The sequence below is a fragment of the Lactuca serriola genome, chromosome 4, assembly GCF_051521515.1.
Source record: "Lactuca serriola cultivar US96UC23 chromosome 4, Lser_US96UC23_V15, whole genome shotgun sequence".
In the NCBI taxonomy this organism is placed as follows: Eukaryota; Viridiplantae; Streptophyta; class Magnoliopsida; order Asterales; family Asteraceae; genus Lactuca; species Lactuca serriola.
The window spans coordinates 243,448,538-243,520,626 of NC_136411.1; the positions used below are offsets into that span (position 1 = coordinate 243,448,538).

General features: G+C 38.3%; 3 protein-coding genes across 6 annotated transcripts; 1 reads left to right on the forward strand and 2 right to left on the reverse strand.

Moving 5' to 3' along the window:
• Positions 1-43,909: 43,909 nt before the first annotated feature.
• On the forward strand, positions 43,910-47,844 carry LOC145096890 (protein WEAK CHLOROPLAST MOVEMENT UNDER BLUE LIGHT 1-like). Of its 4 annotated transcripts, none has more exons than XM_079034273.1 (4): positions 43,911-44,167; positions 44,256-44,365; positions 45,062-45,557; positions 45,911-47,844. In XM_079034273.1, the coding sequence occupies exons 3-4, from the start codon at positions 45,078-45,080 to the stop codon at positions 47,654-47,656; spliced, it is 2,226 nt and encodes a 741-aa protein (XP_078890399.1). In that variant the 5' UTR covers positions 43,911-44,167; positions 44,256-44,365; positions 45,062-45,077; the 3' UTR covers positions 47,657-47,844. The 4 variants fall into 4 exon arrangements, with proteins under 4 accessions (XP_078890400.1, XP_078890399.1, XP_078890398.1 ...); XM_079034272.1 differs by having other exon boundaries at positions 43,911-44,153; positions 44,241-44,365; XM_079034271.1 differs by having other exon boundaries at positions 43,911-44,153.
• Positions 47,845-50,809: 2,965 nt separating this feature from the next.
• LHCA5 (photosystem I light harvesting complex protein 5) lies at positions 50,810-52,788 on the reverse strand. The gene is made up of 6 exons (XM_079034276.1): positions 52,549-52,788; positions 52,315-52,447; positions 51,830-51,942; positions 51,624-51,728; positions 51,202-51,290; positions 50,810-51,107 (listed from the first exon to the last, which is right to left on the reverse strand). The coding sequence occupies exons 1-6, from the start codon at positions 52,746-52,748 to the stop codon at positions 50,965-50,967; spliced, it is 783 nt and encodes a 260-aa protein (XP_078890402.1). The 5' UTR covers positions 52,749-52,788; the 3' UTR covers positions 50,810-50,964.
• A 128-nt stretch (positions 52,789-52,916) lies between these two features.
• LOC145096891 (Vacuolar import/degradation, Vid27-related protein) lies at positions 52,917-55,246 on the reverse strand. Its single transcript, XM_079034275.1, has 2 exons — positions 53,448-55,246; positions 52,917-53,344 (listed from the first exon to the last, which is right to left on the reverse strand). The coding sequence occupies exons 1-2, from the start codon at positions 55,044-55,046 to the stop codon at positions 53,054-53,056; spliced, it is 1,890 nt and encodes a 629-aa protein (XP_078890401.1). The 5' UTR covers positions 55,047-55,246; the 3' UTR covers positions 52,917-53,053.
• Positions 55,247-72,089: the final 16,843 nt, after the last annotated feature.

Here is a 72,089-nt window from a genome sequence, read left to right on the forward strand (position 1 = left end):
TCTGACCGAGCACTAACATGGTGGAACAGCCATGTTAACTATCTAACGTTGGTGGTGGCGTATTCCATCAGCTGGGAAAAATTGAAAGACATGATGATGAAGGAATACTGTCCTCGAGGTGAAATACAAAAGCTCGAGCAAGAATTCTGGGGTCTACAAATGGTTGGATCCGACATCACTACCTACACAAATAGGTTTTGTGATTTGTCAAACTTATGCCCCGACATGGTTGCTCTCCAGAGCAAAAAGATAGAGAGGTATATCTGGGGACTGTCGCCCCAGATCCAGTCAAGTGTGATAGCTTCCAGGCCTATTACTTTTGATAGCGCCAAAGAGCTAGCACAATCTCTCATAGACCACCGAAAACCTCAGAACGCAACAATCCCTACACCTGTACCACAAAAGTCCAACCCCGACCACAACAGGAAGGGGTGGAATAAGAGGAAAAGAGGGGCTTCGCAAGGGTCCTCCAAGAAACAACAACTTGTGGCGATCAATGCTGCCACAGTTACTCCTATTGTCCCTGCGAACCTCTTACCAGCAAGAACATATGCTGGAACTCTCCCGAAGTGCACCAAGTGCAACTTCCACCACCACGGACCTTGCAAAGAGATGCAGTGCTCTAACTGCAACAGGAAGGGACACGTAGTCCGTTTCTGCAAGACTCCAACAGCTCAAGCTGCTCAAGTTCCTAACGCCGGTATGGGCCAAGCTTGTTACGGATGTGGCGAAGTGGGCCAATACAAGAGGAACTGCCCTAAAGCAGGGATGGCTGGAGAAGTGGGAAGAGTTATGGCTCTAGGCCACGAGGAAGCAGTAGCTGATCCTACGATAGTTACTGGTACGTTCCTCCTCGATAACTCATATGCTTGCATACTTTTCGATAGTGGAGCCGAGAAAAGTTTTGTAAGTCACAAATTTGCACACCTGCTTAAACAAAAACCATGTGCATTAGATAATTCATTCACAGTAGAAATGGCTAACGGGAAAACAGAGAGTACAAACTGCATATACGTAGGTTGTACCTTAACTTTAGATAGCCATACTTTCAAGATAGATCTCATGCCAGTCACCATTAAATGTTTCGACGTTATCATCGGTATGGATTGGTTGAGTCTGCTGCGTGCCGACATTATGTGCTTCGAAAAAGCAGTTCGTCTTAACCTTCCTAACAACGAAACTTTAATTATCTACGGCGACAAACCTAGTACAAGCCTTCGCATCATCTCATGCATTCAAGCCCATAAATGCTTGCGGAAGGAGTACCATGCATTTCTCGCACACATCGTCGATACCAGTCAAGAACTGACAGACATCCAGAAAATCCCGGAAGTACGCGACTTTCCCGACATATTCCCAGAAGAACTTCCTGGTTTACCACCACAATGCCAAGTCGAGTTCAGAATCGACTTAGTGCCAGGGGCTACCCCCGTAGCCAAATCCCCGTATCGTCTGGCACCGGCTGAAATGCAGGAACTTTCCAGTCAACTTAACGAACTTCTCAAGAAGGGATTCATTCGACCAAGCTTCTCGCCATGGGGAGCACCGGTCTTGTTCGTCAAGAAGAAAGATGGATCGTTTCGCATGTGCATCCACTATAGAGAACTCAACAAACTTACCATTAAAAATAGTTACCCCTTGCCCCGCATTGACGATTTATTTGATCAACTTCAAGGAGCCAACTACTTCTCGAAGATAGATCTGCGATCCGGATACCACCAACTACGAGTGTTAGAGGAGGATGTTCCCAAGACAGCCTTCCGAAATCGTTATAGGCACTACGAGTTTGTAGTGATGCCATTCGGATTAACTAACGCGCCAGCAGTATTCATGGATCTGATGAATAGGGTGTGTCGTCCTTACTTGGATCAGTTCGTCATCGTCTTCATTGATGACATACTCATCTACTCTCGAAGTAAGGAGGAGCATGGTCAAAATCTCCGTAAAATCTTAGAAACATTGCGAGCGGAGAAACTCTACGCGAAGTTCTCCAAGTGCGAATTTTGGATTCGGCGAGTCGAATTTTTGGGCCATGTGGTTAGCGAATAAGGTATACATGTGGACCCTTCCAAAATTAAGGCCATCGAGAACTGGTCAGCACCAAAGACACCTACTGAAATTCGTCAATTTCTAGGTGTAGCTGGCTACTATCGCAGGTTCATTCAGAACTTCTCCAGCATAGCGAAACCTCTTACAACCCTGACCCAGAAAGGCGTGGCCTTCGACTGGGAAGAGAAACAGGAAAGAGCATTCCAAACGCTCAAACGAGCCTTGTGCACCGCCCCGATACTATCCCTTCCCGAAGGAATAGAATACTTCATTGTCTATTGCGATGCATCCAATCAAGGACTCGGATGTGTTCTGATGCAGCGAGGTAAAGTCATAGCCTATGCCTCGAGACAGCTGAAGACACATGAGGTTAACTACACAACCCACGATCTTGAACTAGGAGCAGTTGTGTTTGCTCTGAAGATCTGGCGACATTACCTATACGGTACAAAAAGCACGATCTTTACAGACCATAAGAGTCTACAACACATTTTCGACCAGAAAGAGCTCAATATGAGACAACGACGGTGGGTCGAGCTACTTAGTGATTACGAATGCGAAATTCGTTATCATCCGGGTAAAGCCAATGTAGTAGCTGACGCCCTAAGTCGGAAAGAATATACTGGTCGTAGAGTCAAATCTTTGACTCTAACTTTCCATTCACACTTGTCCACGCAAATAAAGGAGGCTCAGCTCGACGCTTTGAAACCTGAAAACGTGGCGGGTGAATCCCTTAGAGGGATGGATAAGAACTTAGAAGTCAAGGGTGGCGGAGCCTTATACCTCATGGATTGGATCTGGACACCGAAACACGGTGGCTTCAGAGACTTGGTCATGACCAAAGCTCACAGCACTCGTTATTCCGTCCACCCGGGTTCAGATAAGATGTATCTGGATCTTAAAAAGTTATACTGGTGGCCTAACATGAAAGCAGATATTGCTACCTTCGTGAGTAAATGCCTTACTTGCGCAAAGGTCAAGGTCGAATACCAGAAACCCTCCGGTCTTCTACAACAACTGGAGATACCAGAATGGAAGTGGGAGCAAATCACTATGGACTTCATAACCAAGTTGTCCAAGACGACGGGTGGACTTGATTCCATATGGGTCATCATCGATAGACTGACCAAGTCTGCACACTTCCTACCGATCAAGGAAACAGATAAGATGGAGAAACTTACCAGAACTTACATTAGGGAGATTGTAAGACTGCACGGTGTTCCTTTATCTATCATCTCAGACCGAGATAGTAGATTCACTTCGAGGTTCTGGCAGTCATTACAAAGTTCCCTAGGAACTAGGCTGGACATGAGTACACCCTACCATCCACAAACCGACGGGCAAAGTGAGAGAACTATCCAAACCTTAGAAGATATGTTGCGTGCCTGTGTGATTGACTTTGGAAAAGCTTGGGATACTCATTTACCCCTTGTTGAATTTTCCTACACCAACAGTTATCATACGAGCATAAAGGCAGCTCCATTCGAAGCCCTCTATGGCCGAAAGTGCAGATCCCCTCTGTGTTGGGCTGAAGTGGGTGATACCCAGTTAGCTAAGGGACGAGTTCCCGAAATCACTCTCACGGAGCCGGAGATCATTCGGGAAACGACAGAGAAGATCGTTCAAATTCGTGAACGATTAAAAGCCTCTAGAGACCGACAGAAAAGCTACGCCGACAAGCGTAGGAAACCATTGGAGTTCCAGGTGGGCGACCGAGTCCTACTGAAGGCCTCACCCTGGTAGGGCTTGATACGCTTTGGAAAGCGTGGGAAGCTCAATCCAAGATACATAGGGCCTTTCAAGATTCTCGCAAGAATCGGCCCTGTGGCTTACAAGCTCAATCTACCGAAAGAACTCAGTAACGTACATCCTACCTTCCACGTGTCAAACTTGAAAAAGTGCCTATCCGATGAGACTCTTGTTATTCCACTCGACGAGATCGAGATCAACGAGAGCCTCAACTTCGTGGAGGAACCAGTAGAGATCATGGACCGAGAGGTCAAGCAAACAAAGCAGAGTCGTATCCCGATAGTGAAGGTGCGCTGGAACGCAAAGTGTGGACCGGAATTCACTTGGGAACGTGAGGATCAGATGAAACTGAAATACCCTCACCTTTTTGCTTAGTTATTTGTAATTTCTTACTTGCTTAAATTCTAATTTCGGGAAGAAATTCCTTCTAACGGGGGGATGATGTGACAACCCGAAATTTCCATTTGTACGAACGTTATCTATTCAATAGAAGCTAGTCCAGTTTTAGTGAATTTCATACTCTTCCGAATGAGTTTGTGTACATTAGAGCCTACGTTTAAGGAGATATCATGAGAGTGGATGCTCCTGGGTTTGTGAAATTTGAACATTCCAAGTTTCATAATGTTATAGTCCAAGTTCGAGAATAAAAATATTTTCTGTCAAAATATTTCAGGACTATAAATAGTTTTCTGAACCAAATTTATTCATTATTCACAATTCCAACTAGAGAAAAGCCATTTTCTCTCTGACGGATCTTCGGGTTTTTATCCCAGATTGTGAGTACCCTTTTCTAGTAGTATTAGAATGCTTATTAGATGCTTATAACATGATTTAGATGGCTAAATCATTAGATCTAGGAGTTTACACCCCAAGGTGTTCTTGGGCGGTAAACTCCCGAAACGAAGCCAAAACCGAAACTTGTGTTATGATAAGGCCTTAGATGTTTATGTATGCATGTTAGGGAGAAGAAAACAAGCCAAAATCCACCCAAGATTGGGAGTTTACGGCCCAAGACTCTCATAGGCCGTAAACTCCATTTTCTAACACTAAATGGTGATTTAAGGACTCTAGGACTTTAAGGCTTGCATCTAGACTATTTTCCCAAGTAGTGTAAGGTCTTAAACACCTCAAATGGCACAAACAAAGGTGAGTTTATGGCCCAAGTGAATCTTAGGCCGTAAACTCCATATAAATGGACAAAAGGGTGTTTTCATGACACATAAAGCCCTAGGCCTTTACAAGAAATTGTTCCACTTAAAATGAAGGACCAAAACTCACCAAAATCACTTAACCAAGTGAGTTTACGGCCAAGAGATGGTTCTTGGGCCGTAAACTCGTAAAAAGGGCACTAAGGTGTGCCTAATGCCTTCATATGTTAGGAATAAAAGTCTAGAACATATCCCACAAGTGCAAGAGGCTTGAAAGCAACAAAAACAACACCCCAAGGGAGTTTACGGCCGTAAACTCCAAGGGGAATGGCCTTGAGGCCGTAAACTCCTATTTGGAGTACTTCTAGACCATAAACCCTTCCAAGGACTTAGCCACTAAGTTAGGATAATTCTAGAAAGCATTTGGGACTTCAAAACACACCAAACACACATGTTTGGGAGTTTACGGCCGTAAACTCAAGAGTTTACAACCGTAAACTCCATGTGTGATGGATTATGGAGAGTAAACTCTCATATAGGGTCCTTTGGAAACCCTAAACACAAATACCCTGTCCCACAATAGCTTAGATGAAATCCTTACGGCTTAAAACACTTATATAAAGTGTTAACTATGTCTAGGATGTCTTAAACATTATCAATTAGTCATTTAAGTCTAATTGAGTGCATATATGTGTGATTATATGTTCATTAGGATCATAGTGTGTGCACAAGTTCTCGCTTGACACCTAGCCATCCTATACCGTTCAGTTCATTCCAATCACCAACTACAGGTGAGTTCATACCCCTAATCAATATTTTAAATGATTTTAAATGCTTTAATGGGGGGGGGAATACAAGTAGAAACAAACAAGTTATTAAATCATTGATATGTATTTTATAACTGTGTTTGTCATTTAACAAATTTCACATGTTACAAAATGTGATGCATGAAATGGTTTTACATCTTAAAAGCACATTGTTACCAAATGTTTTACTTTTGAAATGTTTATTAAAATGACATCAAGTCATTGTTAATTATTGTTCAAAACCCATAAGATGTCCTACAAAAACCATTTTTCATTCTTGAACTAAACTATGCATATACGCTTATATTCTTATATATGTATTGATGTTATAGTTTACATATTTCATTTAGTTTCCCACACTCTTGAGTAGTAAGAGTGTACAAACCTACATGATCATCTAGTTATATTACAGTAAGTTATCATAGGGATAATTTGAAGATATCAAACATTACTTCTACTATAAGGAATCACACAATAGTCAGTTCATTCATGAGTCTATACTAATGCCTTACATGATACATGAGTACACGTACTTAGGATTTCATGATACATGAATATGTTACATATACTTATCTGTTACATGAACACACTTACATGAATACCATACAGGAACACTTCTTCATAGGTGCATTATCCTGTATTTACTTACCTTGGATACTTGTACTTAGAACTAAGAGGATGATTTATTAGTACTTACTGTGTAAATCGTCTTTCCTATCCCGGTTCAATGGGATCTTTCGGCGGGACTTAGCATTCCGAATCCCACTGATTAGCACCAGTGGTCAATGAACGTCGACGGATGTCTAAGGTTGTCACTTATTTAGTAGTCAGTGATGGGACTAACCATCCCTCTGTCCAACTGTTACAACAGTGGATGAGATGTGAATCTTCGGAGGATCATTAGGTTAACGCTGTTATGGGACTAACCCTCCCTCCACCCTGCTGCCGCTACAGAGGATGAGGGGACACTCTTCGGATGTCCATAGGGTCTATCTTTCGCTTCGGCGATGTCGTGTTAATTTTGGTTACTCAGGGATAACACTTGCATGATTATATTTTTCCTACTTTACTTTATTTTGTGATATATTCACATAAACGATGAGTTAGACTAAGCACTTTTAGTACTAGTCAATAGAAAGGAAAAACTATCATTTTACATACAGAACATTCGGGTCTTGGTAGAAGACTACACTTCATACTTACAAAACATTCAGGTCTTGTAGAAGACTGCACTTCATACTTACAAAACATTCGGGTCTTGGTAAAAGACTACACTTCATACTTAGAAAACATTCGTGTCTTGGTAGAAGACTTATCCAAGTGGGAGACTGTTGGATTAGTGTCTAAGCCCGTAACCATGTTTGGTAAATACTTGACCCGGTTGTGCATGGTCCTTTTGGGTTGCCTTCACCAAAGCAACTTGACTGGAGAAATAAATAGAGAAAGAGGTTATTATGATTTATTAATATGTTAAAAGAATAATATATTAAAGGAGAAATCATATTTGTTTAATTAATATTGGTCAATAATTAATTAGAAATTAATTTTGTGATCAAGTGTAATTAATTAAACTAGAGGGGCTGAATTGTAATTATGTGATAGTTGCAAAGTAAGGCAATGGTTATCCTTGTTAAAGGATGGACGAATTCAAGGATAAGGATATCCTTAAAATCGTCCAAGGTCCAAGAGATAAGGGTTTTCAAGGATTATCTTGTGGTTGCTTGGTGGGCAAGTAACTGGATAAGGGTAAGGATTGAAACCCTAATCCCAACCCTATATAAAGACCCCTAAGGCCTTAGGATTTTGTCCACTTGATCCCTAGAGCATCTAAGGACAATTTCTACCTCCTCCCTTCTCTTTATATAGCCTCTCCAATTGCTTGTGGTGTTTGTGAGCCATTAGAGGCACTACACTTGTGGTGCTTGCTTTCAAGACTAAGGGTTTGAAGATTTAAGTTGTTATTTCAATATAACAACAAGAGGTATGTGATCTAACCTTATATATGAATTTCGAAAATAGCATGCTACATTAGGGTTTTATCCATGTGTTCATAATGGTGTGTATCTAATAGTGAAAACATAGATCCAAACTTAGGGTTGCGTGCACACATAGGATTGCTTGTATAAAACCCATCAATAAGTTCATAAGATTTTAGTGATGTGAGTAAACTGTAAAATGTTGTTGAAAATGTATATGTAAAAGGTGATGTAAACTGTAAGTTCTATTTTGAAAAGTTCGCCTGTTCCTCCTAGAAAATCATATATTTCCTACTTGAATGAAAGTTAAGTAAAATGACACTACAAGCCTTTCTATGGGTACTAAGTGGGTACAAGTTATATAAAATTCAGAGTAAATAAACAATCGATTGTGCACATCTGCCCTAAGCTCACAACCCAACAGGGAACAGAAAGTAAGGCGGATAGCACACATCCCATTGGTTGTTAGATCGTTGTCATATATAACCCGGGTGTATTCACTTGTTACTCATGGAGTTAATTGTAATGGCTCCTTTATATCTAATGAAAAGTTCTTTAAGAAAACCTATATTTCTTATAGTAAAATAGTGACCACAGTGACTATTTTTATAATAGCTTAGTTTATACTGCTATATATAATCTGATACCGGATAGAGAGTTAATTGGGTGAATCTGCCTTAAGTCCACAACCCAACGAGGAACAGGAAGTAAGGCGAAAAACACACATTTAACTGCCTATTGGGTATTAGTTTTATATATAAACATGGTGTATAAACTAAGGTATTATAGAGTTACTCACCTAAAGTCTTTAAAATTGTACTGGCTTAATAAAATGGATTAAACCCTTATATGGGAAATTTCTAGTTTTTGTATACCAAAAGTACTGACTTTGAAAAGTGTGTTTTGTACTAGAAAAATTGTGCTTCGACTCTATGTCCTATAACCTGATCCATATTTGGTACCCTTATGATGACTTAATGTATACTAAGCATACATGTATATAGAATCGGGTAGATAATAGATTGGGTGCATCCGTTCCAAGCCCACAACCCAACGAGGAACAGGAAATGAAGCGGAGAGCACACATCCTATTAGCTGTCGGAACCTATTGGTATATATGTATCCTGTGGTGTATACATTAAGGAATCATAAGACTATCATTATGGTCCTAACTTTTAAAAGTAGCCTTCTACCAAGACCCAACTGTTTTGAAAGTAGCCTTCTACCAAGACCCGACTGTTTTGAAAGTAGCCTTCTACCAAGACCCGACTGTACGACTATTATTAATTAAATCTAATCTACCTCATCGATTATGTGAATATGACACATAGTAAAGGTATTAATAATATTTTAACTGGAATTTTATATCCTTTTGTAATTGTCGTATGTACAGTGTAAGTACTGTAGTATTTGTAATAAGTGACTACTTTTAGTACTTTAAGGCATAATGTGATGGCTAGATCCCATGCTAAACGCTCCCTTGTCAAGAGATTTTAGGAACTACACGCGACCCCTGCTATGATTGCAAGCCGCGAACATCCACACTACTATGATCATGTATACCCAATATAACTATGACAATGTGTTAGTGATTCATTGGTATAGTTAGATCCTGAAATTGTTCCATGCTATAGCACCTTATTATGTTCTGTTCTGTTATCGTGTATTGTAATCGTATTTCTATAAACATATTCATGTAAGCGTATCTATGTAAACGTATTCATGTAAGCGTATTGTATTAGTATAGACTCATAAATGAACTGACTCTTTGTGTGCTTCATTGTACTAGAAGTAATGAATAGCATTCTCCTAAACTACACCTATTATAGTTTACTAATGTTCTACTTGGACTGTTATTGAAAAGACTCGTTTATCTACTAAGTTATGCTTGTACCTTAAAAACAGAGTTTTGTATAACTATAAAGTAACATAACCTTTAAAAGAGTTTGAAATGTTCTGACAACTTATAAATATCATAAGTAACATTTTGAAAGATGTTTGTAACAAACAATTACACAATTATCATTGTGTTCAACTTGTATTCCCCCCCCCCCTTAAAATAGTTAAAATAGTTAAAAGATTCATTACGAGGTATGAACTCACCTGATGTGGGTGATTCAAACGAGTACGTGTGTAAGGATGAGAAGTTCCACAAATGAAGTCCTGAGACACAACAAGTCCTAAATGATATATAATGACATATATTGGCATGAATATAGTGTTTACAACAACTATATGAAAGGAAACATCTTCCGGGACTAGGAAACACTTTGACCAAGTGTTGGAATCACATGTGATTCAACAAAGGAAGGTAGAATGGCACTCACATGAGTTTACTACCATGGGTTTACGGCCCAAGGGAGTTTACAGCCGTAAACTCATGGTTATTCATGTATAAGTGCAAGCTTGAAGGCTAGGGATGTTTTAGGGACTTTAGCTCTACACTAGGATGAGGAAGACCACTTTCTTTGAAGCCTTTGGTGAGTTTACGGCCCTAATGAGTTTACTGCCGTAAACTCATGATCTTTTATGTTTATGAGAGTTGTTTAAGGTCCTAATTTCATCCATGAAAGGGTCCTAGTTCACTAGCTTTGCATCTAGGAGGGTTAATGGTCCAAATGGCAACCTTTAAGGGGTTTACAGCCTTGGGAGATGGCCTGGCTGTAAACTCCATTTGGCTTTGTGTTCTTGATGTTTTTAAGTGTCTAAACATGAGTCCTAACTAGATATGAAGTATAGGTAAGAGCACTTACGATCTATAAGCTTGAAATGGTTGATATTGGCTAAGAACACTAGTGTGTGTTCTTGGTGTTCTTGGTGTAACTTGAATATCTAAATAATCATGATTTCCATGGATGAAATCAATGTAAGAAACTAGTTAATAAGTTGTATCAACTAATCTAGGAAGAATACTTACATCATTTGAAGATCTAGGAAGAGGGTTGGATGATAGTTGAGAGAGAATGAAGAAAAATTGGCCAAGGAATGAGAGAAATGACAAAAAAAATGACCCATTGCCTTATATATGCTCTTGAGTTTACGGCCACATGAGTTTACGGCCGTAAACTCATGGTCTTGTGGCCTCCTCCCTAGCCTGAGTCTCCAGCTCTATCTCCCTCTTCCGAGCATTTGCCTGAAACTCGGCAAATGTCTGGTATGACGAGTTCACTGCGAACTCTCGTATATCCTTCCTCAAAACGCTCAGATATCGGCTCATACGTGCCTGCTCGGAAGACACGTGCTCTGGGCAGAACATCGCCCTCTCCTGGAACATCCTGGTAATCACTGTAACAGACTCAGTACCCTGTTTGAGGGTCAAAAACTCCTGGGCCAAATGATCCCTCTCCACCTAGGGAACATACTCCTCTCGGAACATAGCGGTGAACCTCTCCCAGGTCACTGCAGCAAGCTCAGCAGGCGAATAGTGCATCGTCACAAACTTCCACCAGTCCTTCGCTCCCAAGCGAAGCTGGTTCAGCGCGAACCGAACCCTCAAATGCTCTGGACATGATCATGTGAAGAAACAACCCTCAATGTACGAAATCCACCTCATCGCGGCAATCGGATCCTGCGTCCCATCAAACTCTGGTGGTTTTGTGTTGCTGAACTCCCGGAACAGCAACGCATCACCATCCTATGGTCTAGCCGCAGCTACAGCTGTAGTGGCTGCAACAACAGCAGCATCAGAAAGAGCATCATATCTCTCATCAAAAGTCTCTATCAGCGTGGTCTTGATAGACCCAAACATCTCTGGTATCTCTGCCCTGATGGCTGCAGCCACCTCCTCGTGAATGATCCTATGAATCTCCTCATCACTAGCACCACTGCTCTCTGGTGTAAGGCATGTCCTAACCATGATGTCTCTGAAATACAACATAAGAAAATATCAGGGACTCGATCGAGTATACTCGCACTCGATAACTCTACCCTACTTGATCTCTGATGCTCCATGGATTCTTACTTGGACTGTGCACCGCTCCGGTGTCTTCAGTAGTACGGGCCCAATACTACTGTCCACACCGCATCAGTATACACCCCAAGTCCTCCTCCTAGGATCCCAGATTCCAAGTACTCTACTCTCACTAAGCATAGTCTACTCTCCAGCAGATCTCTCATAAGCCTCTCGCTGCTATCTACATCCTCTCAAGCATCTCCTAGCAGCAACCCCTAGGCTAAGGTACCACAAATCAGGCCACTCTAGTCCTAATAGAAATACCTAGCCTGCTCTAGCATGCAAAACATATCATATCGCCTCATAACATATAACATAAGGGTATTTTGGGAAATCACCGTTCGGGCGATGGCTGATCGTACACACGGCTCTGCTCTGCTCTTTTCAAATTCTTTTACTCTTTTAGAAAACCTTGTTTCACTTTTTGAAAAATATCTCTCAATTCCTCAGTTTGAGTTCAGATACGCCCGAAGGTGTACCCGAATCCCTCAAACCAAGGCTCTGATATCAACTTGTAACGCCGAAAATTTTCAAACAAATTTTCACATTTTAAAAGCAATTTAATTCACAATATTATAAAACACATTGTTTCTTATACTCAACATAAGTCAAAATCCCAAGATCATAACATATAAATAAAACTTTGTGTGTGTGTACTGATCATGCCGACGCCTTCCCGCGATCCTCACTAGTACCTGAAACACATAGCACAAATAATGTAAGCACAAAGCTTAGTGAGTTCCCCAAAATACCACATATAGCACATATTAGCCACTCAAGGCTATAACTCTGGTGGGCCCTTGGGCCCTAACTCTGTAGACCCCCTGGTCCTAGCTCTGTGGAACTTTCGGTCCTAACTCTGATATACTCACAGCATAAATCACATAGAAATAATGCAGTGCAACACATCACATAGATAGCATACAAGATACTCTAGCACATAACTCTGGTTACCTACGCAAGGTAAAGTATAGTGAGAAGACTCACCTCGGATGTCTCGGTAATATCTCGCTCGCGTAACACTGATCTAGCCTCTGCCTAAACACATAAACGATCATCTCAATTAATAACGGCTCTCCAGGCTAGACTAGACCCTCACATGACCTCTAAGAAGGCTAAAAGACCATTTTACCCTTCAAACAGTCCACAAGTCCAATTGTTGACCAAACCCTAAAAGTCAACAAAATTCAACGGTCAACCCTTTGACCAGACTCGCTGAGTGCACAATTGTGACTCGGCGAGTTCAGTCATGAATTCAAGTCCTAGAAATCCCCAATAACTCACTGAGTCACTTCCCCAACTCAGCGAGTCACCAACTGTGTGATTCATGGGGAAAAACTATCCTACTCACCGAGTCTGTTCTTGGACTCGGCGAGTTCATGTCATGCTCAAACTCAAATTACCTCTTGAGGCCAGATCTTTTCCTCCAATCCATAGATTTGGCCTTCCCAACCACTATAATCACGTAAAGGTCTGACCTTTACACTCATGCAATGACCAAAAAGCTTCTTTGGGTGAAATAACCCCTAAAATGGCAACCTAGGGTCATATCTCTAATAGAGTAGCAAAAAGCAATGTGAATAGGACTCTCTGGACCTCTTAAGGTCCAGATCTAAGAAGAACTCCACCTTGGGACCTTACATACTTCGAATCCAGCCAAAGAATGCACAAGAAAACCCTAGATTCAACTAGAACACCAAATACACGAGTTTGAGCATAGATTAGTACCTCTAATAGCCTCCTCTGATGAAATGGATGATAGATCTGAGCTCCTCAACCTTCCTTGATTGTCCTCCTTCCTTCTTTCTTGCAAAATCACACTTAGAATGTTGAAATAGCCCTCCTCTTGCACTACAAGCCTCCTCTCTGCTCTCTAGGGTTTCTCAGGGGTCTGATAGCCGCAAATGGTGGCTTTAAAGGTCCTTAAATAGGGCTTAGGCCCCGAGAATTAGGGTTTCATTAAACAGCATGGACTCGCCGAGTCCACGCATGGACTCGCCGAGTCCGCCATTAAATCAGTCCAACCATGCGCGATCCTACTTGGCGAGTCTGAGCGCCTACTCGCCAAGTCCCTCTCCACAATTCAATATAAATTCATAAAATAAGATACCTCGGAATCCGTATGTCACATTATCTTTGTGATAATTGTCTGGTATGTCGCTATCTGTTATGTGTTATGTGCTACTATGTTATGTTGTTATGTGATAGTGGTAGTAGGATGGGAGTAGTCCCTGTGTTACAGTCGTTAGGACCGAAGGGTAGGTTGGACACCCCAGATATGTTTGACAGTATGTTTTTGTTATGTTGTTATTGATGGGTTTTAGGCATAAGAACAATCCTATGTGCTCATACAAACCCTAATGCTTGGATCTAGGTTTCTCTATTGTACATGCAATGAATCCAAGACTAATAAACTTAGATCTAACATATTATAAACTGAATTAGGGTTTAGAGAATTACCTTTGATTGTTATATAGCAATAACAATCAATTCCTTGCTTGGATTGGCTTCAAAAGCTTAGTGCCTCAAGTGTTGCACCTCTAATGGAGTCACAAACACCACTAAGCAACTTGGATGAAGAGGAGAAGAAAGGAGGCTACCCAAAAACGACTAGAAACCCTAGAGAATCAGTTGTCGACGTTTTTGGGGCCTAAGGGGTCCTTTATATACTTGTGTGGGCTGCTAGGGTTTCAGTCAAAACCCTAATGGACAGCTTAAACTCTAAGCAGCCCATGGAACCTTCTGGATAAGGCCATGGACAAAAATATGATGGGCTCCCATCATAATTTCATTCACCCCTTGTTCCTTTAGCATTCCTTAGCCCAATAGCTCAATTATCCAATAATTGCAGTCCAGTCCCTTAAATTTAATTAATCTCTTTTAGCCACAAAATTAATTATCAATTAATTCTTTGACTAATATTAATTAAACAATATGATTTCTCTTTTAATATATTATTCTCATAATATATTAATAAATCATATTTAAACCTTTCTTTCCTTAATTCATCCTACATATTGTTATGGTGAAGGCAACACAAAAGGACCATGCTCATAATCGGGTCAAGTACATACCAAAATAGTTATGGACTTAGACACTAATCCAACAGTCTCCCACTTGGATAAGTCTAATAACTATTTTCCGTATGACTTCAAAACCTGATCAGCAATCGTAGCTTTCAAAAGCCATTGTCAACTCTGATCTTATCAAATAACGTGTCCTTTAGACAAGGGATTATATATTCCTCCATTCTCAAGATATCGTATAGACACAAGACATGAATTTCAATCATTCTCTCTATACTGTTTCCCGTCTTCCGATTTATGACGACTGACAACAAACTACAATTGAACACATCAACTTAGTCCCGGCTTGGCCAAGCGCTTAGGTGTCATCACTAAATCATCGAGAGGCCCACATATATCACTTTTATCCCACATTGGGTAAAAGGAATGGATAAACCTCCACTCAAATGCTCGCTTGAATTTAATGATCGAATCACACACAACAATAAGTTTTATAACACCAAGTTACTAGTGCGTTTACTTATTATCAATGTGCAACCGACCAACAAATAACAACTCACACGTCTCGGTTTCAAGAATATACAATATTATCGTCTCACTTAATCACTCGTGATAAAACCATGAAGTGATCCAAGTGAGCGTGGGTTTAATCCAATACTCTAATCTTATCAAAGCACTCATGAACTCTGCAGCAAACTTGTGCCATGTCTAAACACTTCAGACAATCTACAGACAGATTCACCACAGTCTTCCTTCATACTTACTTCCAACGTATAACCGACTGTGGATGTTTGAATAAACTAGTTATCCGGGAAGTCAAAACATGCAAACTGAAACATAACAATAATACTTAATCCTATATGGCCCCAAACTTGTGAGAGTAAATAAAACACTTCTATTTATCCACCATATTGATTACTCATTATTTATCATTTAATGTTTCGGATAATCAACTCATTACTTGAATTACAACAACAATTGTCCCATGCTCTAAGCATGCACACTTTGTTTCCTATGGTCCTTGCTATATGAAATAGATCAACTAAAAACTTTTCCAATGATGCTCATTTCACAATTCCTTAATCCTAACTGTTAGTGTAAGAACACCAGGTTCTTGCCACTACTAGAATATGCTAGATTCTAACATTTTATGCAACGATCCTTTTGCAAAATCATAGCACAAAAGTCACCAAGACTTGGCCAATGAAATTACAAAGTACTTTCTTAGAAATCGTTACAAGACAATTCCATAGACATGAAGTCTCACATTCAAAGTACATTCCTTTGAACATTCTTCTTGCATAAAATTTTCTAATCTAGACATAGATTCTCAATATCCAACTCTCAATATGGAAACATTTTCACATTTTCCATATGATAACTCATTCTTAATAGAATCTTATCTATTCATAATAATGTCAATATGGTCCATCCAATACCATACTTCCAACTACTCACAAGCGACCAATCCTCAGCAAACTTTGGATCGTACTTTGATAGTTTTTTAATAATTTTAGTCAAAACCAATTCTAGTCCTTTTTCCCTCTTAATGCGCTAGACGTTTGGAAAACTTTAGAATGGTAAAATATTATAGCATTTGCAATCGATCCTATACCCGAAGCGTATGGGACACGATGTATAATGTGTCACATAAAAATATGATACTTTACCAATCTTTTGCCATAATATTTTGTGACAACCCGAAATTTCCATTTTGTACGAACATTATATATTCAATAGAAGCTAGTCCAGTTTCAATGAATTTCAGACTTTTCCGAATAAGTTTGTGTACATTAGGGTTTACATTTAAGGAGATATCAGGAGAGTGGATGCTCATGGGTTTGTGAAACTTGAGCATTTCAAAACTTCATAATGTTAGAGTCCAATTCCAGAATAAAAATATTTTCTGCCAAAAATATTTCAGGACTATAAATAGATTTCTGAACTAAATTCATTCATTATTCACATTTCCAACTAGAGAAAAGCCATTTTCTCTCTCACGGATCTTCGGGTTTTCATCCCAAATCGTGAGTACACTTCTCTAGTTGTTTTATAATGCTTGTTATATGCTTAATAACATAGACTACATGTCAAATATGTGAGATCCGGGAGTTTACCGCCCAAGAACGTTCTTGGGGAGTAAACTCCAAAATGAAGCTTTAAGGCTATCTAGTCCCATTTCCTTGTTAGGTAACTAGCTTAGGATAATATGTAGGATCATTTGAGACTAAAAAACAATAAAGAACACATAGCTTTAGGAGTTTACGGCCCAAGAGTTTCTTGGACCGTAAACACAAATTTCAAGGGCTTAAATGTGCCCTAATCACTCTTAAAGGCTTTAGACTTTAACCCTCAATTACTTCTAGCTAATATGGGGACATTAACACATCAAAATCACCCCTAAAAGGGAGTTTACGACCAAGAAATGCTCTTGGTCCGTAAACACCAAGTAAGGGCACCAAAGTGTGCCTAGGGTTCCCCTTAGCCTTAAACAAAAGCCTAGAAATTATCCTACTTGTGCAAGAGACTTGAAAGAATTAAAACATCCATCCCATGAGAGTTTACGGCCGTAAACTCTAAGGGATATGGTCTTTTGGCCGTAAACTCCTCAAAGGAGTATTATCTATGCCCTAAACTACCCAAAGGATTAAAACACCAAGCTAGGCTTATTCTAGAAATCATTTAGCACCTTAAAACACCCAAAACCACCAAGATTGGAGTTCACGGCCGTAAACTCAAGGGTTTACGACCGTAAACTCCTTGTGTGGGGTTTATTGGGTAGTAAACTCTTATACAAGGTCCCTTGGTACATTAAACCCCTTTAGCCTTGTCCCATAACAACCAAGAAGCAACCCTTAGGACCTATAACACTTATACCAAGTGTTTACATGTTCCTGAGTGTCCCAACTTATTTCATTAAGTTATTATTTGGCTAATTAGTTATATATATGCTCATTATATGATAACTAGGCTCGTGCGTGTGAACAAGTCTCCGTTTGCCACCTAGCACAGTATCCGATACTTCAATCCAATCTACTCACCACAAGTGAGTTCATACCCCTTTAATTAACCTTTGAAATGCTTTTAAATGTTTTAAATACTTTATGGGGGGATACAAGTTAAATGCTTATAGTTATTGCTTCAATTACATGTGATTACATTAATCACATGTGATTAATAACTAGAAAACCAATGATTTTATCACTGTTCAAATTGTTTATCAAACTGTTTTACTTCAAAATGTTTTACAAACTCTTTTACTTATCAAATGCTTTTATTAAACTTTGTTTTACTTCTTATAAATTGCATGCCCATATATGTATAGATATATAAGTAATGTTTAAAGGGCTTAGGAAGGCCATCCGCCCTATTTCCTTTTTCTCGATTTGGGATGTGGTCTGGTGGGATTTCGGGTAACCGTCCAAAGGTCGTTTCAATATTAGTTATATATCAAATATACATATATAGACATAAAAGTACTTCCATATTCATGCGTACTATACACATCATTAGTATGTTACCATCGGGGTAACACAGGATCATACTACTACAACTTCTAGATCAATGAGTCAGTTCATTCATGAGTCTATACTTTACATTACTATGAGAACATATACATTACATTACTACGAGAACATATACAACTATACTAGAAAGAGAACATATACAACTATACTAGGAGGAGAACATATACAACTATACTAGACGAGAAACATTACACTACATATACAAGAATACATTAACAATTGTGATCCACTGTATCGGAGCATGCCTTAAATGTCATGGCCCGAGTTGTAGCCAGAATTTTCTTGGAGGGAGAGCATGAGTTTGCGTATAGATCTATACTGGATTGACTATCCTACACCTTGCTGCTAGCTACAGCCGGACCTGCAGGTCTGCGGGTGCCAAACGTCATTCCGTTATTATGACCATTCGTATGTCGTTGTTACCAGTCGATAGTATGGTGCAATTTATCACATTATACCTTAATATAAATCCGGTTTAAGGTAGTTAGTACAGCAGTAGTTCCTATAATACAAAACTACAGTACTACAATGATTTACCCATTACATATTTTTAGTGATTATTTCACTTAAACATTTATGTACAAACTATATTTGTTAAATGATAGTTACACTTGGGAAATTACACACTTTTACAACAAACGAGCATACAAAACAGTTAAGCCTTGGTAGAAGGCTACTTTAATAGAAAATATAGGTTTTTCAGAGAAATTCAAACTCTTACAAACAATTGCTTACATTTTACAACTTATACTTGAGACAGGTTCAAACGTTTTTGATAACAAACACCGACACTAAAATACTTATGAACTCACCAGCTTAATGCTGATAAACTCTTTCAAAATAACTTGTATTCTCAGGTCATCAGTAGACAGGTACCGAGGCCAGCTTTTGAGAAGATGGAGCGCATTCAAGACCCATCTTATTATTTTTATTTACATTATATTTTTGGTGTCTAAAACTGTACAGAACACGCTTGTATTAAAATTATATATTTAATGCAATGGATGATGTTGTTTGCTTATTTGCATTTACTGTGTTGTGATACTTTACATGACGTCCTCCGCCCCAGAACGTTTCCGCCGTTCTTGGTTTTGGGGTGTGACAGATTGGTATCAGAGCATTGTTTATAGTGAATTAAGTATATCAACCCATAAAAGATATACTAAACTATAAACCCATTAGGGATTAAAAACACTCTGACCAAGAGTCTATACTTTAAATATTAAAATATTTAATTAAGTATACTAGTCTGCATTCATACTAAAATCAGTGTCACAATGACAAGAACAAAAGTATTACGATTGTTAAATATCACAAGTGATCTCGGGGATGTATGGTCAGTCCTGGGAATGGCATAGCCTGATCAACTATGCTGGTCCTAGGAGTGATTAGCATATGCCCTAGAATGGTTGTGATGTGTTAACATGTCTAAAAACTTACCAACAATACCACAAGAAGATCAGTAGAACTTAAACTTAAAATACTATAGGTGTATTTTGTACTACTAGTTACATGTATACTATATTCTTATACCTCTCTTCTCGCGTAGATTTAAATGGCTAGATTCCATCACGGCGACCCGTACTTTCCAAATGAAGGAAATGTCGGGTGGATCGAAGAAGAGCCCGGAGATGAGCATCCAATCCCTTTGGATGATCACCTCGCAGAAGGCTTTTCTGATGGATCCGACTCCGAGCCTGAAGTCAACAACCTACCGCTAGTAGGTCAAGCCCCAAACAACAACCCCCGACCAGCTTTTCCAGGTCCTACTCCCTTGTGGGCAACCAACTTGAATCGCTAGAGTGACGAACAGGGTCAACCCTTACCATACTTTGGGGACCGAAGCTTTTACAATGTCAGTGAAGGTGGCTCTGTTGACCGAGCTCTATCCGTCATTATCCGCAGAATAGCTCGTAATGTTGAGCAAGGTCGAGCAGCCATCGACCGGGTCATGGAGATTGATGCCAACTCTGGTGTCAACACAGTCCGCATCCGCCGTCTTGAAGAAGACATGGAACGGACCCGGAGAACCAATGAAACCCTGCAGCAACAGCTGGCTGCCTCCCGAGCTGAAGTCTTGGAACTTCGAGGCCGTCAGAGAGCTCAGAAGCGACACCTTCAAGAGGTGTTTCGTCAAGTGTCAGACCTCAGGGCTCGCCCGAGGAATTCCCATCGCCGTTAGATGATGTCTAGTACATCTCTGTCTTTGGGTTAAGGAATAGCCTTTAACATCTGTGCTCTAAGTAGCACTTGTCTGTAAAATATTCCTAACTTTCAATACTCTATTTAGGAATCTAAGAGCTGTCAAACATTTTTGTATGGTATGATGTAAGACCTACTGATAGGTCGATTTTCCCTGAACTTATTACATCAGTAATACCAGTATTATTGACATCTATCGAATCTGTGGGAAAAATCTGTACATTTGTTTTTCCTACTAATATTCTTTGTTGTGATCTCAAACACTCATTCAACTATTGGGCTATGGTTAGTTAGTCCATGTGTCACTCTCATGTTGCTTACAAATTGATTCTTACCATTTTTCTTATCTTGTAAACTTATAGCTGAAAGATGCCTCCTCGCAAATCTCCCAGGAATAACCCTGCACCTCCACCGCCTCCTCCGCCTCCGGTCATCGATACTTGTCACACCCCGAAAACCAAAGGCGGAAACGTTCCCGGGGTTGACTCCATGTTGTGTATCAAATCCAATGTACATAGTAATCACAGTAAACAACCATTACATTACATATATGTGAAAGTTTACATTTGGTTCAAAAGTAAATTGTACAAAAGTTATACATATATCATATGAACAAAAGAGACGAGTCTTCGGAGCACTCCATCTTCACCAAAATATATCGCCGGGTACCTGTCTAACTTGGACCTGAGAATACAAGCGGTTTGAAAATCAGCATAAAGCTGGTGAGTTCATAAGCAGTTTTTGTTTTGTGAAAATGTATTGATTTCCTTTAGTTTTCTGAAAAGATTTGATATCCAAGAAAATCCCATATTTTCTTATGTAAAGTAGTTGCTTTAACTTTCATTACAGTTCTGATACAAGTTATAAGTTAACCCCAGGAAAATCCCATATTTTCCTAAATACAAGATTGATTGATTAACACAAAGTATAGTTTAATATACAAAACTATAATTTAGACAAACTGTAGATAGAAAGTATTTTGAAAATTTTGGGATTAACATCCCGAACCAGTTATAAGATAATTCGATAAAAACCATGGGATCACTATCCCGAAACTAGATATAAGATAGCTTGATAAAATCATGGGATTAACATCCCGTATAAGATTTAGTTTCAATACCATGGGATTGCCATCCCGAACGAAATATAGACACAAGATCATGGGATTATCATCCCGAACGAGGTATAGACATAAAACCATGGGATTTCCATCCCGAACAAGATATAGATTCTAAACAGATCCTAGCTGTGAATAAGTTCATATTAATACGTATTGTGAGTCGGGTAACCATACTGATACGACAACGAGACCTGCTTGACATTAGTCAGACGTCGAATGATATCCAGAATTTGTCACCCCAGGCGTGCCCGCCCAACTGTAGCTAGCAGTTAAGGTGTGGGATTGTCAGTCCCGAATAGATCTATTCACAAACTCTTCGCTCTCCCTCCAGGAGACTCTGGTTACACTTCCGGAGAGGATTTACTTGATCATCCATAAAGGGTAGTGACTATCTCACAAACTAGTATTAAACTATTCACAGGATTCACATACGATAACAGACATACAAAGGCTTTAAGACATGATACAGTGAAAATAGTTACATACAATGAGACTATCTGGCAAAACATTCGAATGATACGGAGATAAACTGAATCAGACATAGTTTATCTAATAACTTAATACAGATATCAGTAAGTGATATAAAGAGAAACATAGAACCCCAAATTATTCCCATAATAATTTGATTAGTTTGGTTATTTTCTCAACTAAAATCCATTTAGTTGTAATTGATAAATCATTCCTTATGCTCAACATAATACATAAGGAGTAAAAGAGTTTATAAGTTTGCCAGATATTATTTGAAATACATAGATATTATGATTTGAAAACAGTTTTGGTTTGCTTGTATTCCCCCCCCCCCCCTGAAAACAGTTAAAAACAGAGAAAAAGGCGTAGGGGTATGAACTCACCGAACGAGAAGTATGACGATTTGGATGCTAAGAGTGGATCCGGGGCTTGTAAATACACGAGGTTCCTAATTATAATGTAAAGATACACATTTGTACCTAATTAGGACTTAGTTTATTCATTTGATAGGGACACTTGCTTCAAGTCGCGAAAACACTCCGATACGAGTGTTTGGAGGGACCCGGGTGGCGTTTTAGGGATGGAATTTGACACTAGGGACTTGGGACTTGAGTTTACTCCCCATGAGTAAACTTTTAAATGAGTTTACAACCACAAAACACACACATACATGAGTTTACGGCCGTAAACTCATGTGGATGTGGTTTTGGGTGTTTAAATGGCTTAAATGGCTTACATGGACATGGGAAATGATTCTAGGCTTTGATCTAAATGCATGGAATGGATTAAAATCATCAAAATGATTAATTTATGGGAGTTTACGGCCTAGCATAGGCTCCTGGCCGTAAACTCCTTAATCCTTATGAAAATGATGCTAAATGGTGCTAGAACAAATCACATGTGATTGGTAAAATTAATCCTAGGCCTAACATGAGTTTGTATGGTATTTTTGGGGGATTTATGGAGTTTACGGCCCATGAAACCCCCTTCATGGCCGTAAACTCTTGTGTGTGGTGTTCCAAGGTGTTTCAAGGCCTAGAACATGCATGAAAGGACTTCTAAAATTCATCTAAGGGCCTTAGGGGTGTGTAGTTTGCATTCTAACACCAAAAATTTTGGAGTTTACGGCCCAAGAACAGGTCTTGGCCGTAAACTCTTAGAAATCCCATAAAAGATGTGTTTTAGGCTCTTAAAGTATTTTTGGTTGGTCCCTTGATTTATTCCAAGGCTTTTGGTGGTGTTGGATGGCTTTCTAACACCTTAGAATGAGATTTATGCCAAGTTTTGTGGAGTTTACGGCCCAAGAACTCTCCTTGGCCGTAAACTCATCTAAGTCCCTCAAAATTAATGTTTCAAGTGTCCAAATGCAAGAATCAAAGTCCTTTAATTCATATCTAAGCTGTAGGGGTGATTTGGAAGGGTTTAAAGACATGTAAATCACCATTTTCTTGAGTTTACGGCCCAAGCTTATGCCTTGGCCATAAACTCCTTCAAAGTCCACAAAATTATAGTTTTAGGTGTTCTAAGTCCATATCTTGAAGTCCCTTAGCCATATCTAAAGTCCATTTGAGTTTAGGAAGGAGTTTAAGGGCTAAAAACCCTTCAAAATGGTGTTTACGGCCTAGGCTGCCTCCTGGGCCGTAAACTCACATATAATGTCCAATTTTATGATTAAGTGTCTAATTTGGAAGCTAAACATGCTATAGATTAAGGCTAGGAAGGTACCTTAAGGATTTGAAGCCTTAAATTTGAGTTTTGGACACTTAATCTTTGGATTTTGGAGAGAGGTTAGAGAGAGAGTAGAGAGAGAAGGAAAAAGCTTCAAATGAGTGCTTAAACACTCTTATATAGTTCCTAAAACTTGGACACGGTGGAATTCTACCCGATACCGGCCTTAAACGATGCTTTGGGTCGCACCCGATTGAGTTTCCGTCACCCGACGAGGATATTTTTAAAACTTATAAAATACATGTCTTGGGCTAATTTCATGAGTTCCTAAATGATTTGAACCTTCATTGAATGAAAATAAACATATTATTTTAGTTAACTAAACCCAAAAACAATATCAGGACATTTCGATCTCCGACGAGTTATACGGGTAGAACGGGTTTTCGGCGATGAACAACTTCGGGTTGTTACATTATCCCCCCGTTAGAGGGAATTTCGTCCCGAAATTCAAAGAATAAGATACATGTCATGGATTGGAATGAGATACGCATGGATTTGTTACCTCGGATCTTCACTTTCTCAAGTGGAATCAAGTCTCTACTGGGTGATCTAACGAATTCTCATTATCGGGACATGTCTTGGTTTCGTATCTTGACTCTCTCTCAATCTATGATATAAATCTGCTTTCTCGTGGATGTTCCAACCCTGAACGACTTCGGTTTCCTCAAAGGAATCACTAGGGTTTCGTTGAGCAGACGTTTCTAAGGATTAAAGACGTGATGGTCTAGATAGATATTACCAAGCTCTAAGGGCATCCGAAACTTGAAGGTTGCTGAATCGATCTCTACGAAGATCTCGAAAGGTTTGATGTGAGACTAAACTAGATGCTCGAAAGAAACTTCCGGGAGTCCTTCGGGATAGACATTTAGAGAAAATAGTTGCTAACTTCCCGTTTCTCAATAATCACAGAAACGAGGGATGCGTGATAATTCACATTGGGAAAACTTTTGAGTTCTAAGGCATTGAATGATAAGAAAGTTTGATGCCGAAGATTACAAGAACAGGGTCGAGAAAAAGATCTAACGAGCGGCCCTTTTGAAAGTAAAGATAACAACGCGAACGAAAACTCGGTCATTTCTGGTTTAACATGGCACTAAAGTATTTTCATGGAAAGTTTCCCCCTTTATAAATCGAATGGAATAGAATAGTTCTCCGGACCGAGGATTCAATCTATAGATACGAAGTTAGTGTTCTCTATCTCACTAGTTAGTCGTCTCGACGGTATACATTTCGATTACATACGAAGGATTGAGTTTAGAATATGTTCGAATAGACAGATAACAGGTTTCCTTTTTGCACCCAAAATCGAAAAGAGTTGCAAGCATAAGAATTATCAAAGAGAGATATACCTGCGGCAGCAGAGGGATTTGTGGTTGTAGCTGTCTTGGGACAATTCCTTTTGAAATGCCCAGCTTCACCACAATTGTAGCAGGCCGGACTGATTCCCGCTCCGGACGACTGGTTTGTTGGCTTGGCTGGTTTTCTACAGGTTCGCGCAAGATGGCCCTTATTGCCACAATTGTCGCAGATCCTTTCGCGACATGGACCAGGAATGCGGTGGTGGTAGTTGCACTTACTACACCAAGGAAGGGTACCAGTGTATCCACTGGCAGGAGTTTGGGCTGTGGAACCTACAGCTGAAACAGCAACAGGGGCAGTAGCAGCATGGACCGCTACCGTTTGTTGTTTCTTAGAAGACCCTTGCGTACTCTGGGCCTTCCGCTTGTTCCAGGATTTCTTTTTTACTTCCGCCTCCACTAGTGACTGGCTCGGGGGTAGTAGCTTCTTCATCTGAGTTGTCTTCGTGATCTATCAGAATTTTCGCAAGACATTTGGCACTGTCATAAGTGTCTGGCTTCGCAGCCAAGACATTCCCCTTTGTTGGCTGGGTCAACCCCCAAATGAACCTTTCTATCTTTTTACTTTCCGGGGTAACCATTCCCGGACAAAGTAACGCCAAATCGTCGAACCTTGAGGTATAAGCAGCTATGTCAGAACCCTTCATCTTAAGGTTCCATAGTTCGTGTTCTAGCTTCTGAAGCTCGCCCCGAAGGCAATACTCTGCGAGAAGAAGCTCCTTCATAGCTTCCCAACCCATAGCATTGGCTACAGGTAAAGTTAAGGATTTGACTCGGCCATTCCACCAAGTCAGGGCTTTGTCTAGGAAGGTGCAGGCAGCAAACTTGACTCTATCAGACTCCGAACAGCTGCATATTTCAAAGATTGATTCGATTCTCTCGAACCATCGGGTTAAGGCAATGACACCCCCTGTGCCATCGAAGAATGTCGGTTTTGCGTTCATGAAATCCTTATAGGAACCCCCTTTTTGGTGTCCCTGGCTATCTTCTGGGTTTTGGTGTTGGGGATCACCTCCTGAATTTCTAAAGTTCATTTGCGACATGGCTGCTACCATTGCAGCAGTCAGAACTGTCTGAAGCGATGCAAGATCAAGTTGAAGAGGAGGATTGTTGTTGTTCGTTGAGCTGGGTCTCTTTCTTGGAGGCATCGTGATCTAACAAGATCAGGAAAGAGAGGATCATAAGTCCTCTGAATTGAATCAAGAGATATGGGACAGGAGATATCTCATCATGGTAAATATAACATCATACTAAGCGATAAAGCAGAAAGAAGTTATAAAGATAGAACATTTTATCGCTAGAGGAATGATCAAAGAATAACGCGTATACGAGGATTTTCTACAAAGGATCGGCTCGAGAAATACTCCCATAGTATTTCATGGTTCACTGCAGCGACGATTTGTTGTTTGGGATATTGGGTAAGTTTTAGGTATGCCGCATGCCACAGTCACTCCAAAGCACATGTTGGCCGTGTCTCGAATGAATATAGTTGGCCAGGCTATATTGACCCTAGACACGACTACATAACTGCCCAGGTTTAACCGCAACGTACAACACCCATTTACTTATGTTTTGTTCTACTTATAGTTACGGATTTCGACGGCTCGGCATACTTAAATACTTTTGAAAATACTTATATCTTGTAGGATACTTTTAGTTCAGAGCACTTAGGCCCCTTAGTGTTTATAGTCTTATACCATGTAAGGTTTGGTATACTCTGTTCACTATAAAAAAGGGCTCTGATACCAATCTTTTCGGGGTGTGACAATACTGCCGCCCTGAATGCTGTCGTAGCTGCAGCAGTGGCAACTGCCATGGCTCAGTATCACTCATCTGATGCCAGCAGAGGTGGAACCCCTGTTGAATCAGTTCCGGTTGAAACCCATGTGCGCTCGAGAGAGTGCTCCTACAAGGATTTCACCAATTGCAAACCGAAGTCTTTCCATGGCACCGGCGGAGTCATTGCCCTCTCGCAATGGTTCGAGAAGACTAAATCAGTCTTCGAAATCTGTTCATGCCCTGCTGCGAGCAAAGTCAAGTATGCCGCATGCACCTTTGAAGGAAAGGCCCTGACATGGTGGAACGGCCATGTTAAGGCACTAACCCTCGTCGTAGCCAACGACATGGGCTGGGAAACGATAAAAGACCTCATGATTGAGGAATACTGCCCGAGGGGCGAAGTCCAGAAATTAGAGCAGGAACTTTGGAACCTGACTTTGAAGGGCACCAACGTGGTCGCTTATACTGCCCGATTCAGCGAACTGGTGGCCCTCTGCCCCAATATGGTTCCCACTGAGGGGAAAAAGATCGAAAGGTACATATGGGGGCTAGTGCCTCCGTATCAGGGGAATGTCCTATCATCAAACCCCGCTACCTTCGACAGTGCCAAGCGACTGGCACAACGACTCATTGACCATGGAGTCAAAACCCCTGCAACAACAACCACCTTAACCATCCCGGAACCCTCCAAACCCGCTGACACTAAGCGGAAATTCTGGGACGAAAGGAAGAAGCAGCAAGCTGCCAAAAAGCAGCAAATTGTGGCAGTGCATGCCGCGGTAACCCCTGCTGCTGCTACTGCTCCGGGGAAGCAATATGCTGGAAGTTTGCCTAAGTGCAACAAATGCAACTTCCACCACAACGGCCCCTGCCGTGAAATGCAGTGCTCTAACTGCAACAGGAAAGGACATACCGTCTGTTTCTGTAAGTTCCCGGCACAACCGGTCACCCAAGTCCCCGGCTCTGGCGCGACGTCGACCTGCTATGGATGTGGCGAAGCAGGCCACTTTAGGAGGGACTGCCCCAAAGCGAAGAATGTTGGAGGAGCAAGGAGGGTACTAGCTATAGGCCACGGGGAAGCAGTTGCTGACCCGACAGTGGTGACTGGTACGTTCCTCCTCGATAACTCCTATGCATGCATTCTGTTCGATAGTGGAGCGGAGCGAAGCTTCGTAAACCATAAATTTGCTCGCATGCTTAAACAACAACCAAACACACTTAAGGAACAATTCACAGTAGAAATGGCTAATAGGAAAACTGAAAGTACGAATAGCATCTACTTAGGTTGTACCCTAACTCTAGATAACCATTCATTCCCAATCGACCTCATGCCGGTCTCAATAAAAAGCTTCGACGTTATCATTGGCATGGATTGGTTAAGCCGACATCATGTGCTACGAGAAAGCAGTCCATCTAAACCTTCCGTCTAACGAAACTCTTATAGTCTACGGCGACAAACCCGGTGCAAGTCTTCGCATTATATCAAGTATTCAAGCACAGAAGTATCTGCGTAAAGAATACCATGCATTCCTTGATCACGTCGTTGACACGAGCCTCGAAACGAAAGAACTAAAGAACATCCAAGTAGTGAGCGACTTCCCCGACATTTTCCCATAAGAGCTACCTGGATTACCTCCACAACGACATGTCGAGTTCAGAATCGACTTAGTCCCAGGAGCTACCCCAGTAGCCAAGTCGCCCTACCGCTTAGCACCAGCTGAGATGCAGGAACTCTCTGGTTAACTTAACGAACTGCTCAGCAAGGGCTTTATAAGACCGAGTTTCTCACCTTGGGGAGTGCCGGTCTTGTTCGTTAAGAAGAAAGACGGATCATTCTGTATGTGTATCGACTACAGAGAACTCAACAAACTGACGGTCAAGAATCGTTATCCTCTGCACCGCATAGACGATCTATTTGACCAACTGCAAGGGGCGAACTATTTTTCCAAAATTGATCTGAGATCCGGATATCACCAGTTACGAGTACTAGAGGAGGATGTGCCGAAAACAGCCTTCCGAACTCGTTACGGACACTACGAGTTCGTGGTGATGCCATTCGGATTGACCAATGCACCCGCAGTCTTCATGGATCTGATGAATAGAGTATGTCGACCTTACTTGGATCAGTTCGTCATCGTTTTCATTGACGACATCCTGATCAACTCCCGGAGTAAGGAAGAACATGGCAATCACCTGCGACAAGTTCTAGGGACATTACGAAAGGAGAAACTTTATGCGAAGTTCTCGAAATGTGAATTTTGGATCCGAAGAGTCGAATTCTTAGGACACATGGTAAGCGAAGAGGGAATCCACGTGGACCCATCCAAAATTAAAGCCATTGAGAACTGGTCAGCACCCAAGACGCCTACTGAAATTCGTCAATTTCTAGGCCTCGCTGGCTACTACCGCAGATTCATACAGAACTTCTCCCGAATAGCGAAACCTCTTACAACCCTGACCCAGAAAGGCGTGGCCTTTGACTGGGAAGAGAAACAAGAGAGAGCGTTCCAAACGCTCAAGCGAGCCTTGTGCACCGCACTAATACTATCCCTTCCCGAAGGGATAGAAGACTTCGTAGTCTATTGCGATGCATCAAATCAAGGGCTCGGGTGTGTTCTGATGCAGCGAGGTAAGGTCATCGCCTACGCCTCCAGATAGTTGAAGACACACGAAGTTAACTACACGACCCACGATCTCGAACTAGGAGCAGTGGTGTTTGCTCTGAAGATCTGGAGACATTACTTGTACGGGACGAAAAGCACTATTTTTACCGACCACTAGAGTTTACAACACATTTTCGATCAGAAGGAGCTCAACATGAGACAACGACGGTGGGTCGAGCTACTTAGTGACTACGAATGCGATATTCGTTATCATCCGGGTAAAGCCAATGTAGTAGCAGATGCCCTAAGTCGGAAGGAATATTCTGGTCGCAAAGTCAAGTCATTGTCAATAACCATCCATTCACACTTGTCTAAGCAAATTCAGGCGGCCCAACTTGAAGCCATGAAACCTGAAAATGTGACGAGTGAATCCCTTAGAGGAATGGACAAGAATTTAGAAGCCAAGGGTGACGGAGCCTTATATTTCATGAACCGGATCTAGACACCGAAACACGGTGGTTTCCGAGACTTGGTCATGACCGAGGCGCACAACACTCGGTATTCCGTCCACCCAGGTTCAAATAAGATGTATATGGATCTTAAAAAGCTATACTGGTGGCCTAATATGAAAGCAGAGATTGCTACCTTCGTAAGTAAATGCCTTACTTGCGCAAAGGTTAAGGTCGAGTTCCAGAAGCCCTCTGGTTTACTGCAACAACCAGATATTCCAGAATGGAAGTGGGAGCGGATCACTATGGATTTCATAACCAAGTTGCCCAAGACAACGGGTGGACTTGATACCATATGGGTCATCGTCGATAGATTGACCAAGTCTGCACACTTCCTGCTTATCAAAGAAACTGACAAGATGGAGAAACTTACGAGAACATACATTAGGGAAATCGTACGGCTACATGGGGTGCCTATGTCCATTATCTCCGATAGAGATAGTAGGTTCACCTCAAGATTCTGGCAATCACTACAACATTCCCTAGGAACAAGGCTGGACATGAGCACAGCCTACCATCTACAGACCGACGGACAGAGTGAGAGGACCATCCAAACACTGGAAGATATGTTGCGATCCTGTGTGATTGACTTTGGAAAGGCATGGGATACTCATTTTCCCCTTGTCGAGTTTTTCTATAATAACAGTTATCACACGAGCATCAAGGCTGCTCCATTTGAAGCTCTCTACGGCCGAAAGTGCAGATCTCCTCTGTGCTGGGCTGAGGTGGGTGATACCCAATTAGCCAGGGGGCAAGCTTCTGACAGTACTCTCACCGGTCCGGAGATCATTCGGGAAACGACAGAGAAAATCGTTCAGATTCGTGAACGATTAAAAGCCTCTAGAGACCGACATAAGACCTACGCTGATAAAAGAAGAAAACCTTTGGAGTTTCAGGTGGGAGACAGAGTCCTTCTCAAAGTCTCACCCTGGAAGGGCTTGATACGCTTCGGAAAGCGTGGAAAGCTTAATCCGAGGTACATAGGACCTTTCGAGATTCTCGCAAGAGTCGGCCCCGTACCTTACAAACTCGACCTACCTGACGCACTTCGTAACGTACATTCTACATTCCACGTATCTAACTTGAAAAAGTGTCTGTCCGACGAGACTCTTGTAATCCCACTCGATGAGATCGAGATCAACGAGAGCCTCAACTTCGTGGAAGAACCAGTAGAAATCATGGACCGTGAGGTCAAGCAGACGAAGCAAAGCCGTATCCCTATCATGAAGGTTCGCTGGAACGCCAAGCGAGGACCGGAATTCACTTGGGAACGCGAGGACCAGATGAAACTGAAATACTCTCATCTTTTCGCTTAATTGTTTGTAACTTCTTACTTGCTTAAATTCTAATTTTGGGACGAAATTCCTTCTAACGGGGGGATGATGTGACAACCCGAAATTTCCATTTTGTACGAACATTATCTATTCAATAGAAGCTAGTCCAGTTTCAATGAATTTCAGACTTTTCCGAATAAGTTTGTGTACATTAGGGTTTACGTTTAAGGAGATATCAGGAGAGTGGATGCTCATGGGTTTGTGAAACTTGAGCATTTCAAAACTTCATAATGTTAGAGTCCAATTCCAGAATAAAAATATTTTTTGCCAAAAATATTTCAGGACTATAAATAGATTTCTGAACTAAATTCATTCATTATTCACATTTCCAACTAGAGAAAAGCCATTTTCTCTCTCACGGATCTTCGGGTTTTCATCCCAAATCGTGAGTACACTTCTCTAGTTGTTTTATAATGCTTGTTATATGCTTAATAACATAGATTACATGTCAAATATGTGAGATCCGGGAGTTTACCGCCCAAGAACGTTCTTGGGGAGTAAACTCCAAAATGAAGCTTTAAGGCTATCTAGTCCCATTTACTTGTTAGGTAACTAGCTTAGGATAATATGTAGGATCATTTGAGACTAGAAAACAATAAAGAACACATAGCTTTAGGAGTTTACGGCCCAAGAGTTTCTTGGACCGTAAACACAAATTTCAAGGGCTTAAATGTGCCCTAATCACTCCTAAAGGCTTTAGACTTTAACCCTCAATTACTTCTAGCTAATATGGGGACATTAACACATCAAAATCACCCCTAAAAGGGAGTTTACGGCCAAGAAATGCTCTTGGGCCGTAAACACCAAGTAAGGGCACCAAAGTGTGCCTAGGGTTCCCCTTAGCCTTAAACAAAAGCCTAGAAATTATCCTACTTGTGCAAGAGACTTGAAAGAATTAAAACATCCATCCCATGAGAGTTTACGGCCGTAAACTCTAAGGGATATGGTCTTTTGGCCGTAAACTCCTCAAAGGAGTATTATCTATGCCCTAAACTACCCAAAGGATTAAAACACCAAGCTAGGCTTATTCTAGAAATCATTTAGCACCTTAAAACACCCAAAACCACCATGATTGGAGTTCACGGCCGTAAACTCAAGGGTTTACGACCGTAAACTCCTTGTGTGGGGTTTATTGGGTAGTAAACTCTTATACAAGGTCCCTTGGTACATTAAACCCCTTTAGCCTTGTCCCATAACAACCAAGAAGCAACCCTTAGGACCTATAACACTTATACCAAGTGTTTACATGTTCCTGAGTGTCCCAACTTATTTCATTAAGTTATTATTTGGCTAATTAGTTATATATATGCTCATTATATGATAACTAGGCTCGTGCGTGTGAACAAGTCTCCGTTTGCCACCTAGCACAGTATCCGATACTTCAATCCAATCCACTCACCACAAGTGAGTTCATACCCCTTTAATTAACCTTTGAAATGCTTTTAAATGTTTTAAATACTTTATGGGGGGATACAAGTTAAATGCTTATAGTTATTGCTTCAATCACATGTGATTACATTAATCACATGTGATTAATAACTAGAAAACCAATGATTTTATCACTGTTCAAATTGTTTATCAAACTGTTTTACTTCAAAATGTTTTACAAACTCTTTTACTTATCAAATGCTTTTATTAAACTTTGTTTTACTTCTTATAAATTGCATGCCCATATATGTATAGATATATAAGTAATGTTTAAAGGGCTTAGGAAGGCCATCCGCCCTATTTCCTTTTTCTCGATTTGGATGTGGTCTGGTGGGATTTCGGGTAACCGTCCAAAGGTCGTTTCAATATTAGTTATATATCAAATATACATATATAGACATAAAAGTACTTCCATATTCATGCGTACTATACACATCATTAGTATGTTACCATCGGGGTAACACAGGATCATACTACTACAACTTCTAGATCAATGAGTCAGTTCATTCATGAGTCTATACTTTACATTACTATGAGAACATATACATTACATTACTACGAGAACATATACAACTATACTAGAAAGAGAACATATACAACTATACTAGGAGGAGAACATATACAACTATACTAGACGAGAAACATTACACTACATATACAAGAATACATTAACAATTGTGATCCACTGTATCGGAGCATGCCTTAAATGTCATGGCCCGAGTTGTAGCCAGAATTTTCTTGGAGGGAGAGCATGAGTTTGCGAATAGATCTATACTGGATTGACTATCCTACACCTTGCTGCTAGCTACAGCCGGACCTGCAGGTCTGCGGGTGCCAAACGTCATTCCGTTATTATGACCATTCGTATGTCGTTGTTACCAGTCGATAGTATGGTGCAATTTATCACATTATACCTTAATATAAATCCGGTTTAAGGTAGTTAGTACAGCAGTAGTTCCTATAATACAAAACTACAGTACTACAATGATTTACCCATTACATATTTTTAGTGATTATTTCACTTAAACATTTATGTACAAACTATATTTGTTAAATGATAGTTACACTTGGGAAATTACACACTTTTACAACAAACGAGCATACAAAACAGTTAAGCCTTGGTAGAAGGCTACTTTAATAGAAAATATAGGTTTTTCTGAGAAATTCAAACTCTTACAAAAAATTGCTTACATTTTACAACTTATACTTGAGACAGGTTCAAACGTTTTTGATAACAAACACCGACACTAAAATACTTATGAACTCACCAGCTTAATGCTGATAAACTCTTTCAAAATAACTTGTATTCTCAGGTCATCAGTAGACAGGTACCGAGGCCAGCTTTTGAGAAGATGGAGCGCATTCAAGACCCATCTTATTATTTTTATTTACATTATATTTTTGGTGTCTAAAACTGTACAGAACACGCTTGTATTAAAATTATATATTTAATGCAATGGATGATGTTGTTTGCTTATTTGCATTTACTGTGTTGTGATACTTTACATGACGTCCTCCGCCCCAGAACGTTTCCGCCGTTCTTGGCTTTGGGGTGTGACATATTTTATGTGTCATGTTCTCACAATTCGAACTATGAAGAGGGATGCCGTAATCATAATCGAAATTTGAGAACACACAATGTATCCTTTGACTAAAAATATTAAAATTTCTCAATCTAAGCTTTAGATCTTTGAAACGAAGTATAATATTCTCTCCCTTAATTATAGCAAAACAACTTTTCAACCCATGCAACTTTGCCAGTTGAATCTTTCTTTTTCTATAATTAACATTTCTAACTTGCAATACTTCCCATAATAATCATACAAGCATAACACTTATGCTCCTACTATCATGATGATTATTATCATATAAGCATAACACTTATGCTCCCACTAGCTTTGACATGTATTCAGAAAACATCTAAACTTCCAGAAAACAATACCTATTGAATTTCTGAAGTTCATATTTCTAATACCAGATGCTTCGATAAGCCTTTATTTAAGCTTCTTAAACTTATACACCTTTGCCTTAGATAGCTCATATGCGCGTTTAAACAATTTAGAACTTATGTTACTAAGTTCCAAATGTTCAAACTAATTGCCAAATCTCACAATTCAAACTATGGAAATGGATGTTGTAACCATAATCGAATTTGAGAATACAATTTTTACAATTGCTATCTTCTTAAAATCTCTCTTAGTGAAAGCATTTCCTCACAGTCATTTTCATGAAGGAGGGAATCTTATGACACTTAGATTTTATGGTGTATGAGTTCCTATCCATGTGAATTTGTCAAAACCAAAGTTTGTGACAAATCCAAACTCATATGGACTGAACTTTCTTAATCTTGATTTCTTGCCTTATGGTAACACGAGTGCCCACCATGTCTTCCAAGTAGTTTAGCAACTTATCCTTACATATCAATGTACTTTCCATTGATCAAGGTGCTTTGTATTTATGCATTCAAATGAGAACTCATAGAACTCACATGCATAATTAACTCAATTGGAATGGCACAGAAACAAAATATTGTCAACACGATAGGTTGCAAACCTCAAGTCGTGTGCTAGTGATGATCGATAAGGTTTATTCTTGATTTGTTCTTGAAACTTTTTCAAAAACATTAAAACTCCCACTGACCTCTTGACATATATGATTCTCTTTGTTAAGAAACATTTCTTGACAATAAAATATTCAAGAGTTAGTGTAGCATTTATCAAGACAAAACACTTCACAAATTGGTCCTAGTTGGTCTTTGTCTTATCCAAGACATCACAACTTACCAATTTCTAATGTGCAAGAATAAGAAAACTTTTCCAAATTCCACATTCGTTAAGTGTTATAAACCTACTAAAGACTTTTCACTCAATTCGCAATCTTGGAGTATGACTCTAAGATTCGATATCGGAACAAATATGATTGACTTCTTGATTTAACCAATTCCACAATTCCCGATTCCTCTTCTTAGACATTAAAATGTACTAAGACTCACTTAGAGAATCAATTGAGATATGGTTCTTAATCATTAAGACCTAACACAATAAAAGTACTATCCCTTCTTCTTAGAACAAAGAAACCTTTATCTTTCTGCCTACTTGATTCTTCTTTAATCGTTCTGCTATTTATTGAAACCTTTTCAATTAACTCAGAATTACACTTAATCTTATAAATATAACCATATGTACTGAACTTTAGTAAATCATGACGAATATCTTCTTCATTCTTGTGGTAGACTTGATCAACGTACGACCTAGTGTACTCGATCTCCTAGTCCTTCAATTGACACTTTGTCAAAGAATTAGTCTAAATTTCCAAAATGTGAAAGTTTTTCATTCATCATACAATACATGTTGCATGATTCCAAGTTTCTATCCACTTGAAACTTGGGCGATGAGAAACTCTCCCTATTTGGTAAATTCTCGACATATCCACAAATAATACAATTAAGAATCAAATCCATTATTGCTAATAATAGAAACCTTCAAAAACATCAATTTTTTTTATACATGCCATTGCAAGGATAAATAAATAAGATAAAATCAAAATTCATTTTTATTGCGGAAAAATTTGTCCTTACAAAGGAATTCAATTGAAAAACTATGTTATTACATATTTCTTAACAATTTATTCTAACTCCAAGTAGTAGCTCAAGAGTCTAATCTTCAAGCAATGTGATCGAAATTCATTTCTTTACGATTAGATTCAGCTCACTTCTTCCCTTAAGCTTCCTCTCTTTTCTTTGATCCTACAAAACATCAAAATGTAATCTTATCACATCATGTATTAAGAATCTAGAATAGGAACTTAAAAGAGTTAGCTAATGGATTTTACCTGAATTAGAGCCATACGTCTTGACTCTCCCATCTCTTAGATCTCTCAGGTAGTTAGGGCAGCTTCGTCTCCAATGCCCTTTCTCTTGGCAATAAAAGCAAATGGACTCCTTTGGCACAACACATCGGATAATCACAAACTTAGTTCTTTCTGGACTTCCAATGTTGCCAGTGTCCATTGAAGTTTGGGAGTTTGATTCACCATACAAATTTGCTTGACCAGCACGCCAAATCATTGTTGATTCAACAGCTATAAGCAAATAGGTGAGATCAATTAGGGTCACGTCGTGGTCCATCATATAGTACTCTCTAACGAACTCACTATATGGTTCAGGAAGTGACTGAAGAACCCAGTCAACAGCCAACTCACTTGAAATCTCGACACCTAACATGTTTAACCTATCAATGTGTGGCTTCACCTCTAAACGTGCGCACACACAGGTTTCCCATCTTCGTGTTTACTTGCCAAAAGGGCTTGAGTGAGCTTGAACTTTTCAAGCCTTTGAACTTGTGGGTCAGGGAGAACAATTGGAGGAGGTGGAGGAAGTGAAGCATGACTCTCATTTCCTTGATCGTATCTCGGAACGTCATCTTCATTTGGAAAGCTTGTTCCAAAGGATTTGGGAAGACCATTGTAAGATGTAGACATCTACAAAACGGGAGAAAATTCAAGTTAAGTTGATTAGAATTCTTGATGTAACACCCAAATGAAACATCAAGCTAGGATCCAACACAATACTCTACAACCTAGAAGAGGGATGTCGTAATCTAGTTGCAGAATATTTGAAGGTAGGTAAATGACGATTTACCAATTTCCACCATGAAAAACGAAAAGGAAGATTAAGTTTTAAATAAATTGAAACTCCTAGATCTCTTTGAGATTCATTGAACTTTTCAATGGCATGTTTAATCTCGATTATGCCCTACTATTTGTGACTGGGATGCCGAGGATCACAAACAAGGTGTGAATAACCATACGAATCACGTGGTGCACTCAATGCTACTATCACCTAATCAATGTGCCGGTTAGCCACATACGCTCCATTGATCTACGATAAGCATCGAGCCACCCTTCGCCACTAATGTCATCCCTAAATTAGTGTGTCGGTTAACCACACACGCTCCATTAACGTTTGACAAGGGTACAAAGTGTAATTCCATGGGTTAGCATACAATTTCACATTTTGCCTAAAGTAACTATGATTTGGGAATTTGTATAAGCATTTAGTTACTTTGTACTTCATTATACTTATAATGGAAGGTTTCTGTCCTATCCTACCCGTTCGGCTAACGACCCTCCACTAGTCAAGAGTGCGGTGGGTAAGAGTGGATACCCATTCAATTTATAGGCAACTTCCTTAAACACCCCTTATAGACCAGCTTCGTGAATGAGGCCTACTAACGGTAAGACTGACTGTTTACTCATACATATATATAATATTAGACTTTTAATGTTATATATAGTATAGGGTGTATTTTACACTTTTAAAATACTAGGTGGTTTATGTTAGTAAATTATACTTTTAATTTAATTAAATGTAAACCAAAACTTTATGGGTTTATTAAATCACTTTTAATTATACACTTTAATTAATTAAAAAAACCATAAGGGTGTGATTTGAATTTTTTCAAATTACTAGGGTTTTAGAATTTAACATTTCAAAATTAAACTTTTAATCAACTCTTAAATTCCAAAACTTGAGGGCAAGTTTTGAAACATTTCAAAACATTAGGGATCAAACAACAAATAATTCAAATTAAACAATTAATTTCATAATTATCTATATTTGACCTAATCTTATTTTAGTCACTAGATAATTACCAAATAATTTGAAATAATCCATATTTATCATATAAACAACCAATATTTAAAAGATTTGAAATTATCTATTGTTTTTGGCAAGGATAATCACTAATTTAAGATAAAAATCAGATTTTAACTTCAAAAAACGAATTAGGCATTAAATCCAAGTTCAGCAGTTAAATCCCGAAATACCCTCTGTCTGACGCTCAAACTCGCCGAGTCAGCTCTGAACTCGCCGAGTAGGGGCCAACTCGCCGAGTCCAGATACTGACTCGCCGAGTTGAGTCGGACAGAGGCCAAAAACTCGATTTTTAGCAAACAAAACAGTTAAGCATCACATACAACTGAAACCAATCAAGGCTCTGATACCACTGATGGGTTTTAGGCATAAGAACAATCCTATGTGCTCATACAAACCCTAATGCTTGGATCTAGGTTTCTCTATTGTACATGCAATGAATCCAAGACTAATAAACTTAGATCTAACATATTATAAACTGAATTAGGGTTTAGAGAATTACCTTTGATTGTTATATAGCAATAACAATCAATTCCTTGCTTGGATTGGCTTCAAAAGCTTAGTGCCTCAAGTGTTGCACCTCTAATGGAGTCACAAACACCACTAAGCAACTTGGATGAAGAGGAGAAGAAAGGAGGCTGCCCAAAAACGACTAGAAACCCTAGAGAATCAGTTGTCGACGTTTTTGGGGCCTAAGGGGTCCTTTATATACTTGTGTGGGCTGCTAGGGTTTCAGTCAAAACCCTAATGGACAGCTTAAACTCTAAGCAGCCCATGGAACCTTCTGGATAAGGCCATGGACAAAAATATGATGGGCTCCCATCATAATTTCGTTCACCCCTTGTTCCTTTAGCATTCCTTATCCCAATAACTCAATTATCCAATAATTGCAGTCCAGTCCCTTAAATTTAATTAATCTCTTTTAGCCACAAAATTAATTATCAATTAATTCTTTGACTAATATTAATTAAACAATATGATTTTTCTTTTAATATATTATTCTCATAATATATTAATAAATCATATTTAAACCTTTCTTTCCTTAATTCATCCTACATATTGCTATGGTGAAGGCAACCCAAAAGGACCATGCTCATAATCGGGTCAAGTACATACCAAAATAGTTATGGACTTAGACACTAATCCAATAGTTATGTAGTAGTGATAGGGGTGAAATAGTCCACGTAGCTGATTAAGATAAACCGGAGGGTAGGTTAGGCACCCCATAATGGCTTGACAGGGTAGGTGTAGCACCCTATAAATGCTTGACATGGGTAGGTCGAGCACCCTAGAATTGCTTGGCAGGATAGGTCGGGCACCCCAGAATTTCCTGGCAATATGTGTTTAGTATAGTAAGTGGTATGATGGGGGAACTCACTAAGCTTCGTTCTTACGGTTTTCAGTTTTAGTTTCAGGTACTTCATTTTCAAAGGAAAGGAGTCGGCTCGATCGCAACGCATCACACTATGTTTTCCGCACATGAGATCTTTGGGATTACACTCTAATATTATTTCATGATAACATGTTTGACTATTGAAACTTTGGTTTTTGACATGATATGTTATTATGGATGTTTTATTACTTATGGTTTTATAATAACTTATTTAAAAATGAAATTTTTGGCATTGAATTTTGGGATATTACATACTCGAAGTTAGTTCCCTCATGCTCAAAAATGTAATGATCTTTAACAATTTGTAAGAGATCTTTATCGTCTGCATAATAATAATTACTATTTTTAACATGATGATATTATCGATTGAACCATGTGATTTTTTTCCTTTAACTCCATCCACTTACAAACAATATTTGTTTGTACTCGGTGCTGTCCTGGTCCTAATGAGAGGTTGAACATACGTGTTATGCGGGTCCATTCATCACCTCCAAGGTAATCAGGGGTTACCATTGTTGTTACACCCTCGAAAACGTTCAACCAACATCGTATTACGGCCATCACATCTCTTGTCATCCATGGAAATGCAGTATTGGATGGCGTTGCTGCATTGGTAGACGTTGGTTCATTGGAGTCCATTTCTAAATTTTTGAATACCGGTGCGAGTTTATTAAATATTTAAGTTGTAGTTAAATAAGAAAAAAGGACTGACCAACAGCTCTCCGGATTCCCAAATAGTTTTGCGGATTCCCATACAGTTCTGCGGACTGACAAACAGCTCTGCAGATTCCCAAACTGTACTGTAGATTTCCCAACAGTTCTACGAATTGCCATCCAGTTCTGCAGACTGACAAACAGCTTTGCAGATTCTCAAAAAGTTATGTGGATTTCCCAACAGTTCTGCGGATTTCCATATAGTTATGCGGGCTGACAAATAGGTATGCAGATTCCCAAATAGTTCTGTGGATTCCCAAACACCTCTGCGGATTCCGTAATAGTAATGCAGAATAATGGAAATGGATTCCATTTAAATTGGAGAAATATTTTAATCTTTACAAGTTGTCGAAAGTTGTTAAAATGAGTTCATTAAATGAGGTTTTTAAAAAAAAGTTTTTCCAACCTACCGATATTCTTTCATAATATGCAAAGAACCAATCATAATACCTTCACATGCATTAAGAAAGATTCGACAGATCATTTGCAATTTTGTTTTGTGCCTTTGGCATGTGTGGTATGTAACCCTTTATAGTAATTTTTAGTTATTTGAAGTTGTTATATGCATAATATTTTTATCTTTACTTGCATGTTCGTACGTTTCTAGCACCTATGATACCAATCATATTCTATGGTAATGCACCCTTAATTGGGACGTACATAACATTCATGTACATTGCAATTTCTTTAGATGGAAATCATGAACCCCTTCTCATAAAATTTGCTTTGGGAACCATAAACTATGACGAGTCATGGGTGTAGTTCATGAGGAGGCTGAAAGAATGTTTATATGACAATACACAAGTTGGTTTCGTAAGTCATATGTCTGAGTCAATAGATTATGTACTTCGGAGAGTCTACCCCGATTCATATCATGGCTATTGTTGTAAAAATATAGTTGAAAAAATACAGGCTTCGACATGTCTAATATATGTAAACATTGCTCGATAGTTAGTTGTGTTTTTATTCTCCATGCCCTCATTCTTGGAAACTCATTTGCGGTGTGATGTGCATACCTCAAAGCTTCTGGAAATGTCTCCAAAATCCATACCTAATATAACTTTAATCAATAATGATTTGTCGATAATTATATACACTTTAATCGGTAATGTATAATAGTAATTACACCTAACACAAACCTTAAACGGAAGGTGAAAACCGGTCACCATATACGTCGACATCTTCTGGCTAGCCACATTCTCCTGATCTCGTAAATATTTGTGGATTTTTTAAACACGAGGCATAATTGTGTTTCACTATAGCGCCACCAAAATGTACCCCAGGCTAACCTGTCGTACTCATTATAATTAATACAAATCATTTTGTAGTTATAAATAAATACTAAATTTAGTACCTGTTCCAATTATATACATTATCGGCGAGCTCATAAACTACCGGCGAAATGCACGTATCTATATCCCGTCCTATGAGACCTTTCAACAAAAACAATATTTGTATAAGCATTACCACCTCATCATCGCTACAAGTCAAGAATGTTGGCCCTTTTATATAGTCTTTTATATCTTTCAGCCGTAAATCTTCATATCTTATATTTGGGAACAACTGATTCCGTAATAAAGATTTTGTGTTGCGTTTTGTATTGATTACATCAACATAAGGGCCAAATCTCAAACTGTTAATCAAACAAAATTCAGTTTCACCATAATCGACGACCCTGCCCTATAACTCAAACCGAAACCTCCCAACCCTGGCTACCAGTCTACCACCACATCGCGAACCTCATGCAACATCATCAAATGACATAACATCGGGTCGCCATTCGGGGTGGGCATACCAATGAATGTTCCAAACGGTGTCTCTCTAAATAATTCAAGTTGTCTAGTATTTAGTCTTTGAATGAACTTCCTCGAGACAGTCCCCACCACTCCTCTAAAAGTTAATTATACAGGCCATCCACGCATACTATGCCACAAAAGATAACACATATATGGCAACAGTTAAAAAAATAAAAACTTAAATGCCCTTCTTCCAAATTATTACATCAATACTACAAATTCCTTTAAACGATATAGCAATGTACTATGCAAGAGGGACAATTTGTGTAACACAATTTAAGACATAAATTTCATTATTTTTCAAAGTACATTGTTATTTTAAATAGTTATAAATGTTAAACTAAGCTAATTTATATAACATAAATTTATCAAAGCATATTGTTATTTTAAATAGTTATAACTTTTAACCTACACTAAGCTATATAACATAAATTTAAACCTAAAACCAACAAGAATGCTAGAAATTACAAATATAAACCTAACCTAACCTATATAAGATAAATTCCTTTAAACAATATAGCAATGTACTATGCAAGAGGGACAATTTTTGTTACACGGTTTAAAACATAAATTTCATCAATTAGCAAAGTACATTGTTATTTTAAATAGTTATAAATTTTAACCTAAACTAAGCTAATTAACCTAAATTTATTAAAGTAAATTGTTATTTTAAATAGTTATAAAAAATCATAATCACATTTACCCAATCCCAATCACACCTACAACATTGTTTATTAACACAATCCCAATCACATTTACAACAAATTCAAAATCGTAAAAAAAAAATTAAAAATCCGCAGAGGCCTTTGTGGATCTGTTCTTCAAGACCACACCTTTGAGGAATTGTTCTTCGGGTAACAATGGCAGAGTCGCGATTTTCAAACTTTTTCTGATCTATTAAAATACCATACACCCTACATAATATAATTCTCAAGATAATATTGATTCAATAACACATTTTTAAAATAAAAAATTGACGTTACTAATGCTAATTATGATTTCATAGAATTTCAAAACGAGGATAACACTTACATGAATTCCATACCCACCGGATAAGACATCATTGTGTAATTTTTGCACTTTCCGGGATCGTCTCACCGTTTCTCTTTTGTTCGATCATTGGTCCGGCGATGCAACAATCTCGTCTTCCCAATTTCGTTTTCGTCTTCCGCAGCAACCTCCCCCTAATGAAACCCGGTTTATGTTTCCACAGCGAAAGAAGTAAGGAACGGGTTATTTTTTTAGTGAATTTACAATATTAACCCTATCACTTAATTCCTCAATGATATTCCTATTTCCGCAGAGGGTAAATGGGTTCTCTGCGGATCCCATAGTGATTCTACAAAACTTTGATTTTCATGGTTAAAATGTTAAATTTTATGAAAAAAACTTTTATAAAATACATACTCACCTCATTTTTCAGATTTGATCGAATAAAACGAGATACACAAACCTACGAAAAGTCCAAAAATAACAGCAAGTCAGACTCGGAGTCAGAGTGTCCGCGTGGGAATTAGGTGTGTGGCGGCGACTTTTCCACATAATATGAAGAAAAAGCAGCTGATTGCTCTCCACCATCCAAAATTTATAATACGACTTCTTTTTTCTTTTAACTAAATATCCATTACAAAATTAAAAAAGACAGCTCTCATGCCTCTCGGATTATGTATGTCGCCTTCATCAACGCATACACATCTGCAGACACTCGTAATCTTGTATTCGATTATCCATTGAATTTTGAATTCTTAGAAGCTTCATCAATCGTCATACGGAGGAGCTACTGATTGAAGCAAAAGAGGCTGATTAATTAAAACAAAAAGAAAATCCGTTGTGAGGTAGGCTCCACCGTGTATGTTCCTTCAAATTCACTTTTACTTTTTGTTCAATCTCTTTTACAGTAATTAATCATCATGTTGATTTAGGTTTTCTCTTTACAGTGAGTTTGACGCTATAATCGTTGATTTATTGGAGTCAATCGAGTTATTGGGGCTAATATCAGGATATAAGTTTATATTAAGCCCCTGGATTTGACTCCGAGGGTTTACTGGTATGCCGTCTACACATCTTTCTCTATCTCTTTGATTTGAAACTATTAGATTTGGAATTATTCGTTGTTTGATTGTTGCCTTTTTAAGTTCTGAATTAGTTTCTTAGCTCGATGTATTATGTTCGGAGTTAATTATAGAGATGATTGCTTATAAATTATGAACATTCGAGTCATTCCAATAATCCAGTTTGCCAATCGCCTTCGCGTTTAAACAGTATTCAAATCGCTAAACCCTTGTCCCCTTTACAAATAGGCCTCGATGCAAGGATATTCAGATGCTCACTGGATTTTACTGTTGGCCGATTAACTTTTTCCTTATATGATATTCCTACTATATTGCTAATTTTAACAAAAAAAAGGTGGAGTAGGAAGATTGATGATTGAGAAAGGTTTTGTACTTTGGAAGGTAATGTGAAAGTAAATGAAGTAGTTGAATCTTCTTGATGTACTTCATCTGGCTCCACCTCGTGAAGGTTGCAAAAAGAATTTCATTCAAGATTTCCCATGCAAATTACTAATAGTACCTACATGTCCATTGTCATCACTACAATTTTTTGATGCCCTTTTTGATCTCTTACCTTGAATTGTATCATATATTCTTTTTGTTGTTATTCACCAACATGGTTTCATTTGTCATTTTACAATGCTACCCCAGACATTGATAGAAGCTATATTACCTGATTATTGAAATTTCAGATCTGACTTTTCTGGAATGGATGATATAAAAGCTGTTGAAGAGGGTTCAACTACAAATGGTGAAAGTAGTACAAATTTACCAAATGATAAACCCGTTTCAGATGCCTCAATACCCTTAAAGAATACATCTGATGAACCTGAAACTGAACAAGAAACCTCCATTGATAATCTTTCTACCCCTACAGAATCAAAACCTGATGATTTCCCAACAGAAAAAGATAGTCCCATGGGCGAATCTCTTGCTCAAGAAGCAGCAGTTCCATCAGAAACATCTGCAGAAAAACCAAATAATCCAGAATCATCTGTATTACTTGCAAAAGGAGAAAATGGAGATCCTTTAGTTGTGTCCAATGATAATATTGTTAAAGAAGTCAAGAACATGGGCCCAAAAGTAGGTGATATTGACACAGCTGCACCTTTTGAATCTGTTAAAGAAGCTGTTTCCAAATTTGGTGGCATTGTTGACTGGAAAGCCCATAAAGTTCAGACTGTTGAGGTATTTATTATCTTCTTCAACATCTTTTTTTCATGTTTTAAAAAGATATTCTCTTTGGTCAATGACTTTTGACTTGTATACATCCAACGTCTTTAAAATTGCCACTAGCCAATCAAATCACTTTGCCTTAAAAATGAGTTGAATGCAAGAAATGGCAATGTAGTTCCATTGATTTGTTGTTTGTTATTATAGCATTCTACTTTCACTCTTCCTAATAGAAAATTGTATTTTGAAAAATCTATTTAATTATAGCAAATTTTCACTCTCATAAATGGGTAGATTTTCCAAGTTTAGTCCTTTAATAAGAAAAAAGTTTAAAGTGTAATGTTATAATATGATGCTATTTCTTGTAGAAACGCAAGTATATCGAACAAGAACTCGAGAAAGCAAACGAAGAAATCCCATTATTCAAAAAAAAATCCGAATCAGCAGAAGAAGCTAAACTACAAACCTTAAAAGAGCTAAACACCACAAAAAGACTCATAGAAGAGCTAAAACTAAACCTAGAAAGAGCCCAAACTGAAGAACATCAAGCCAAACAAGATTCCGAATTAGTAAAACTAAGAGTCCAAGAAATGGAACAAGGAATCACCGATGATTCCAGTGTTGCTGCCAAGGCACAGCTCCAAGTCGCCCAAGCCCGCCACGCAGCGGCGGTTTCCGACCTCGAAACCGTAAAAAACGACCTCGATTCCCTCCGTAAAGACTACGATTTACTGGTGGCGGAAAAGGATGTCGCCGGAAAACGAGCCCGGGCGGCGGCGGCTGCCGCCAAGGAAGTCGAGAAGAAGGTTGAGAATTTGACCATTGAACTCATGATGGCGAAAGAAACTCTGGAATCGACTCATGCCGCCCATTTGGAAGCCGAAGAACACCGGATTGGAGCTGTGATGGCGAAAGAACAAGATTCGTTGAATTGGGAACGGGAATTGAAAAAGGCGGAAGATGAAATTAGAAAAGTCAACGAACAAATCGGTTCGAATAAAGATTTGAAATTGAAATTAGATGGATTGAAAACGGAATTGGCGGTTTATATGGAATCGAAATTGGAGAGTAATGGGAGTAATGATTCCGGGGTTGGAATGGAATTGGCGAAGAAGGATTTGGAAGCGGCGAAGGAGAAGATTTCGAAAGCAAAAGAAGAAATCGCGTTTTTGAAAACGGCGGCGGGGTCGCTTAAATCGGAGCTCGAGAGAGAACGGGCGGCACTTACCGCGGTGAAGCAGCGGGAAGGGATGGCGGCGGTGGTGGTTTCGTCTCTTGAATCGGAATTAAACCGGACGAAATTGGAAATTGCTCGGGTTCAGGCGAAAGAGAAGGAGGCTCGGGAGAAGATGGTGGAGCTTCCGAAACAACTCCAAGTGGCGGCGGAAGAGGCGGATTTAGCGAAATCACTGGCGGCGGAAGCTCGGGAGGAGTTGAAGAAAGTGAAGGAAACGGTGGAGCAAGTGAAGGCCGGAGAACGGACGATGGCGAGCCGGTTAGTTGCCGCCCGTAAAGAGATCGAGGCGGCGAAAGCTTCCGAGAGGTTGGCGTTGGCAGCGATTGCTGCGCTAAAAGGGAGTGATTCCGGGGCTGGAATCACGGATTCCGGAGTTACGGTTTCGTTGGAGGAGTATTACGAGTTGAGTAAGAAAGCACATGAAGCGGAGGAAGAGGCGAACGCAAGGGTTGCGGAAGCGATCTCCCGGATTGGAATCGCGAAAGAGTCGGAATCAGAAAGTTTGAGGAAACTTGAGGAAGTGAAGTTGGAATTGGCGGAAAGAAAGGGAGCTCTCGAGGCATCATTACGGAAAGCGGAAAAGGCAAAAGAAGGGAAGTTGGGGGCGGAACAGGAATTGAGAAAGTGGAGGTCGGAACACGAGGAAAGGCGGAAATCGGGAGCGGGAGCGAGAGGGAGTTTTGAAGAGGTGAAAAGTGTGGGACCCGGGAGCCCTTTGCCACCCCGGAATGTGGCAGCCGGAATGAAGACGGTATTGCCGGAAAGCGGCGGGAATACGACGGAATCATCACCGGAGGTGAGGGGTTTGATGAAGAAGAAGAAGAGGTCGTTTTTTCCAAGGATATTTATGTTGTTGAGAAGGAATAAGAGAGGTTAAGAGCTAAGTGGGTGGTGTTTAAGGCGTTGATTGTATACATGTAAACATATAATGTTGGTTTTGAGTGATTGTAATTGTGTTTTTTTTTTTTTTTTTTTTTTATTATGATTGTGATTCATTTGTATGAAAGGGTGATGAGGGAGGGACATAATAAGATTGGGGTTTGAGTTGTGTATTGTTCACTTCTATATTGGTCAGTGTTCACTTCTATAAAAGTAGCTAACAAAACTATCAATTTAAATAAATATATAACGTGAAACGTATCAAATGCTAATATGGCATTGCAATTTGCAATTTTAAAACAAACAAGTTTTAACCATCGTTATCAAAAGATCATGTTATAGACAAAATTTCACGGATCGTATTTAATTTTTTTTCGCTTGTCTTTAAAATAGTCATTATGAAACCTTTTATTATTATTATTATTATTTTTCATAGATAGAGACTAAAGAGCAAACTTTACACACAAATAGTAGGCGGTGACAGTTGGTGTGTGCTCTTGAATGTATGTATATTTTCTTGAGTATATTTTGTTTTTTATATAAGGAATTAAAAAATTAAAAACAAAAGGTATTTTCGTCATTTCACAAACACATAACAAAATTTGTTAACAAAGTTAGTCATAAGGAATATTTGTGTGCAATGTTTGCTCCGTAGAAACCATCCATGCAAAAAGTACTTCATAAGAACTATTTTAAAGACAAACAAAAAGCTTAAGGACCATCTGTGAAATTTTGACTATATTACATGTTACTAAGAATATCTTAAAAAATAAACATAAGATCGAATATTACCATTTTAATAGCGTTTTATGATATTAAGTAAAATAGTCTTCTGAATAATTAGGTTTTAACGTGGTTGGATTGATATGGGAATAATTCAAAATATTTGAAATATAAAAAGACAATGAAAAAAATATTGTATACTTTTCAAAATTTCAATTGAGGTTGGTTATTATAGTTTGACAATGAAATATAATTATTAATTGTTTTTGATATTTTTTATTCGAATGTAAAATACGTTGCCACGTCCCCACGTTGGCATCTCTTGACAAAAATAAGAGTAGGCTTTTTGAGGAGCTTTGTGGTGTGAGCTTTTTGTTAATAAAAGGTAGATTTCAAAAAATTTAGCGGATTAGAAGTCATGTTTGTTTGAAGTTGTGTGTTTTTTATTTTGTTTTTTGTTTTTTATTTTTTGTCTTTCTCTTATTTATACATAAAGGACTCTGTTAAGCTTGTGATATACTCTGCATCACATTCTGTTTGTGATTAAATGACAAAAAAGATGAGTTAATTTTCTTCTTTTTCTTTTAGCGTTGAATTTTATAAAAACACTACCAAAATGCTATAAAAGTGAAGCAATTACACATGAAGGGCTAAAACTGAATTTTGTAACCAACTCACTTAGTTGACTGTAAGTTTGTGTTCCTACTAACAAACCATCCAAACCAGAATTTCAATAGCGTCAAAAATAGTTTCATTTTTAAGTTATTCGATCCAAATAACTTAAAACCCACCAAGTTGTCATGATAAATGATTTCATAACTTCTTATTCGGTCCTTTAAAAATGCATGGAATCAGCCCACATAAACATTTCCAAAATTGAAATTGTGGGTGAAAGGGAGACATTACCAACGAGCAATCGCACTCCACAAGCTAGCCTATGTGCAAGTTGTTCAATTTAACTCACAAATTAACTAGCACTATAAATTTTTGATGTGTGTATTTGGTCATAGACTTGCTTCTATAGCTTCTTTGTGTTTAAGTAAGTCTTTTCAAGTATTTAAAATGTGTGAATTACTCAAAAGTGTTATATTTTATTCTAATGAGTTCTTAAAACATAACCTTGAAGCAAATCTTCATAATTATATTCATCGATGCATATAGAGATGCAAGATTAAATAGTTTGAAAAGAATTGAAAACTTGACAGAGATGATGGTTGAAACAAATAAGTACACAATATATGCAATGGCATGTCCTTTACTACAACCAGCAATTTCACAACATAAGCAACCTTCATCGATGTTCAAAAGGGTTGAATATCTTTGCCTCATGATGATCGAAAAATGTTGATTTTATGTTCTTGAAAGACTAGAAAAACCATTGAAGTTAGTGGCACTCTGGGATGGAACACGACAAGTAGTGAGAAGATCATCATCCTATTCTCATTAAGGAGATGTATGTGGATTATGGTTCGACCCGTTCATATTTTTTAGGTCACCTATCATTTAATTGTATTCAATTGGTCATTAAACTTTTTTTCAGTGTTCTTGTTACACCATTAACATGCATTTTAATTAGTAATTTTGTCATATCGGATGTCATAATGGATGCAATGTTAATGTTAGTTAGATCTAACTGAACAAAGTTTGTAATTATTTAAACCCACAATGGTTGTCATGGAGGATTCTATACATGCTGAAATCTATTTCAATAGTACAATGAGAACTAAAAAAATAGTTTAGTGATGTACGGAATATAACTAAAAGGTAAGTGATCTAAATAGCAAATTGAATATCCTTGGTTGCCATTTTATCACATTAGCTTTATTTAGGGGGTATTTGACAAAAAAAAAAACTTATGGTTTATTAGATTATAACTTATTAGCATATTAGTTTATAAGCTAATAAGTTAGAGGGAGTTAACTTATGAAAAAATGATTTATTAGTGATTTATCACCACTATAAGTTGTTTTTATCCAAAAAAAAAAATTATACCTTATAGCGGTATAGAACCGATAATAAGGTAATAAGCTCATTTGCCAAACACCCACTTAATTTGTTGAAAACCAGGTAAATTTAATTAGATGTTAGAATGATGTTTTATACAGAAAAGGGTTATGTACATTGAGAAAACTATGCACATTCATTCTAGGTGTTGTTTGGATTGTCGATAAAAACTCATTATTTGATTAATAATATTTTCAAAAAAATATAGATAATAAGCTTTTTAATGTTTAATAATTCGAAAACAATTTCAATTATTGACCTTTTGAGCGATCAAAAATATTCACAATGAATTTTGAACCTGTTATAACAAAACAAATTATATATAATGTTTTTGTAACAGACAAACGGATATTAACCTATCTCCAGTTTTTAAACCGAATGAATGGCGATCACTGATGATAAATATTTGAAACACTAAAAGGACTTGGGGTTTAACTTTTGAAACTTTATATTTATGGGGTGGTTTTTGTCGATTGCCTTTTTAACATTTTATAAAAAAGAGTAAATTACACGAATGGTCCCTATGATTTGAGATAATTTATGCATTTGGTCCTAACTTATTTTTTAACTACAATATTGTCAAGAACCAGATCCCGAAAGAGTTTGAATAATGGTTTGATGCCATGGGTTGGATAGGTGCTTAACAAGATTGTCGATGGGCCCCACATGGGTCACGTTAGCCTGCACGATTATTCCTAGCATTGCCACCATTGCAAGCCTCCCTAAAAGTTTAAACATTAATTAAATTAGTCCAAAAAACCTTGAAATAATCCAAATTTAAAGATTAAAAAAAAAAAAAAAAAAAAAAACTGGCACCATTTTTTATCTCCTTAAGCTTCCACTCATGAGCATTTTTAATATCTTTAGCAAGGCCTAGAGGATTTAGCAATGGCCCACCAGGATATCTGTTGCATACATATGCATAAACTGTGAATTTGATCGAATGGAATTGAAATGAAATTATAAAAGAAATAGAAAGATTATATAATAATGTAACAAGTCATATCATTTTATGATCACGTTTGATTGTCCATAAAATAATAAAATCTCGTTAAAACCTTATAACATTTTTTTAAAGTTTCTTAGATAAATAAAACTTTATTTTAATTAAAAAAAATGATAATTTTTCAACAGATTTATTGTTGAGGGCTACATACATGAAAATAGGTTATGCAAATTTTCATTTCAAAACAGCTGACAAATGTCATTTTAGTAATGGTTATAGAGTTATATTATACCCTGGTTCTAAACCTTCTAGGGCAGCTTCTAAACCAAAAAACGAGCCTTCTTTAGCTTGAGACCCTGGATTAGTGAAATCCATGTACCTTTTTGTCTCAGCAAACCTGTCAAAACTCCAAATTCAGTTCCAAAATCAGAAATCAGATGATTTTAACTTTTAAGATCAATACAAGATAAAATAAAATCGAGTTTTAAATTAAGTTACCCCATTAAAAGTAATTGAACAATGAACAGTGTTCTAGTACTCGCAAAACTGAACTTGGTGGCACCCGCTTCATACCACACTGGTAAGTCACTTATCCCTGTTACCCGAAGCAACTACAACCAAAAAAAAAACATGAAAACTATTTATAAGGGATAATCACAAAATTTACAAAAATGGGTTCAATCGAGAATTGTAAAATTGTTTTATGAATGATCTCCACCATAAAAACGTAACCTTAGAATATGTAAACAAAATCGTATTTTGTTATTATATTGCAAAGTTGTTCATTCTTTTGTGAAATGATGTCATTTTGCATCCTTTTATCTAAATTTCACGGTTTGTAGGAATTTCATGATAGTTGGTCATTTTGTGTTTATGGGGAAAAGATGGTCAATTTGTTAAATCACTAACACAACATAAAAGTCTGATATATCTTGGAACCGAAACTCTAACACTGTGTGACCCTATACAAAAAAGGAACTCACATCAGTAAAAAGAATTCCAGCAACTCCAGCCATGGCGAATCGGGAATGAACCAGCTCAGCTTGCACATACCACTTCAAGCTCTTCGGGTCCTCTCCAAGTCCAAGTGGGTCAAACCCAAAATCTCCCACAAGACTTTACATAATAATAAAAATATAAAATAAAAAAATAATGTAATAAAGATTTCAAGATTCAATAGTATCATCAAATGTTGTATTGTAATTCGTAAGGCTCACGTTCCATCAAGATAGGGTGGAGGGTCAAGCCCAGGAAGCCATGTAGGTCTTTGTTGAGCTTTAATGGTTGTTTTCAAGAATCTTGAACTCCTATAGCATCTACCACTTGTACCAAATGCTCTTCTGTTTGTACTACTGTAGTTTACAAAAGAAGATGAAGAACAAGAACATGCTAAGCTTCTCCCAATTGAAACACTCATCTCTTTCTCCTTATCAAAAACAACCCTTGAAAAGTTCAAATGTGAAGCATAGAAAACCAATTAGGGTTTCTTTGGGCCCCACTAATATCCAAACATGTGATGGAAACTCACAACTTATCCAAAAACCCTTTTCAGCCATTCATTCATAAACATTCAAAATAATCAAAATAAACACACCAACAAACACCTTCATCAATAAACAACAACTAGTAAGTACTTAAGATTCTCCTTAATCATTACAACAATAATCAAGAAAGTTCCTTTTTTTTTAATGTAAACAAAAACAAACTAGAATTATCTTTTGATTAAGCATAAGAAAGTCTGCTAGATATGCTGAAAGAGCTAACTTTCATTGGAGTAGCAACAACAAGAGGAGCTTCAGGTGAATCAGTAACTGCAAACTTTTCATGCATGAAACGACTATCAACAATGGAGTCATCTTTAGGGACAATCTTGTAGCAATAACAGCTCTTCAATCCCATCTGGTTTTTGTAGCATTCGTGGGACCCATCTTTCACTTTTTGAAAATTCCATATCACACTGAACTTTCCCACAGTAGCAACCAGATGACGTTCTTGCTTCCCATCTTCAGTCACCTATGTCAAATTTACCAAAATACCCATAATCAACACAAAACATATATACATTATACATTATACAATACAACAATCTATGAACATAGGTGAAATTGAAACATACCCAAGAGAATTGGGCCCCACGGAAGTTATTGTTGACACCAGCTCTATGAGAATCAAGAGGATTCAATTTCAAAAGTCTTGGAGCTGAAATATTATTTCCCATACGCCCTGAAAAACCTGTCTTTGATTTCCCATCTTTATCAGTAAATAAAGTGCAAATGAGGATCAAATACGTATCAGTTGTTCCCAAAATCCACTTCCCATCGTAAGTAACATCAACATGAGTGATCGGTGCTCCAAGTCCAGGAAAAGCAGTTTTTGCTTGTCTCATGGAAGTGATGGAATACAATCTTATCTTTCCATCAACAGATCCAACAACAATGGATCCATCACCAGTTGTTGCAAAGCACTGGAAGTTTGTGCCTCTAGAGAATTGATGCCCTTGTGTCCAGTTCAAGACAGGGGTATTTGTGTCCACGAGGTTTTGAACTATTCCATGTCGATCTCGCATGTCCCATCTGCAAAGACGATTATCATCCAGACCTAAGAAAGTTGATCCAGAAGGGTCCATTTGAGCTCCTTTGCTGTCGTTTGTTACGTCTCTCATGGTGATATCAGTTCCATCTTTTGCAAATTTCCATTCGGTTACTACTTTTCCTGTTTCTATATCGAATTGGTGGAGACCATTGGTGTGTGGCTTCCCAGATCTCATTGGACTCATTAATAACATGTTTGTTTCGGCTTTCATTAGAAGGGCTTTTCTAGGTGCGGATTCGGTGTGACCTTTCATGGAGCTGTCGAAATTGACATAAACCCCTTTTCCATGGATGCCATGGCTGTAATTTTTGACGACTTGAATACCGGAATCACTTACCAGAAAACTGTTGTCTAAGGCTCCTAATGCTAGGCTTTTTATGCTTCCCCCTTTTGCAGCCTCCTCGAACTCTTCTCTTAGGTCATGGTTTGCTCTGACTGGAGTTTTGAAAGCAGGGCTTTTGGAGAAACTGTCTTCAGCATCCTCCCACATGGAATCATCAGCAGCTTCAGGATTTGCCCATGATACGAAATCTTTTCCGTAAACTTTAGCTTTGTTTTCATCATTACATTCAAATCCGTAAGTGTTTTCAAACAAACACTTCTCGTATTGGTCGATGAAGACCTTGTAATCCTCGATGCTGAAAAACTTCATAGCATAAACACCATTTGAGACAAAATCTATACGTCGCTGATCCATTATCGGCTTCAGTTGCAACTGTTGATCAACAGGAGACCGAACTTTTGACCCGACTTTCAAAAACCAATATAGATCTTCATCTCCCTCTTCATCGTCTCCGTCTTCTTCCATAGTCGTTTTAACGAAAGAGTATGAACTGATTTTATCGGCGACGACCCATTTCGACTGAGCAGTGTTTCCACCGGTATGAATGTAAAGCTTAACGGCATTCTTCAGGGCTTGGTTCTTAGATTGGTATTTCAGTTTTAGGGCTTTCAACTTTGCATCAATTTCGTCAACAGACGAGGGTGTCTTCGTTGGGGTTTTGGAGGGTGAATGGTGGTCTTTGACGTCTTCGTAATTTTCTTCTTCTTCTTCAGACTGTTGTTCTTCTTCCTCGGATTCAGAGTCGGAGATTTCCAAATCCCGGCTTTCTGCGGCACCCATTTCGAGTTTCTTTGAAATTGATTTGGGTGTTAGGGTTTGTTAACGAAGCTGCAGTGAGATCTGAGTGAATAGTAGTGGGGAAAGGCAGGAGAGGAGCGTCGGTAGGTGGAGGTGAAGAGGCGCGCAAATTGAAATTTTGAAATGACTGATGACTGCTTCAAAATTAGGGTTTCGGTAGTTGCCCACCACTCACAAACTATTTTCAAATGGAACCATTATATATTAATTTTTAAATAAGAGAAAATCCTTTTTTTATCTATATTTAAAAAAAAACAACAAAAAAACACATAATCATTATTTATTTTTAAAGTTTAGAGTAAATTACACGAATCCCTTACCTATCTCTATTTTTTTCTATTTAAATAATAATCTTTTTAGATAAGACAAAGACCAAACGCGTAACAAAAACAACCAATAAGAACTAAACGCGTAACAAAAACAAATAGTGGAGACCTTCCAAGTTAAAAATATAAGTTATTGACTAAACACACAAATTATCCCAAACCATAGGGACCATTCGTGTAATTTACTCTAAAGTGTATTTATTAGGTTCAAAAGAAATGGGTTAAAGGTATCCATATCCATTTTAATTTTTACCATACCCTCTAATCATTACATTAATTACCCTCTAATCATTACATTAATTTTTCTTTAAATAACCATACATTTTCAGTTATAATTATCAAATAATTATTCTCATCATTTCATTCTTTTAAATTATAAGGTTAGACGGCATGGAGTTTGGATAACTCGGCGCACACCGTGCCAACCCATCGGCATGTCGAGGTCGACTTGGTAACTCAGCTAGCATTCACCAATGAGAGAGAGTGTATTGAGTTTGTAAACGTGAACATTCGAGGGTTAAATATGGCCGTTTTTTCAAAAAAAAAAAATCAGAAAAAATCATCCATTTTTACCTTACATAAATATCACTATTTCTCATATTTTATCACACTTCACCATCTTCATATTTTCACTCAAACAATTCAAGTTTTTTGAAAAAAAGTTCTTTCTCTTCCAACCCAAAAGCTCAAAAAAAAATACCAAAAGAAACACTCAATACCCAAACATCTCACCTTCTTCACCAACTTTCATTCAAAATCAACGTGATTGACCTATTTATTCTCCACCAAATCTATATTTTGATGGTGTTTACTACCTATTTCAAGCCTAAAACCAGCCTCAATACCAAAATCAGGCACAATACTAAAACCAACCTCAATTCCAAAATCAACCACAATTTCAAAGAGAACTCTAGTTTCAAAACTAACCACAAATGAACTTTTCATCCCAAATGATACATGAGTTCAATCCATTTGATGATCTTCCCGACTCCCCAATCAACCACCAAACCGAATTTTGTGACATCCGTCAAATTTTGGTCAACAAAAGTCAACAAGAGTTAGCAAAAGTCAATTGCGTGTATATTAGGTCAAAAAGACGAAATGTGATTTTCGTAACATCCCTAATGTATTATCAAATATTATAATGCTATGCACACTATTTTGAAATCCATTATCGAATAAACGCTTTTATTGTGATCAATAAACTATGGTAATGTAGTAATTCGATAAAACACACAAATATTACCGGGAATTGGGTAATGTTCATAACACGAGGTTTACATGTTTACAAATCCATAAACACATTTTAAACATCATATGACCTGGTATTTAACTGATACTCCGGTGGTTGTTCTAGAAAAAGGTCATACATCAAGAAAATGAAAATTATTACGATTTAACACTCATATTTTATATAACGAATTGGAAAACAGTCAAATTATAAGGTTTCAATATTATTAATAATAATAATAAATAACATCATTTTTATTAGTTATTAAACTTTGCTAATTTCTCAAAGCCCACCACACTTTTATAAAAGAGTCTAGTTTTTTATAAAAACTTACATAAGACAAATTTTGTCCCATCTTTCCCTACCGTATCCTAACATCCAACATAATCATGACCTCTTTATATTAAAGAAATCAAAGAGCCTTACCTTGATTATTTTAATCAAAGAACCATACCTTCATTAAAATATTCACAACACCATACCTTATTATTTTAATGGAAAAGGTTTACATCTTCCTTTCCACATGCAGCCCACCCCTCTCCTCCTCCCTCCCTCTTTAAAACTCGGTCGAGAGCACCCCTCCCCACCCTCATTCATCTCCAAAAATTCATACACAAACTTTATAGTGCTCTCTAAGAGTTCCAATTTGATTCAATGCCTTTCCAAGTGTTTCAGAGTATTTTTGGTAAGTTTTCTTCCAAATTTCCGAGTTCTATCACCCATCCATCATCATCTTTTGGTTAGCTACTCATAATCTTGAATCAAAAACCCCAGACGGTATCTTGAACTTCAAGGAGGTGTTGTCTTCCAAAACTTGATTCCTACCTTATCTTCCTCACTATTTCTTGCCATCTTCTAGGGAAAGCACAAAAGGTGAGTTCATACCCCCTTTTCTACTAGTTTTCACTCATTTTACACTTTCAGGGGAGGTTACCTGCCATGCAAACAAAATACGTTTTGGATAATAACTTTACACAATCCTAGATCTAATATATGTTGGATAAAACTTTTAACCTTTGGGTAATACTATACCATGCATGTTTATGTTCTATTTATGAAAATATATACATATATACTTATTTTCAAAAAAAAAGCACACAAATCTCGTTCCATTATATGCACAAGTTTCTAGTATTAGATCTATTGTATGATGGATAATACATTTAACCATTGGATAATATTATTACACATTGGATATACCCAAACTAACATTTTTATCAAAAGTCTAGTTTTGAAAGATTAAAACTTTGTGTTTACACATTGGATAAAACCATTACCCCTTGGATAATACCAATATCCATTGGGTAATACTATTATACACTATATTAATACTATGGAAAAGTGATATTTAAACATACAAGGGTTTTCATTACTCCAAAACATAAAGTTGTTGAAACAATTATGTGAGACAAAGTCTTCACCGTACCTACCAGAGTACACACTAAAGTCCTGAATTATAATTGAGTGTGATACTTGTGTATAGATCTATACGGGACTGACAATCCCGCATCTAAGTTTCTAGCTACAGCTAGACCGGTAGGTCTGGGGTGACAAATGTCTAACATTCTGACGCCTGAAGAACGTCGCAGCAGGCCAACTTCGGTTTTAGCATGGTTGTAATAACTCACATGGGAAATCAACGATACATTTACTTTACTGGGTAACATGCGTTCAAATGGTTTATATAAGAATAAAACTACGTAATACTATTTTAAGTATAGAAATACTTATACATTTTTGGTCTTAGGGTCTTCAAGACTACAACTCATTTTAAAGGAAATATTGGATTTTCTGGGAACAAACACTACATTTATAAGTATGGTTATTTACTTATACACTACATTTATAAGTCATGATTATTTACTTATACACTATATTTATAAGTATGATTATTTACTTATACACAACATTTATAAGTATGGTTATTTACTTATACACAACATTTATAAGTATGATCATTTACTTAGACACTCGATTTTTGGACAATAAAAATCACATGACAAGTCACATTTTTATAAGTTTAGAAGTTACAAGAACTTTTATTTTATAAATGATTTTGGATACATACTACACACATACATTCTTCTTTTACACTGAAGGCGCACAAATACAAAACTTTTTTTTTACAACACGAATATACAATTTTCATCTACGGAAAATATCGAATTATTCTACAATTGAACTCTTATGAACTCACCAACTTTATGTTGACTTTTAAATTTCATGTAATCTCATAAAACAATTAAGCTCGGATCACTCGAGCTACTTTAGAAGACAATACACCAAATATCATTATGGGAACTACTTTATTTGATAACATGCAAACCTTGTAATGTATTTTGATACTAAGTAACATTTGGGTCATGTAAGTGTAATAATCATATGATATGATGATTGTTTATGTACTTGTGTTTCAATGTATACAGTTATTGTGATACCGTGAACATCGTTCCACCCCCGGACGTTTCCACCATCCGGTTTGGGGGTGTGACAAATTTCAAACTAAAGCGGAACTCAAAGTCATCTCGGAAACGGAATCCGAGCCGGAAGAGAATCCACCACAACCCAAAAAAATAAAAGGGTGCCTCCAAAGCAATCGAAGTATGCCGAAGAAAAGACGTTAGTGCATGCTTGGGTGGATGTTTCTGAAGATTCGGTGATGGGAAACAACCAAGATTGTTCAACTTTCTTCCAAAAAATCACGTGACGGTTTCTCAACGAGATGAAACTTGGCGATTATTGGAAAAAATACCAAATTTATTCTAAGTGGTGAAATGTTAACAAAGTGGTGACGGAGTTCAACGTGTTGTTTTCGAGTGTGAAACGGAAATGGCAAAGTGGTGCAAATGACATAACCATTTTGCAAAAATCTCTTGACATGTACCAGGAACAAAAAGGGATGTCATTCAAATTTTTACATGTTTGGAACATTTAAAATCGTCAAAAAAAGGTAGGATGTGGCATCTTCTGAAACTTTTATGGGTGGTTCATCTAAAAAACGTCCGAAACGAAACATAGTCAATCGTCTGATGCGCATATCGGGATTGATCTTAATGAATAGGAGCCTTTTGAGGTTCCAAGAGCCACTCGTCCCATGGAAATAAGAAACATAGTCCACATCTTCCTCCCTCGCCCTAACCTGATGGTACCCAAACCTCATATCTATATTGGAGAACGAAGATGCTCCCTGCAACTGATCAAAGAAATCATCAATCTGTGGAAGGGGATAACGGTTCTTCACCTTTAACTTGTTCAGCTCCCTATAATCGATGCACATCCGGTGCGAACCATCCTTCTTACTAACAAATAAAACCTGAGCTCCCCACGGGGAACAACTCAGACGGATAAACTGCTTGCCTAGCAGCTCCTGCATCTGAGATGACAGGTCCTGCATCTTAGGCGGTGCCAATCGCTATGAAGCCTTAGAAATAGGGGCCACACTTGGCACAAGGTCGATCTTGAACTCGACCTCCCTCTCAGGAGGCACACCGGTAACTCTTCCGGGAACACATCCGCGAACTCTCTAACCACCGGAACATTTGGTACTAAAACCTAATCCCTTCCCTGCGTATCCCCATGTACGCCAAATAACCCGTACACCCGTGTTGAATATACTGTCGAGCCCTGGCTGCTGAACAAAATCTTGAATCCATCCTGGTGCCCTCTCCATAAATAACCAGCTCTCCCTCACTTGAGGTTTGAACAACCACACACTAAACCTCGCAGTCGATCATGGCACAGAAACAACTCAACCAATCTATAACCACAATCATGCAGACATCACCCATAGCAATCAGAATCAAATCGATCGGAAAGGATGCCCCGAAGATCTCTAGAACGTAACCCTGATACACTGAAGAAGCAGAAACCCCATGTTCTTTGGCGATAGAAACTCGCAATGGACACTCCAACTCTCCCATGGGCAAAGCAAACTCCCTACTGAAAGACCGAGAAACAAAAGATCGACTCGCACATGAGTCAAACAACACTAAAGCAGGAAAGGAGTTCACTAGGAATGTACCAACCAAAGGTACAAATATAAGAGAATAAAACAAACCTCATCAATAAGATAAGGGATAGAAACATACCAGACACAACATCTGGAGCGGCTCTGGCCTCCTCGGCAGTGATCTGAAAAGCGCGACCCCCAGCCTTTGGGGGCTCCGTCTTCACCTGGCGTGCATCTGCAATCCTCAATGGGGCTGGCGCGGGGGCCTGCGCTGGCTTGGCGGCGAGTAACAGAAAGTTGACCTTCACATGGCCAACCTGATCACAATGATAGCAAATCCTCGCACTCTAAACTGGGTCTGTCTGGCGACAATCCCTCCCATAATGCCCCCCCCCCCCCCCCCGCCACACTTGTGGTATACCCTTCCTAATCTGCAAGCCCCGTCATGAACCTTTCTGCACTTCCCACAAGTGCGGCCTCACTGACCCCCGGACCTAGAATCAGCGGCCTTGAACCGCTTTGTCACCGGATGCGACTGTGTTGTGGCCTGCCTCTGCTCACTTAACTGAAGCTCTCTCTTAAGCTCACGTCACCTAGTAGCCTCATGTAACTCCAACAAAGTATCACACCGCTGTGTAGAGACAAAATACCAAATATCCCTCTTGAGCATGCTCAAGTAATGGGTCATCTGAGCCTAATCTAAAGCAAACTCAGGGAAAAACATGGCCTTCTGAGTAAACATCTGTGTGATCTTCGTCACCGACTCCAATCTCTACCTCAAATCCAAAAACTCTTGAGCCAACCTCTCACGCTCAACCCGAGGTATGTAACGAGTATGAAACATCTATCTGAACTGATCCCAAGATACCGCAACCCTCTACTCATCAGAGTATAATCCCGTAACAAGTCTCCACCAATCCTTCACTCCGGGCCTCAGAAGGTTCAGAGCGCACCAGACCTTCTGGTCAGCAGGACATGAGCAAGTTAGAAAGCATCCCTCAACGTCAGATAGCCACCTCATGGCTATAATCGGGACCTAAACTCCCTCGAAGGTTGGGGGCTTCGTATTATTGAAGTCCCGATACTAAAATACCCGGCCTGGTCCAACACCTGCAACGACTATAGTTGTAGAGGCAGCAGCAGCAACAGTGTCAGTAATGGTTGCGTATCTCTCATCAAAAAGCTCCATCATAGTGGTCTTAATAGACCCAAACAACTCCGGTATCTGATCCCTAACGATGGCCACAACCGCCTCGTGTAGGATCCTCCTAATCCTGGCATCTAACTCATCTGATCCCATCGGCATGTCAGCCCCTGATCCCGACCGGATCCAATCTCAAATCGCCTCGTAGTCACCATATTGAAAATGAACCAGAAAGATATCAGATAATCCACATAAATAATGGGGAACCAACTCCCAATGAAGCCCTAGGGATTGTGACTTCCTTGCTATGCATATGGGTCTCGTGCTTTCAGTAGTACAGGCCCATACTACCTTCCACACCTACCCGTGTTTGTCTCAAGGATCATCACAACACCCTAACAATACTCATAAGCATAAAAGAACACTTAGTCCTCACTCCTAGAGGAAAGGCTAAACATCTCACTACTCATTGGCGGGACTTAGTGGTGCCCGGGGGGTCCCCGGCCACTGCTCTGATTCTGGCACGTAGTGTAATTTTATTAATGTTTTTTCTATTGGGTGCACCGGCTTAAAATACGAGTGCCACTGCTAATTTATATTTTTCGGAATTTTTTTTAGTACCACCCCTACTAAAACGTTCTGCGTCCACCACTGTCTCTACTGGCCGACTGACCGCTCACGACTCATCCATGAAACTTCCACCAACCCTATAGCACTCGTGTATGCTAGCCATACATAACACTGGACCCTATATCCTATCCTAAGCCCTTCATCAAACAATAACATGAATTAAGGCCAAATCAAACATTCTCAAACTATAAGATCTTAGTTATATATAACCATGATGCATACACTAAGCAACTACAGTAATGATGTCAATTTAATAAAAGAAAGGCCCGAGGCTATCAGGCATCATATAATTAGGCAATTCTATCATGCAATTCCTGAAGATCCCTATCCTATCACTAGCATGTTGTTCTAACATATCACAATATCAAATAATAGTATGGTATTTTGGGGTCTACTTACTGGCTCCGACTGATCGTACACATCGCATCCTCCTTTTGTATTTTGAAACCCGTTTGAAAATCATTTTGAGAATCTTTTCCTTAGTTTGAGACTGGATGCACATGTGTGTTCCTCCAATTCACTAAAACCAAGGCTCTGATACCAACTTGTAACACCCATAAAATTCATGAAAAATTTTAAACTTTTAAAAACATTCAAAATCATCATTGTTTACAAACTGTTTCCAAAATAAGATTTATATCAGAGAAATACCAAAATCATGAAATAAAAACATGAGGAGGTGCACGATCACGCCTTCGCCTTCCTGCGATCATCAGAAGTACCTGAAACATAATCCAACAACTATAAGCCCAAAGCTTAGAGAGTTTCCCCCAAAATACCAATCACAATACATAAACTAGAACAATATCACAAACAACATGCCTTCAGTCTGACTGGAATGCCCCAACGACCTACAGTCTATCTGGTACGCTCTTCGGGCCTTCGGCCTGACTGGTATGCCCCACCGGACTTCAGTCTATCCGGAACACCCTAGGTTTGTTGGCCTTCAACACAAAGTAGGTCTGCCTCAACCTAACCACACATAACATATCGACATATACATAACAACTAAGCATATAACTAGTCAATCAGACAAACAGACGGATCTTATAGATCACTAAGTATATTATCATCCTATTATCAGGATACAGATCTAACAGATCACCATAATACTCAATCATGAAATAATCAGGATGACAATCCAAAAGGCCCGGTCTTAGTGCCTGCGACCCAAAAAGTACAGTAAGAAACACTCACCTCACAAGTAGTGCCGATTCGGTAAAATGCAACTCCAAAACTCGGCTCCGGACTCAGATACCTACAACCCCCATGCAACCAACCCCAACAAAACTCCATATACCCAAAATTCCCTCAAGATTCAAACTTGGTCAACCATGGTCAAAGTCAAAGTCAACAGTTAAGATCAACATTCCATGTTGACCTAACTCGTCGAGTGCATCTACAAACTCGTCGAGTTCCTTCTGTAATCAGAGAATCGAGAAAACCCTAGCCAACTCGTCGAGTTAACCAGACAAATCTTCGATTTTTCCCATCTTAACACATGCATTCCTTTTTCATTAATTCTAACGCTTTAGAATGTAGATCTGGAACCTAAGGGCTGAAAAACCACGTAAAGTTGCTAACTTTACATCTATACATAACATAAAGAGGCTAAAACACTCAAAGAAGGCTTATTAAGGGACTTAGAACATGAAGTAATCCTAGATCTAGATAAAGCTTGAAACTTTAAGCCCAAGGAGGCCACAAAACGTCCAGATCTGAAGTTATAACTTCACGACTTGCTCAAACCAAGAACAAACCCAAAAATGAGCCAAATATAACAATAAAATTTCAAGGAACGAGATCTAAGCTCTAGATAATCAAGGTGTCGACTTTATGTATCCAAATGACTACAACAAGAGATAAGATTCTGGATCTATAGCCTCATTTTCCACAAAAACCACTTCAACCTTTATGATTCTTCAAAGAACACCAAGAAAACACTCTTCAAGCTCACACACACACACAGATATGGAAGAGAAATCACGAGACTAGGGTTTCTGGACACGGGAGACGGGTAAGGAGGCTACCCAAAGGGTATAAGGCCTTTAAATAGGGTGCAACACCCTAACAATTAGGGTTTCTTAATTAGCCACCAACTCGTCGAGTTGGTCCAAAAAGATTCGTGACCCAAAGACTTCCAACACGTCGAGTTGAGTCCATCAACTCGATGAGTTCCAAGGGAAAAATTTTCCTGTTTAATAAATTATCATACATGGGAATCAGGATGTTACATTAACAGAACTTAGTTGTAACATCCCAAATTTCGAGACCAAAAATTTTATTTTTAATTTAGTAATTTATAAGACATTTTACCAAAACATTGTCAATATAGCATCAAGTTACAAAAAACATAATGTTGTGTCCCAAATCATGACATCAGAAGTAATAAAAATCAGAGTACAATCCCAGAAACCTAATGCGGAAACCATGGGTGTGTGTGTGTGTGTGATGCGCTGCTACACCGCCGACTCCTTCCCCTTGGATGCGCTGCCACACCTCCTGCTCCATGCCGTGTAGTCACCATACTAAAAATAAACACATAAACGTCAGGATCATACATACTCTCGAGAGGTCTCACACACTCTCCAAGTTTCCTGGTTCCATCTTAGCCCTCCTTGACTCGAGTACGGATCCTCTGCTTCCACTAGTACGGGCCCATACTACCTTCCACGTCTATCCGTACTTTCCTCAAAGATTGCCTCAACTTCACCAAGTCCCTTTACCAATATCCCTTTCCAACTAATCTAATCCTAGGCTTTCTTAGGTCACCCTACGACCTACTCACCGCCATCAGCTGCACTAGGGGTCCCTACTATCCTTCCTTATCTAGCTTGCGAATACTGTTACATATTCGCTCACTAGTTAGTTAAAGTTAGCCAGGACACCTATAGCACAAAGCAAGCAGCATTCGTGCATTGAGTAACCAAATCAGGCATAACCTATTCAGGTTATCCTATTGATGACTAGATAGTCATAGCATACATCTCCTACAACATGCATATAAGGCATCCTTCCTAGATCCTTAGTCCTAATCTATCACGTAGTTCTCAGAATCATATATCAGGCATACAAGGCATCCTCCTAGATCCTTAGCCCTAATCTAGCATGCAGTTCTCAGAATCATATTGATGGGTTTTGGCCATAAGAACATCCTATGTGCTCATGCAAACCCTAATGCTTGGATCTAGGTTTCTCTATTGTACATGCAATTCATCAAGACTTTAAACCCTAGATCTAGCATAGAATTAATCATATTAACCTATGAATGGGGTTTAGATCTTACCTTGATTGTTATGTAGCAATAACAATCTCAAATCCTCCTTGTAATGAATTTAGAAAGCTTAGAGTCACAAATGTCACTCCTCTAATGGTTCACAAACACCAAGAGCAAGAGGATGAAGAATAAGGAGAGAGGAGGCTGCCCAAAACATGTGGAAACCCTAAAGAACAAGTTCACCACGTTTTTGAGTCTCAAGGGTCCTTTAAATAGTAAGGCTATTAGGGTTATCTAACAAGGAAACCCTAATTTGGATGCTTAGGCCCTAAGCAACCCATGGACTCCCTCCTTAGAGGCCTAGGACGATTTCTAATGGGTTTCCCCATAGAATTAGTCCACCCCTCTAATATGGAGTCCATTAGCCCAATATTCAACTATCACACAATTGACAGTTCTAGCCCCTTAAGTTTAATTAATGTCTTTTAGCCACAAACTTAATTCTTATTAATTCTTGACTAATATTAATTAAACAATATGATTTCTCCTTTAATATATTATTCTCATAATATATTAATAAATCATAATTAATCCTCTCTCTCCATAATTCATCCTATCAAGTTGCTTTGATGAAGGCAACCCAAAAGGACCATGCACCATCGGGTCAAGTACATACTAAAATAGTTATGGACTTAGGCACTAATCCAATAGTCTCCCACTTGGATAAGTCTAATAACTATTCTGCGTATGACTTCAGATCCTGATCTGCAATCGTAGCTTTCAAAAGCTGCTGTCAACTCTGATCTTATCAGATACGCGTGTCCTTTAGATAAGGGATCATATATTCCTCCATTCTAGATATCGTATAGATATAAGACACGAATTCTAATCATTCTCTCTATACTATTTCCCGACTTCCGATTTATGATGACTGACAACAGACTACAATTGATCACATCAAATTAGTCACGGCTTGGCCAAGCGCTTAGGTGCCATCACTAAATCATCGAGGGGCCCAAAGATATCGCTTTTATCCTACTATGGATAAAAGGAACGGATAAAATTTGACTCAATGCTCGCTTGCACTCACTTACCGAATCACACACAACAATATGTTTTATAACACCAAGTTACTGGTGCGTTTACGTATTATCAATGTGCAACCGACTCGCAAGATACAACTCACACATCTCGGTTTCAAGAATATAAGATATTATCGTCTCACCAATCACTCGTGATATAATTCATGAAGTGATCCAAGTGAGTGTGGGTTTAATCCAATGCTCAAATCATATTCATAAGCACTCATGAACGTTGCAGCAAACATTTGCTTATGTCTAATACTCTTTAGACAATCCACACACCAATTCACGACAGTCTTCATTCATACCTACTTCCAACATATGAACGACTGTGGCCCGTTCGAATAATTTGACTGTTCTGAACCAATTAAATTATTCAGGAAGTCAAAACATGCAAAGTGAAACACAAACTAATCCCATATGGCCTCAAACCTTTGAGTATAAATAAAACACCTTTTATTTATCACCATATCGATTACTCATTATTTGTTGTTTCGGGTAATCAACTTTTTACTTGAATTATTACTACACTTGTCCCATGCTCTTAGCATGCACACAATGTTTACCTATGGTTGTTACTTTGTGAAATAGATCAAATGAATACATTTCCAATCATACTCATTTCACAACTCCCAATCCTTTTCACAAGTGAAAGAATATCAAATTCTTGCCACTTATAGAATATGCTAGATTCTAACATTTTATGCAATGATCCTTTCGTAATGTCATAGCACAAAAGTCACAATGACTATTGCTAATGAAATTACAAAGTCCTCTATTTGAGATTGTTACAATACAATTCCATAGACGTGATGTCTCTCACTCAAACTACATTCCTTTGAACATCCTTTTGCATAAAATTTTCTAATCTAGACATAGACTCTCAATATCCAACTCCCAATATGGAACCATTTCCATATTTGCCATATGACAACTCATTCCCAATATCCAACTTGCTATACTTTTCATAATAATCATACAAGCACAACATTTATGCTCCCACTATCATGATGATTAATATATAAGCATAACACTTATGCTCCCACTAGCTTTGACATGTATTCAGAAACCAGCTTAACTTCCAGAAAAACAATACCTATTGAATTTCTTAAGTTCATGTTTCTAATACCTAATGCTTTGATAATACTTTATCTAAGCTTAGACACCTTTGCCTTAGATAGCTCATATGTGTGTCTAAACAATTAAGACTAATTGCCAAATCTCACAGTTCGAATCATGGAAAGGGATATCGTAACCATAATCGAATTCGAGAATCCAATTTTCACAATTACTATCTTCTTAAAATCTCTCTTAGTGAAAGCATTTTCTCACAGTCATTCTCATGAAGAGGGGAATCTTATGACACTTAGATTTTAATGGTGTATGTGTTCCTATCCATGTGAATTTGTGAAAACCAAGGTTTACGACAAATCCAATCTCATATGGACCGAACCTTCTCAATCTTGATTTCTTGCCTTATGGTAACACCATTGCCCACCATGTCTTCCAAGCAGTTAAGCAACTCACCCTTTCTTATCAATGTACTTTCCATTGATCAAGGTGCTTGCCTTTTATGCGTTCAAATGAGAACTCATATAACTCACATGCATAATTAACTCGACTGGAACGGCACAGAAACAAGATAGTGTCAACACGATAGGTCGTACACCTTAACTCGTGTGCTAGTGATAATCGATAAGGTTTATTCTTGATTAGTTCTTGAAACTTTTCGAGACCATTAAGACTCTCACTGACTCCTTGACATATAAGATTCTCTTGTCAATAAACATTTCTTGACAAACAAATATTCATGAGTTAGTGTAACTTTTATCAAGACAAAACACTTCACAAATTGGTCCTCGTTGGTCTTTGTCTAATCCAAGACATCACAACTTACCAATTTCAAATGTGCAAGAATAAGAAAACCTTTTTCCAAATTCTACATTTGATGAATGTTATAAACCTTCTTAAGACTTGTCACTCAATGTCACAATCTTAACTCTAAGACTTGTTTTGGAACGAAGTATGATTGACTTCTTGATTTAACCATTTCTTCAATTCTTGATTCCTCTTCTCAGACATACAATTGTACTAAGAACCACTTAGAGGATCAATTGAGATATGGTTCTTAATCATTAAGACCTATCATAAAACATAATAAAAGGTACTCTCCCTTCTTCTTAGAATAGAGAAACTTTTATCTTTCTGCCTACTTGATTCTTCTTATTCGTTTTTCTATTGATTTAAACTCTTTCAATCAATTCAGAATTACACTTAATCTTATAAGCATAATCATATTTACTAAACTTTTAGTAAATCATGACGAATATCTTTGTTACTCTTGTGGTGGACTTGATCAACACACAACTTTGTGTACTCGATCTCCTAGTCCTTCACTTGACACTTTGTCAACGAATTATCTAACTCTAAGTAGTAGCTCAAAAATCCAATCTTCAAGGAATGCGATCTAAATCCATTTCTTCACAATTAGATTCCGCTCACTTCTTCCCTTAAGCTTCCTCTCTCTTCTTTGATCCTATAAAACATCAATTGTAATCTTATCACATCATGTATTAAGAATCTAGAATAGGAACTTAAAAGAGTTAGTTAATGGATTTTACCTAAAGTAGAGCCATACATTTTGACTCTCCCGTCTCTTAGATCTTTTAGGTAAATAGGGCAGCTTCGTCTCCAATGCCCCTTCTCTTGGCAATAAAACCAAATTGACTCTTTTGGAATAGCACATGGAACTATTTCAGACTTCGCCTTTCTCTTATGATCAAACTCTTCGATCATGGCATGTCTTTCGTTGCCATCGACTATATCCATAGAGGTCTGGAAGGCAGATTCACCAATCAACTTTGCTTTTCCATTGCGCCAAACCATTGCTGATTCAGCAACAATAAGCATGTAGGTGAGATCTATAAGGGTCACGTCATGGTTCATCATATATTACTCTCTTATGAACCCACTATACGAGTTAGGAAGTGACTAAAGAACCCAGTCAACAGCCAGGTCCTCACAGACAATGGATCCTAACATTCTTAACCTATCAATGTGTGACTTCATCTCTAGGACGTGTTCACACACCGACTTTCCTTCTTCATGTTTACTTGCCAAAAGGGCTTGAGTGAGCTTGAACTTTTCAAGCCTTTGAACTTGTGGGTTAGGGAGAATAATTGAAGGAGGTGGAGGAAGTGAAGCATGATGTCTTGTTCCTCGATCGAATCATGGAATATCATCTTCATGTGGAAAGCTTGTTCCACGGGATTTGGGAATACCATAGTTGTCATACTTTGACATCTACAAAATGGGAGAAAACAAATTCAAGTTAGTTGATTGATTGAGTCCTTAATAAATCACCCAAATGAGATATTAAGGCTAGGACCCAACACAATACGCTACAACCTAGAAAAGGGATGTCGTAATCTAGTTGCAGAATATTTGAAGGTAAGTGAATGACGATTCACTAATTTTCCACCATGAAAACGAAAAACCGATTAAGTTTTAAATGCTTTGAAAACTCCTAGATCCTTTGAGATTCATTGAACTTTTCAATGGCATGTTTAAATCCCGATATGCCCCTCTAGTTTGTGACTGGGATGCCGAGGATCACAAAGCGGGTGTGAATAACCATGCAAACTTACATGGTGCCCCCACATGTTACAGTCACCTATTCGATGTGCCGGTTAACCACACACGCTCCACCGAACTATGACAAACATTAACTCACCCTTTGCTACCTTTTCTTAGAACCATTTAGTGTGCCGGTTAACCACACATGCTCCACTAACGTCTTCGCAAGGGTACAAAGTGTAATTCCATGGGTTAGCATACAATTTCACATTTTGCCTAAAGTAACTACGATTTGGGAATTTGTATAAGCATTTAGTTACTTTGTACTTCATTATACTTATAATGGAAGGTTTCTGTCCTATCCTACCCGTTCGGCTAACGACCCTCCACTAGTCAAGAGTGCGGTGGGTAAGAGTGGATACCCATTCAATCGCCATTTTATAGGCAATTTCCTTAAACACCCCTTATAGACCAGCTTCATGAATGAGGCCTACTAACGGTAAGACTGACTTTTACTCATACATACATATATAATATTAGACTTTTAATGTTATATATAGTATAGGGTGTATTTTACACTTTTAAAATAGTAGGTGGTCAAATTTAACAGTTATACTTTTAATTTAATTAAATTGTAAAGCAAAACTTTATGGATTTATTAAATCTCCTTTAATTATACAGTTTAATTAATTAATAAAACCATAAGGGTGTGATTTGAACTTTTCAAAACAATACTAGGGTTTTAGAATTTAACATTTCTAAATTAACTTTTAATCAACTTTTAAATTCAAAAACTTGAGGGCAAGTTTTGAAACATTTCAAAACATTAGGGTTTCAACTATTTAAATTTAAAAAACAAAACTTTTAAGTTCAAATTTAAACTATAAAACCTAAAGGGGAAAAATTGAAACTTTTTCACAAGATAATTCAAATCTAAATTACAAATAATCAAACTTTATCTAATAAAACAAATGATTATCTAAATTTTGACAATTATCTTCTATTTTGGTAAAGATAATCACCAAATATTGATAAAATTCAGATTTTATAACAAAAACACGTTTATGGTAATTATCCAAAGCCAAAACAGGAAGAAAATCGCGAATATGAGTTGTCAGACGCTTTGACTCGTCGAGTCTGGACCTGGACTCGTCGAGTACAACTGACTCGGCGAGTTCACCAAGTGACTCGGAAAGTCAAACACTCAGAAGCAAAAAATTTCGATTTTCAGTGCTGATTTCAATCAAATATGCATCAATACAATAGAAACCAATCATGGCTCTGATACCACTTATGAGTTTTGGCCATAAGAACATCTTATGTGCTCATGAAAACCCTAATGCTTGGATCTAGGTTTCTCTATTGTACATGCAATTCATCCAAGACTTAAAACCCTAGATCTAGCATACAATTAATCATATTAACTTATGAATGGGGTTTAGATCTTACCTTGATTGTTATGTAGCAATAACAATCTCAAATCCTCCTTGTAATGAATTTAGAAAGCTTAGAGTCACAAATGTCACTCCTTTAATGGTTCACAAACACCAAGAGCAAGAGGATGAAGAATAAGGAGAGAGGAGGCTGCCCAAAACGTGTGGAAACCCTAAAGAACAAGTTCACCACGTTTTTGAGTCTCAAGGGTCCTTTAAATAGTGAGGCTATTAGGGTTATCTAACAAGAAAACCCTAATTTGGATGCTTAGGCCCTAAGCAACCCATGGACTCCCTCCTTAGAGGCCTAGGACGATTTCTAATGGGTTTCCCCATAGAATTCGTCCACCCCTCTAATATGGAGTCCATTAGCTCAATATTCAACTATCACACAATTGACAGTTCTAGTCCCTTAAGTTTAATTAATGTCTTTTAGC

Bases quoted from the DNA above. Each gene is read 5' to 3' on its own strand.
- LHCA5 (XM_079034276.1), bottom strand. From the start codon at position 52,748: ATGAGTGTTTCAATTGGGAGAAGCTTAGCATGTTCTTGTTCTTCATCT. The intron at 51,943-52,314 runs GTGAGTTCCTTT...TTTTGGTTGTAG, and splicing joins CTGGAATTCTTTTTACTGAT to TTGCTTCGGGTAACAGGGAT. The intron at 51,729-51,829 runs GTAACTTAATTT...GAGTTTTGACAG, and splicing joins GTTCAATTACTTTTAATGGG to GTTTGCTGAGACAAAAAGGT.
- LOC145096891 (XM_079034275.1), bottom strand. From the start codon at position 55,046: ATGGGTGCCGCAGAAAGCCGGGATTTGGAAATCTCCGACTCTGAATCC. The intron at 53,345-53,447 runs GTATGTTTCAAT...AATTTGACATAG, and splicing joins GTGGGGCCCAATTCTCTTGG to GTGACTGAAGATGGGAAGCA.
- LOC145096890 (XM_079034274.1), top strand. From the start codon at position 45,078: ATGGATGATATAAAAGCTGTTGAAGAGGGTTCAACTACAAATGGTGAA. The intron at 45,558-45,910 runs GTATTTATTATC...TATTTCTTGTAG, and splicing joins ATAAAGTTCAGACTGTTGAG to AAACGCAAGTATATCGAACA.